This window comes from Bidens hawaiensis, unplaced genomic scaffold, assembly GCF_021521415.1.
Source record: "Bidens hawaiensis isolate Kalapana, Puna unplaced genomic scaffold, B.hawaiensis_p1.1 tig00007615_1, whole genome shotgun sequence".
Taxonomy (NCBI): domain Eukaryota; kingdom Viridiplantae; phylum Streptophyta; class Magnoliopsida; order Asterales; family Asteraceae; genus Bidens; species Bidens hawaiensis.
This window is the reverse complement of record NW_027491531.1, coordinates 595,275-667,363: the sequence shown is the minus strand read 5'-3', so window position 1 is coordinate 667,363 and position 72,089 is coordinate 595,275. Positions and strand designations below refer to the sequence as shown.

At 36.7% G+C, this 72,089-nt stretch overlaps 1 pseudogene; it reads right to left on the bottom strand.

The window, feature by feature from the left end:
- Positions 1-29,761: 29,761 nt before the first annotated feature.
- On the bottom strand, positions 29,762-69,963 carry LOC143635624 (uncharacterized; annotated as a pseudogene).
- Positions 69,964-72,089: the final 2,126 nt, after the last annotated feature.

The following is a 72,089-nucleotide window of genomic DNA, read 5'->3' as shown; positions in this document are numbered from 1 at the left end:
TAGGATCATATAGATATGAAAATCACGATTGTTGTTCGCATAGATTTAGATCTGCTTGCTGACAGGTTATGTAACCTAGGTTGTTAATTGTATAACCTGTTGATATGTTAGTGTTTTTAGTTAATTTTTTAAGCTACTGTCAAGTAATTTGGGTCAAGTTTTCAAAACTTCAATAATAATAATTTTGGGACTCTGTTTGATTAGTTTTTATAAATTTACAAAATCGGGTTGCAATTCTGATTGTAAAAGTAATTTTTGGATTCTTTTTGTAAATTGTGTAACTTGTAATTGAAAATGGATAATTATGTGATTGCACTTCTGGAATGTTATAAATTGAATTAGGAATCCAATCCAATTGGTCTTACATAAATTGGACGTATATGAAAGTTTTAGCAAATATTTACATTCTGTTGTGCTGATAAGGTAGCTGAAAATAGGTTGATGTAGTGTATGAAGTTTCATAACGTTTGTGAGTGTTGCAAAATTACAAGGAAATTTTGTGTTGTTCCTACTACTTGAAAGTATCTGTGAGAAATATTTGTTAAATTATTTGCATGTGTTGGCTGGTTAGAAAAATTAGGTTTTGGTGACTTAAAATCTGCCCAAATTTATCCAACATGTTGTTTGGTAAAAATAGTTGTAGTTTGTACAAAGATTGTTGTGGTATTTTGGAATTTGACTTTATTGGTCAACTTGAAATTATTTGACAAAATGTTTGGTCTTACTTATGAGAATTGTAATTGGTAAACGTGTGACTTAGTCATAGGGTTGCATGAAAATTGATTAAGTGCAAATTACATGATCGATTATTAGGTTGCAACTATGAATATCTTATGACTATTTTAAGTCTAGACTTTTGGTCAAAAGTCAATATTTTTAGTCAACAGTCAACAACTTGGACATTTTGGTCAAAAGTCAACGAAATTCAAACTTTGGTCAAAGTCAACGGAAAGTCAAACTTTGGTCAAACTTTTAATAATATGTGGGATTGTTTGTATACTAAGGATTCTAGGAATCGCTTAGAAAATACTTATAGTGCTTGTATGAATATCTACTTTTTATAAGTCGTCAGTTAATATTAATTTTTATGCTTTTAATTCTAGTTCGTGACGTTCAATTTCTTCTATTTCATTTACGTACTTTCGGTTTTATTTCAAGTTTGTCTTCAACATCAAGGTGAGTTTCTCACACCCACTTTTACCCTTTTTAACTATTTTGGGGTAGCATATATATCCTATCAACAATTCAATTTCTTTTATTTATTATTTACAAACTACAATTCGTTACATGGACTTGTGTGTTTACTTGTTACTTGCTCAAAATTACTTGCACATGGATTATTTCAATATAGTATGATCATAAACCCCCCCCCCCCCCTTTGCGCTCAATACATTTGTTGTTATGAATGGAAAAGGGACTCATTATCCGAGTAAGTTGGTGCACAATCTCAGTTGGAAAGGACCTTACTTGCGCTTATCTGGGTACGTTGGTGCACAATCCCAGTTGGAAAGGACCTGACTTGCTCATTTACACTTGTTCATGGAATTGTATGATTTTTATGTACGTATATCAAAACTTGTGTGAACTCACTAACTATTCATTTAGTTGACTTTATTTTATATATATGTTACAGGTACAATTATTAGAGGATGAAGCGGAGAAGACACTAGAGGATAAACGGACAAGTTGTTAATTGTTCTTGTATTTTCCCTGGTATTTCTCTTACTTTTAAAACTTGTGTACTTGTTGTTAAATCAATTAATGGTATTATTATCACTTAATAGTGTCACATGTGTTTTGAGCAATCTATACGTCACACTAAGGCGTTTCCGCTTTAGCCAGGGTGTTACACTAAGCTCGTTTTTGGTTGATTAAACACCCGAATAAAGCTAGATCTAGATTCAAACAACTCATTCAGAACCCAGAGTCTACGATGTCAGGTTCTAAATTGTTGGGTCACCTGAGATAAACGAATTCTTACCATCAGTTGGTCTTGGATCGTTGAATGGAATAGTGTAGAGAGTGTTTGGCTTAAGTGTGTGTTTTTTATGTTGTATGCTAAGGGGTAAAATAAAAGAGATGGATGGAAAGGTTAGGGTTTTAGGGTATTTACACCCTTGGCCCATGGACTTTGGGCCCATCTGATGTGTTTTTAAAAGATGTATCTTTCTACGGAACTCACAACTAAGCTTTAAACTTATAAAATGGATTTTCTTAATAAAACTACACACAACCAGCAAGTGTATCGATAGTAAGTACTATAGAACTAAGGAAGTCCGAGTATCAAACACGAGGACACGTGAAAACGTCTAGATCACTAACCCTAGAAAACACTTACCTAAGAATAATATTTTTAAATTGATTTTTAATTACTAAACTACTTAACCTAAATTACTTTAACCAAATTAAAAGACTAAACTTAAAAAGACTTAGAGAAACTTTAAAAATAAGACTAAAAAATGGAGAAAACGTCAACCAAGGTAAAAATCCTATTGAAGGTATAATAAGCTAATGGATTGAAGAATCTCGCGACACCGGTATCTAAGAATGAAACAACTAAGGTTCACTCAAGAAAGCTAGATCACCTCTCGGTCTCACCAACAAACTCTAACTTACACTAAATTGATTTTAAGAACAAACCGGGAAACGAATTGCTAAAGTGTTCTAATGTCGACTCTCCTCTCGATCTCACCGACACACGACCCTAATGGAAACGAATACTACGCAACCAAGGATAGAGGAACCATTTGGTTTAACTTAAACTAGATCAACTAATCGCTCACAAAACCAAACCCGACAAGAACTGAACCCGCTCTCGCGCGAATCTTAGCCCTAACAAGTAAAAGCTATGAGACGACCTTACTTCCTATCACCTCTCGGTCTCTAAGAAGGTGCCTACCCGCTGAATTTAATCAATTAACACACACACTTAAACCCTATGGTTGTACACCCCACAAACAATCTCTGAACACAAAGTAAAGAGTTCAAACAAGCTAAAATCAATCAAAACTGATTCAATCAATCAAAGCAAGAGGTATATGAGTATAATTAATAGAAACACAGCCACTAAACACAACCTAATTCAATATTAAACCAAACTTTCATTAATAAATCAAGTCATGATGATCAACAATCCATAAAACTCATTAAAACCTAACAATATTCATATATCCTAGGTATAACTAACAAGTTTAGCCTAACATGATTTATGGACAGCAACAAATACTTAATGTAAATATCATAAAACTCAACCAAAGCATAATTAAACTCATTCAAGAATTAATATCAATCAAGAACAACTCAATCTTCAATTTACTTTAAAACAATTCAAGTTAAAAGATTAAATCAACTAGTTATGAATCTTGAACAAGAACACAAAGTTTATGGACGTAATACTCAAGTATATGGCTGAGTTTATTGATGAAGACGAACCCTAGCTATTGTACTAAGTTGTCCTTAATGATCACATTCCTCTCCTAGACACCACAAAGCTCACAAAAAACTTTTTTCTCTTCTTCCCTTGGCTGCCTGCTGCAATCGAACCAGTTAGGAGGAGTTTGGTTTGAGATTTTATTGTTTCAACTTTGTTGTTGTTGTTTGTGATCTCCTCACGTGGAAACCAATTCCCACCACACAAATTTAATTTGTGTGTTACCTTAAAAGAAACACTAAAAATTGACCACACAAACAACAAACCAAATTTCTTTCTTTCTTAAGATTTCCGATCGGCAAAAAGTGAGATAGATGCTTGCTTAGGGTTCTTTTATTTTCTTTTGTTAGCTTAATATAATATGCATGAAAGGTTTGGATCTTGTGGGCTTGGGTCGGGCCTTGAGTTGTAGTCTTTAAACTTGACCAAAAAGGCCTTTTTTGTCTTCAAAAACCTGAACCTTTTCTCTTGTAAAACTCATAACCTACAACAATTATTAAGCTTTATAAGATCATATAAAAACAAGCCATTACTATTATTTATTATATGATTAAACACTTAAAATATGATAAAAATGTACGGAAAATAGGTGTGTTTTACAACACATCAAACATCCCTACACTTAAGACTTTTTCGTCCCTGAAAAAGAAATCTACACAGGAACATAACCAAGTGAAAAACAACAAACTCCCAGATTATTTATCATTATTAAAGCACAAGAAACGGCTCGACATATTGACCATGATTGACGATATCGTTGTCCACTTAAACCCGGCCAATCAAGCCCCCTTTTCATTAAACGTTTTAAGTCCAAAAATGAAGGCTACACCTACCCCATCTTAGACAAAGAGATCTAGAAGACTAGAGTCGAAGCAAACTGGTTCGACAAATCACCATAAGCCAAGGACTCGTTGATGGTTCTAATTAGATGCACTCGGGGAAATTTTGATGGATGAATGGTCATGTGGAAGTCGTACGAGCTATTCCTAAATATTATTGGACTTTGTCCTATAAATTCTTAATTTGATATTTATTGACTAAGGACCTTCGAGCCCCAATAAGGTATCCTGAGACTCACTATCCCCTTGGTAACTCGTAAACTCTAAGTCCCGTCTAGTATGTGCATCTTTGGCCTCTTTTTCTTACTTTAAATAATGTTTCTTTGGCATTTTACAATACATAAATTTCTTCACAAGCATTTGCTTTTCTTGAACAACTTTTGATAATACACATAAATTTCAAAACATACTTTTTTTTCTTTTTTTATTCAATTTTTATATCACCCTAAAATATGTAACTATTTCTATGCTCGTAAAAAGATGGACATGTGGTGGTGTGCTGGTTTGAGTGCATTTAATTCTTACCATCTCAAAGTTTTCAGATTATGGTAATCCTTCCTAAGCATCGAAATTCGGTTTCACCATTTTTCAAATTATTATATATATAAAAACTGCTAAAGAGGACTATCAAAGCTAGTTGGGCCTACCGACACATCCCAAATCAGATATGCAAACCATCTCTTCTTTTATTATTATATTATATATTTCAAAATTTCCGAGAGTTCGTTAACACAACGGTTATAATATCATTTCATGCTTAACGTAGAACAAAACAATTTTCAAAGGATATTTTTCTTTAATTTTTTTATATTCATTTGCCCCAGTCACTTTCAGTTTTCGAGTGAATGGCTATCTCGTACATCTACATGTAGAAAACAGAACCAAACATATAAAAGTATATGTCCCTCGAACTTGAGTAACCGACATAATTTCAGCGAAAGAACAAAAAAAATATTTTTTTATTTTTTTTATTTAATTTTTTTTTAAATTTCTACAACTAAGTAAAAACAAATTCTCATCCCCACATTTAGAATGAAATTGTCCTCGATGAGAAAAAGAAAAAGAAATAAATTAAATTAAAAATTAAAATAGCAAAAAGTAAAATAGAGAATGGGTTACTCCCCTGGTTTATATGTTGATTCTTCATCAGTTGTGTATCAATCGAGCGACCGTATAGCATTTCATTCGCCGTCGCAACCTCGGGAGAACCAGTCCCAAAACGCCATTAGAGCTACCATGCACATAACAATACCTGCAATAACTCAAACTCGCTCGCATGCAGTGGCGTACAAAATAGAAATCAAAAACATAAGAAATAAACATATTTTTGTGTTTTTTATTTTTTTTTTATTTTTTTTTTATTTTTATTAATTTTCTTATGTTTTTTTTATTTTTATGTTTTCATAAATAACAAAAAATAAAACAGATAACAAAGAAAATCAAAATACACACTATACAACTCGAGCTGTCACCCGAATGATGCATCTAACACGTCTATGCCTCGGTGAATGAGTCAAGGTAGAATACCTCGACTATCTGATCTACAACTGACTCGCCTATGCATTGCTTCCACCTATGACTGTTCTCCTTAAATTTCCCGCTCTGATCTTGTATCTCAATAGTGCCATATGGGAATACCTCAATAACCGTGAACGGTCCCGACCATCGGGATTTCAACTTTCCCGGGAATAACCTCAACCGGGAGTTATACATTAATACCTTATCCCCACACTTGAACTTCTTATTTCCCTTCAGCTTTCTATCATGCAGTTCTTTCGCCCGCTCCTTATACTTAAACGACTGAGCATATGCGTGATCCCGGAGCTCCTCTAACTCATGCAACTGATGGAAACAAGTGCACTCTGCGGCGGATAAATCAAGATTAACCCTCTGAAGGGCCCATGAAGCACGGTGCTCCAACTCAACAGGAAGATGACAGGCCTTCCCATAAATCATCCCAAATGGTGTGGAACCAGTCGGAGTCTTGTAGGCTGTGCGGAAGTCCCACATAGCGTAATCTAATTTGTCGGACCAATCCCGACGATTTGAACCAACCGTTTTCTCGAAAATACGTTTGATTCCCCGATTACTCACTTCCACATGCCCACTAGTCTGTGGGTGGTAGGCGGTTGCAAGCCGATGGGTGACCCCATAGCGCTATAACGCCTTATCCATCTGCGAATTGCAGAAGTGAGTACCTCGATCACTGATCAAGGCATTCGGGACACCAAAACGAGCAAAGAGACTTTTCAGAAAACGCACTACCACTCAGTTATCATTCGTGGGTAAAGCTTTGGCCTCAACCCACTTTGACACGTAATCGACAATCACGAGTATGTACTTGTTACCACGTGAAGATGGAAACGGTCCCATGAAATCAATGCCCCACACATCGAAAACCTCACAAAATTGAATAGCCTTTTGGGGCATTTTGTTTCGCAATGAAATGTTGCCGACACGCTGGCAACGATCACAACTCCTAACAAATGCGTGCGCGTCCTTAAAGATATAAGGCCAGAAAAAACCAGAATCAAAGACTTTCTTCGCCGTCGAACTCACACCGTGATGACCTCATGTTGGTCCCACATGACAATGGCTCATAATCTGCCATCCCTCCTTAACATCTACACACCTCCTAATCAGCTGATCAGCAATGATGCGGAAAAGGTACGGGTCGTCCCATAGGTAAAACTTAATGTCAGCAAAGAATTTCTTCTTTTGCTAGTAAGGCATCTTCGGGAGGTACTCGTCAGCGAGATAGTTCGAGAAGTCAGCGAACCATGGAAAACCTTCCTCCTGTACCGTAACAAACATGAGACTCTCTGTCGGAAAACGATCGTCAATCCTGACCCCCAAATCTCCTAACTCTATTCCCTCTAGACGCGAAAGATGATCGGCTGCCACATTCTCGGCCCCCTTTTTATCACGGATCTCAATATCAAACTCTTGAAGCAACATGATCCATCGGATAAGACGGGGCTTAGCATCCTTCTTGCTGAAGAGATATCGAATAGCAGTATGATTCGTGTAAACAATCGTCTTAGACAGAACTAGATATGACCCAAATTTATCGAATGCAAACACCACAGCTAAAAGCTCTTTCTCGGTGGTGGAATAGCTCTCATGTGCGCCATTTAAAGTCCGGCTAGCGTAGTAGATCGGATGGAAGTGTTTACCTTTCCCCTGTCCTAGAACCAATCCGATTGCGAAACCACTCGCGTCACACATCAACTCGAATGGTAACGACCAGTCGAGAGCAACCATGATCGGGGCGTTAACGAGTTTGTCTTTTAAAAGATCAAACGCCTCGATACACTGCTCAGAAAAAATGAATAGAGCATCCTTCTCTAGAAGTTTGGTCATGGGTCACGCGATCTTAGAAAAATCTTTGATGAACCGGCAGTAGAACCCGGAATGACCTCGAAAACTACGAATGGATCTCATAGAAGTGGGTGGGGGAAGATTAGAAATGGTCTCGACCTTCGCTCGGTCAACCTCTATCCCAGCACTCGAAATCCGATGCCCCAGAACAATGCCCTCGCGAACCATGAAATGACACTTTTCCTAGTTAAGGACTAAGTTGATGTCAACACAGCGAGACATCATCCTCTCAAGATTAGACAAACAATGATCGAAGGAACTCCCAAATACGGAAAAATCGTCCATGAACACCTCCATGGAGTTCTCGATCATATCATGGAAAATGGCCACCATACACCTTTGGAATGTGGTCGGAGCGTTACATAGCCCGAACGGCATACGTTTATAGGCAAACGTTCCGTAAGGGCAAGTGAAAGTGGTTTTCTCCTGGTCATCGGGAGCTATGGGAACCTGGAAGTACCCGGAGAAACCATCTAAGAAGCAGTAGTACTACTGACCTGCTAAACGCTCCAACATATGATCAATGAAGGGTAAAGGAAAGTAGTCTTTCCTGGTGGCATCATTCAGTCTGTGATAGTCGATGCAGACTCTCCATCCAGTCACAATCCTAGCAGGAATAAGTTCGTTCCTCTCATTGGTGACGACAGTCATGTCACCCTTTTTAGGAACCACTTGGACTGGACTTACCCAAATACTATCAGAAATGGGGAACATGATCCCCGCATCAAGGAGTTTAATGATCTCCTTCTTCACAACCTCTTGCATTTTCGGATTAAGCCACCGTTGCGGCTGAACGAAAGTTTTGAAATTATCCTCCATGAGGATTTTATGAGTGCAAAATGAAGGGTTGATACCCTTAATGTCGATAATCTTCCATGCAATCGCCTCTTTGTGCTCTCGTAGCACCCTTAACAACTTCTCCTTCTCGACCTCCATCAAAGCAGATGCAATGATAACCGGCATTAAAACGTATACTCAAGATGGGCAGGCAAATCCTTAAGCTCTAAGGAAGAAGGAGGACTCTCGACGGAAGGTCGGTCCATCGGATCATCTCGAATGATCTCAACAGACACGCCAGATTCAGGGATATGCGACTCGGTGTCGTCATCTAAGGACTGATTGGTCATGGAAACCATCTCAATCTCTGAAATCTCCCTATCAAGAATCTGGGTGTCGGAGGCAGATACTTCACAAATTTTGTTGAAAAACTCCCCAACATGTTCCATGATGGTAACGATGAAGTATAAGGAGTCATCAGCAGACTTAGGGTGTTTCAGTGACTGTCGAACGTCAAAGGTGACGTTCTTATCCCCAACTCTCAAAATCAACTTACCTTCACAGACGTCGATCAACGCCTGTGCGGTGGCAAGGAATGGTTTGCTCAAGATAAGTGGGACACTATCATCATCGTTCATGTCCAAGATGACAAAGTCCACCGTAAAGATGAACTTGTCGACACGAACAAGCATTTTCTCGACCACCCCTCGGGGTTATTTCACAGAACGATCAGCAAGCTGGATACTCATCCGAGTAGGACGTGGTTCTCCTAGACCAAACTTATGATACACGGAATACGGCATGAAATTAATACTCGCACCAAGATCTGCTAGTGCATAAACTACCGTATCATCACTCAAGATGCAGGGAATCGTGAAACTCCCAGAATCGGACATCTTCTCAGTTAACTTTCTCTACAAGACTGCAGAGCAACTAGCACTCAAAGGGATGGAAGAGACTTCAGCAAACTTTTCTTTATTTGAAAGAATATCCTTAAGGAACTTTGCATATTTGGGCATTTGCGTGAGTGCCTCAAGGAATGGAACGTTAAGATGAAGCTTCTTCAAAAGATCAAGAAATTTGGAGTTCTGCTCCTCGTCTCTATCCATGCGCAGTCTCCCAGGATATGGAAGTCTAGGTTTATAGACTCTCGCTGGTTTGCTGGGTAACTGCTGGTTTTCAGCCTGTGTTGTACTTCCTGGGTTGCGCCTCTGATGCACCTTGGCCGGTGGAGACTCCAACTGAATCTCCTCGTCTACCTGCTCCTCTACATCTACTGCAGGCTCCTCAATGACTCTTCTCGTCGCCTCCTGACTCACGGGCTCGCTACTTGCCCCTGCACCGCTTCTCGTCATCACAACCTTCGCGAATGCCTTTAGATTTTGTTCAATATTACTTGAAAGTGTTCCTGGAGACCTCTCAGTCAGCCGACTTGCTATCTCTCCCATCTGCCGCTCAAGATTTTGAATTGACGCACCCTGATTTCTCATGAATGACTCGTGCACCCGAAATTTCTCTTGAGTCTCTTTGTGACGGGAGTCCTCTCGAGTCATGAGTTGCGACAACATCTGTGTCTATTGTGCCATCATCTCCTCTAACGTGGGCTTCTTCTCCCCTCTACTCGCTCCCTCACCGGAATCGTGGAATAGACTCTCACGCTGCTGGAAGCCGGACTGATTTCCGTTCCTCTAGTTAAAATTTTGATTGCCTCTCCACCCCGAATTATAAGAATTGAAAGAGTTTCGATTTTGGTTCGGATTACTAACAAAGTCAATAGCCTCCTCCTGGAAACCTACGGGGCACTGAACGGTATCATGCCCACCTCTACAGATCTCGCACAGCTTACTCTTCACCTGTAAGTCCTTCACAATCTTTGCCAAAGCCTCAACATGTGCCGCAAGTGCGGTACTCGTGTCGACCGAATGTATGCCGCGTGATAGGGAGGCAATGGCCTTGGTGCTCTTAGCTGGTGGCCGCTGGTATCCACTCATGGCTAACCCGTTAAACAAAGCAATGCATTCTTCAGTATCCTTCGTCGTCAATAAGTTACCTCCCACAGCCATGTTGAGCATAATCTGAGTCGCGTATGCCACTCCGTTATAGAACTTCTCAACAACTGCCCAGTCTTGTAGGCCATGGTTCGGACATAAAGCGAGTAAATTTTTGAATCTCTCCCACGCCTCGTAGAAGCTCTCGGTGTCCTCCATCTGGAAAGATTGAATCTGGTTATGCAAACTAGCGGCCTTAGCCGAAGGATCGTATATCTCAAGAAACTGGGTCTGCATGGTGACCCAAGTAGCAATGGATCCCTATGAGAGGGACTCAAGTCACAGAATCGCATAATCAACGAGTGAGAAGGAAAAACGCGGAGTTTGATGGCGTCTTCGGATACGCCGGAAAGATGAAAAGTGTCCCAAATACGTGTAATGCGAGTGAGATGAGAATGCGGGTTTTCGTGGAGCAACCCGTGAAATTGAGCGGAATGAGAAATGGTGTTCAGAATGTTCGATGGAATCTGCCAATTTGTCAGAACTACGATGGTTGGTAGAGCAATGCTGGATCTCGCGCCAGCATAGACCCGACTGGCCCGGTCTGCAACTTTCCTCCTCGGTGGTGGAACTATGTCGCCCATAATCCTATCCCTAGCGACGGATTCAGAAAAATTAGGAGAAGATGATGTATTACCAACAGATGTAGAAGAATTGGAAGACGGTCTGGTACGACGTGCATCACGAAACTCTCTCTCTGGTTCAAAAAATCCCTCGCATTCAACAATTAACATAAGCAAAAGAAACTAAAATTAGCTAACCTATTTAAACAAAGCAAAAGAAAAACAAGTAGCTAACAAGGTAAGTTCTAACTCGAGTCGTTCTCAATACGCCTCAAACCGTGTCCCCGGAAACGGCGCCAAAAACTTGATGTGTGTTTAAAAGATGTCTCTTTCTACGGAACTCACAACTAAGCTTTAAATTTATAAAACGGATTTTCTTAATAAAACTACACACAACGGCAAGTTTATCTATCGTAGGTACCATAGAACTAAGGAAGTCCGAGTATCGAACACGATGACACGTGAAAACGTCTAGATCACTAACCCTAGAAAAGACTTTCCTAAGAATAATATTATTAAATTGATTTTTAATTATTAAACTACTTAACCTAACTTACTTTAACCAAATTAAAAGACTAAACTTTAAAATACTTAGCGAAACTTTAAGAATGAGACTTAAAAAAGGAGAAAACGTCTACCTAGGTAAGAATCATATTGAAGATATAATAAGCTAATGGATTGAAGAATCTCGTGACACTGGTATCTAAGGATGACACAACTAAGGTTCACTCAAGAAACCTAGATCACCTCTCGGTCTCACCGACAAACTCTAACTTACACTTAATTGATTTTAATAACAAACCGGGAAACGAATTGCTAAAGTGTTCTAATGTCGACTCTCCTCGGGGTCTCACAGACACACGACCCTAATAGAAACGAATACTATGCAACCAAGGATAGAGGAACCATTTGGTTCAACTTAAACTAGATCAACTAATCGCTCACAAACCCAAACCCGAAAAGAACCGAACACGCTCTCGCGCGATCCTAACCCTAACAAGTAAAAGCTATGAGACGACCTTACTTCCTATCACCTCTCGGTATCTAAGAATTGCCTACCCGCTGAATCTAATCAATTAACACACCCACTTAAACCCTACGGTTGTACACCATGCAAACAATCTCTAAACACAAAGAAAAGAGTTCAAACAAGCTAAAATCAATCAAAACTGATTCAATCAATCAAAGCAAGAGGTATATGAGTATAATTAATAGAAACACAGACACTAAACACAATCTAATTCAATATTAAACCAAACTTTCATTAACAAATCAAGTCATGATGATCAACAATCCATAAAACTTACTAAAACCTAACAATATTCATCTATCCTAGGTAGAACTAACAAGTTTAGCCTAACATGATTTTTGGACAGCAGCAAATACTTAATGTAAATATCATAAAACTCAACCAAAACATAATTATACTCATTCAAAAATCAATATCAATCAAGCACAAATCAATCTTCAATTTACTTGCAAAACAATCAAGTTAAAAGATTAAATCAACTAGTTATGAATCTTGAACAAGAACACAAAGTTTATGGCTGTAATACGCAACTATATGGCTGAGTTTATTGATGAAGATGAACCCTAGCTGTTGTAACAAGTTGTCCTTAATGATCACATTCCTCTCCTAGACACCACAAAGCTCACAAAAAACTTTTTTCTCTTCTTCCCTTGGCTGCCTGCTGCGATCGGACCAGTTAGGAGGAGTTTGGTTTGAGATTTTATTGTTTCACCTTTGTTGTTATTGTTTGTGATCTCCTCACGTGGGAACCAATTCCCACCACACAAATTTAATTTGTGTGTTACCTTAAAAGAAACACTAAAAATTTACCACACAAACAACAAACCAAATTTCTTTCTTTCTTAAGATTCCGATCAGCAAAAGTGAGCTAGATGCTTGCTTAGGGTTCTTTTATTTTCTTTTGTTATCTTAATATAATATGCATGAAAGGCTTGGATCTTGTGGGCTTGGGTCGGGCCTTGAGTTGTAGTCTTTAAACTTGACCAAAAAGGCCTCTTTTGTCTTCAAAAACCCGAACCTTTTCTCTTGTAAAACTCATAACCTACAACAATTATTAAGCTTTGTAAGATCATATAAAAACAAGCCATTACTATTATTTATTATAGGATTAAACACTTAAAATATGATAAAAATGTATGGAAAATAGGTGTGTTTTACAACAGATCAACATCTTTCTTATCTAAGTTCATCCCTTTTTACTTTTTATTATTATTTATTTTTATTCTACTAGCTCAAATTAATTCTTCCAGCGTAATTAATATTTTAATATTAATCATGGAAATTTCGGGACGTTACAAAAATATTGTATGAGTTAAATAAAAAGAATTCATAAATTAATTTAGCATGTTAAAAAAAGTCATAACAAACATATTAAAATTTATGCTCTAGTTTATTGGCCATAGTAATGTATTTAAAGATAGTTAATGCATTGACTGTGATTTAAAAATAATTAATGTATTGACTATGATTTGAAAATAGTTCTAATTGTCATATGATATAAGTTGGCATTCAATATGAATTTAGAATAATTTAAAGAAGAAAATCTAAGAAAACATGATATTTTATTTTCTTTTTGAATTATTTAATTATGAAGAAAATCAAAGAAGTTCTTGTTATATATGGAAAAAATAGGGCTGGACCAATAGGGAGATGATTAAGAGAAAAATTATTCTTAGAGGGAAAACTTAAAACTCGTAAAGAATACTTATAATAAACAAAAATATTTTCAGGTTTTTATTTTCCTAACTTCCATTCTTCGTATATTTTGTTACTCTTCATCGGAAAAAAATAAAAAAAAAAGTCGATGTAGTGCACATACGTAATATTGTGCAATATTGTTGTATTACATATATGTAATACTTTGTACTTTATGTTCAGTAGTGTTTGATTTCATATATTTAGTATTTGTGTATTGTATATGTGCAGTAGTGTTATAATATATGTAAAAAAATATTCAAAAAAAAAAAGTCAACGTGGTGCACATGTGCCTTAGTGTTTTATTACACTTGCGTGCTAGTGTGTATTCGATGTGTGAATTAGTCTTGTATTGCATATATACAATAATGTATATCAAATATGTGCAATAGTGTTTTATTCTATGCAATACAACACTCTTACATATATGTAATACACACTATTGCACATATGCACTGTCACACCCCGACCAAAGGCGGTGGAACATGCCGGAGCGTAACATATTGATTGGACAGTAGCTCAAAAGACACTAATTAAAACGACAATAATTATTTAATTTCATCAATATTAACAAGTACACAAGTTCAATAAACAAAAAAATTACATCATACTTTTGTATTTTGAATAAATATCAAAAGGTAAAACTAATATCTTCAATCTTGAGCAATATCAATTACTTGTATCTGTAGCATGTATAAAAATAGAGTTTGTCAACACGAATGTTGGTGATAATACATAAGTTTTAGTGTGATATATATATATACATATATATATATATGGTGGGGTTAAAATAAAAAGTGAAGTACTAAAGAATCATTTTTAACTTTTTTAAAAATAATATTTTGCGCTTTTTTTTCTTTCCTTCTAATATGATGATATTGTTCCTAAAAAAACTAAAAAAAACTGTTGATGTAATTCCTATGTGAATTAATGTGTATTGCATATATAAAATAGTGTTTTATTGCATATAATACAACACAAATGCATTATATAATACACACTATTGAATATATGCGAATACAACACTAATAATTGTATACAAAACACACTATCAGATATATGTAATACAACACTAATGCACATATGCACTATATCGATTTTTTATATTTTTTATATAATATAACACTATTGAAAATATACAATACAAACAACTGTATATATGCTATTCAACACTATTTCAAACATCAAAATGCACACTATTGCACATATGCATTATAAAAAAGTCGATGTATTACATATATGCATTACAACGAGTTTTTTTATAGTTTTTTTTTTGTGGTGAAGAATAACAACATACAAAAAGGATGAAAGAAAAATATTTTTTTAATTAAATTAAAAATACTGTATTATTAGTTCTCTAGTTCTCTCTTGATCCTTTCATGTATATATATATATATAGGTAAATAACAATTTATATTTAAATGGTGAGCATTACAGATCTTATTAAAATGTAAACAACTAAACAGATGTGGATACGTTCCTATTGATACAAAATCAACGTACTTGGGTATTGTGTTGGTTGAAGGGTCACAAGACTGGAGAATGAACGAGAGGCTAACAGAGCTCTCATTGCATGTCAACAAAGGTTGATCGACACGCTCCAAAGAAGGATTGACGGTCACCAAACTTTATTAACCAATCAGTCGCTGACAAGTGCTGAACGCCATAATGATGTTATGAGGTTCGATATAAGGGTTTTGTTCCGTGAAAATGACTTGCCCTATTCTTCTCACAATACAACAAGTTCAAGAACTGACTTCGCTTTAGATATTGACCGTCTGAGGGTAGAGATTGAAAGACTTGAGGCTCGAGTAGTGTTTCTTGAAAATGACAAATGGTCTTCAAGAAATGATGCGACCTTCATCGCTGAGAATGCTGAACTGAGGTCCGAGATTGATCGGTTGAAAACAAGGTTGGAAGAACATATCCATCTTAATGAGGCTCAAGTCAAGCTAAATGAAGATCTATCTATTAAATACCTTGCTTCCTTTTAGATATGGAGAACGACTGATAAAGATGTCAAAAATCTCAAGGCTTGTTTGAATATCGTCTTTGGAAACTAGGTAAATTCCGAGGATGAAGATGATGATAAGACGAAGAAGAAAGGTCAGCTTGTTATGGCTAATACTAGTGTTGGTGCAAGTGGTGTTGGTGTTGTTGGTGCAAGTGGTAGTGGAGTTGGTATTGCCGTTACAGGTGGTGACACAACTGTAGTTGGCATAATTGTTAGTGTTGGCTTTTTTTGTTTAAGAGACGTCCATCTGGTTAATTCGGCTATTTGAGGAATCGTTTAGGAAAGTGATGATGAAGAAGAGGAATCAAATGAGAATGATGAGGATAACTAAGATGATCCTCGTGATAGTTATGAATAAGGGTCGGATGGTGATGATTCTGATGATGGAATAATGATGGTGGTAATGGAGGTGTTGGTGTCGGTGATGCCAGTGGAGCAGGTAAACAAACTGTTCCGCATGATGAAACGCCACGTGATCCTATGTCTAGTGATGTCTCCAAGGAAACAAGAGAACGAGATGCTGCTCTGGAGGAAGACTTTAACTCCGCTTTCATTGTTGATGAATTTGCAGGTACCCAGTCTCAAGAGAAATAAGCTTTTGATGGTGAAATAAACTACTCCCCAAATCCAGATACATCAGCTCGTGGTGACAGAACCCATATCCAACATATGTTGTTGTGATGGCTCTTCTAGCAAGTGTTATTGAAGTTTCTCAAGTGCCAAAGATAAGGAAGAAGAAATGGTACAGTATCGGCAGGAATGCAAGTGTCAGGTGCCGAAACTATGTGTACCATGATGACTCTCCCATTTAAAACTGCAAGTGGCACGCCAACAGCTGATCATGGGCTATCAGACGTGCAAATGGAGATCTCACTTACATGCACTACACAGACATGCATATATTGTCTCAACTTGACATGAATTACTTCAGAAGAATTATGGGACATGGTACTACCGAGAAGAAGCTGAAAGGTTGGTTCAAGCGGTTTCAAAGCAAGGAGTGGAAGAATGACTACCCAAATTTCAAGCTTAATAAGGGGCGGTCATTCTTGCATCCTGCTGAGGTTGATCCGACCACTAGTATGAATAGAAGAGCATGGATGTACAAGATGTCTAAAGATGGGTGTTGGGTCATAAATTGGTTAGAGTGACGCATATCAAAAGGCCACGACATGATCAAGACTAAAGTGAAATAAACGAAGTCGAGTAGAAGAATTTCATTATGGTTGTGATGGTGTAATACCGAAATCCCTATGGATTTCGGTTTGTCTAGTAACACCGAAATCCTTATGGATTTTGGTTAGGCTAGTTTAGGCCTAGTTGGGCTTGGCCTTTGAGCCTTTTAATGGTAACCCTATATATAGTTAATGTTTAGTCATTAGTTAAGGTAAGAAGTTGTTGAGCAATTAAAAACACATAGCCACCATTAAATTACAAAGTGCTTAGAAGGTTATAGATTTATGTATCTGACGATTTATTTATATTATAATCGTATTCATTGAAACCGTATCATCTAATCACGTTATTTTTATTCGTATTCCTGTTCTTGAATCACCGCGGTATTTGGATTCCGCACAAATATCGTGTTCAAGTTGATATCATACTGTAGTGATCTAGATTCGGAACTTACAATTGGTATCAGAGCCTATTGACCTATTCTAGGCTTGGGTTGTGATATCACGAATTCAAAGATTGTGTTTGGTGTTTCTTTTGGTGGCTGTGTTGGTTTAGTTTCTGGTGAATTGTTCACCGGAGTAGATGGAAACTATTTTGGGTAGGGATTGAGTTTATTTTGGTCAAAATTCAAATCCCACAAATTTCATGATTTAGTTTGTTGCCAAAACTACTCAGTGAAAGTTGTTAAAGGGGTTCTTGGTTGATTCTTGATCGTTTTCAGGATATGTTGAGAGTTTTCGGATATCATTTGATTGTTTCGGGCTCTTTTGAGAGTTTTCGGGTATAATTTGATTTATTTTCGGTCTTTAAGAGTGTTCTCATATTCAAGTTAGTTGTCGGCATTCAAAGAGTTCTCGGGATTTCGTGTTCTCGGTAGAGTTCTCGGGTTCTTGGTGTTAACTTAATGTTGAAAGTTCGTTCTCAAGTTTACAAGGGTAACCTACTACATCATAAACAACATTCATGGCTTTTTCCATTCAAGCTTCTTCCATGCCAACTAAGGTAACAAATAATATATGTTCTAAGCCTTACATAGAGAAAATTGAATCGCTTAAAATCCAGAATAACAATACTATCAGGGTGATGAAAGGGTTAAATGTGCAAACTATATTATGAAGAAAAATGAGAAAATACTAAAAGAAAAAGTAAATGCACAGCATAAGGATATACGTCAACTTCAAGAAGATTTGAGTGTAAAATGTTGTCACCACTTAGATGCTAAGAAGCGTATTGCTGAAATAACTACCGAAATAGATGCATCTAAGAAAGAACTTGAAAAATTAACTGTTAAATTTGAAAATGCCGATTTTAATTTTAAGAAATTTTATGTATCTAGTGAGGTGGTTGAGAACATGATTAAGCGTCAACTAAAGTATAAAACTCAGAAAGTTTAGCGGTTAGGATATGAAAATGTGCCTCCTCCTTTTAATCATAACTATACTAGTATGCCTGTAACTGAAGAGGAAAATGCTAGGGAGGAGAACATGATATATGGTAAACAGGTTCAACCTAAAATTATTGGATCAGGAACCCTAGAGGTAATTAAACTTGATTTTAAATGTGTGAACTATTTTGATGTTTCTACTTCATGTGCAGATATAGTAAATGTTGTCTCTTCTGATAGTGAAGGGCTTCAGGCTAGTGAAAATGAATCTTATTCTAACTTGTTATCAAATTCTGATGACACAATAACACAAAATTGTGCTAATAATAATACACATAGTCGTGGCAACAAAGGGAAGGTAGATAAGAACTCAGCACAACAAGGACAGTCTCATCCTCATAGGTCCTCCGGATCTCCACGTGCTGATAAATCATTGGGTGCTATTTATATTAAGAGTCAAACATGTTACCACTGTGGCACACTGGGACATATAGCCAAAAATTGTGTTCATCGTCCATATGTTCCCTATTACAACCAAAATCAGAAGGCTACACCAAGGGGCAAGAAAAATGGAAAAACCTTTCCAAAGAAGAAACTCGAATCAATCTTAACTTCACGTCCTTCCCAACATGAGGCAAGTGCTTTCGTTTATGTTAGAAGAAAGAAGAAGTCGTGTTTCGTCTGCGGGAATGGAGGGTATTTGGCAAAGGAGTGTCACTACCGTCCTGTTAAAAGATAAGCTTCCCAGGTGAAAGGTAATAAGTTTCAACTAAATCCAGTGGTTAAACAAAATTCCTATTTTGCAAAACCACGAGTATCTGTACAACGGGTCATAGATACTCAAGGATTCAAATTTAGTATGACAGGTTTACACTCAAATGATTTAAAAACTATTAAAAAAATAGATTTTCATAAATCAAAGAGTGTTGAAAGTTCTAATAATTCGAATTCGAATTGTTCAACTCCAAAGTCTGTTCTTTCCAATTTCACTAAACCAAAACGGACTTGGAAACTTAAAACTCAACAAGCAGAACATGTAATAACAAATGTTTCTGTTAAAGATGGGAAAGATATGATTTGGTAACAGGTCACATATGTTGATGCTCATGGGAACCCCAAGACTGACTTGGTTCCTATGTCCAACTGATCGCACTATGCGTGTAGGAACAACCACAAATTCTAGGGTTGTTCAAAACCTGATATCCGGAGTTTCAGATATCCGAACATTTCCGATAGTTGATTTCACTATCCGAATCCGTATCCGAAATTTCGGATTGATATCCGAAGTTCGGATATTCGAAATTTTGGATATCCGAACGGATAGTGAAATGGATATCCGAAAATGGAAAAAAAATTGTTCAAAAGGAAAATTACATCATGTCACAATCCAAGTTTCCAATCCAATATACTCAATGTTGTTCATAAATAAAACAAATGTAAGGCCCCGAATCCGGTAGCCCTACTTTAGCGTCGGATTTACTCATAAACACAGTTCTTACAAATCAGAGTAATTAAAACTTTCGCGGAACATTAAAAACTTTCATAAAACATTACAGCAATCCAAAACTTGCCTTAATTAAACATTCTTGTCTTTCAAAATAAACGTCAATTAACATTAAAACATCTTGAGTCTTCAGATGCCAGTCTTCTATTTGCCCACCATGTGCCCGCTCAAGCTAGCCGTCTCATTCTACTCACCTGCGTGCATACTAAAAGTCAGCTATGCTGAGTGAGTTCTAGTTAATCGGACGCCATACAATACATACACATACATACATATCCGAAGATACATATCCATACTTAATCCGTTACCCTACTACCATACATACATACATATCTACAATCACTAACCTCAGTCTACCAAGAGTACGTTCATAGTCCGCCGTCTATACCTGTACTCAAGATCGTGAACACGTAAAAGGTCCGCAGTCCTTACCTATGTTCACCAATTATGGTACGTGCAAGGTCCGCAGTCCTTCCCTGTACCATCCTATATTGACAACACGTACAAGGTCCTCAGTCCTTCCCTATGTTGCAACCTAAACCATAGCACGTACGAAGTCCGCAGTCCTCCCCTATGCTAACACAAACATAGCACGTATAAGGTCCACAGTCCTTTCCTGTGCTGACGCCTATCTACATTACGTATAAGGTCCGCGGTCCTTATCTACGTTTACATCTATCATCTACATCACGTATAAGGCCCGCAGTCCTTAACTACGCCATCACCTGCCAAGTCTATGTCCAACAGAAGTTAGAGGGATTCGCCATCCTAACTTACTATGTCGAACGTAGGACTCACATACCATTAGTGTACCTGTATATACATACTTCACATATACAATAATTACATTATAGCATAAGAACACTCTAGGCGTTCTTTACATCATTCATTTAACAACCATACCCCTTGTCGATACGTGCAATATCTGAAGATCGTTCACGCCCCGACAAGTGTTCATTTGTAATGTTCATACATCTTCAATATATAATATTCGTACCTTTATTTTTAACCTGACAGTACGCGCAATATCCGAAGATCGTTCGCGTACCGACAAGCAATCATTCATATCTATCACATATATCACATATGGCATACACTTATCACTTAGGATAAATGTATTAACAACACATCGAGTATGCACACAGCCCCGAAAACATAACAAAGAATGGGGCTAGAAACTCACCTGAATCCTGTTACGCTCTCCGTTAATCGTTATTCCCTTCTTGAGCTGTGCACGGCTAACTGTATAATATTTACATGTATCAATTAACTTCTACTACTCATGTTGTATTTCTATCGTTATATAACCCACAACGAACGGGGGTCCGGGGGCAGCGCCCCTGGCAGCGGGGTCTAGGGGCGGCAGCCCCTAGCAGGGTCCAAGGGGCAGAGCCCCTGGCTGGGGTCGAGCTTAACATTAAGCGAACTAAATCCAGCGAACTTATCATTAAGCGAACTTAACATTAAGCGAACTTAAGCATAGGCGAAGTTGTCATCAGGCGAACTTAGCTTATGGTGAACTTAACATTAAGCGAACTTAAGCATAGGCGAAGTTGTCATCAGGCGAACTTAGCTGCAGCGAAGTTGTCCAGCTGCAGCTACTGTTCGTTCTTAAATCCCATAATCATCTTCGTTTCTTAACCAAATAACTCGATTTAGGTATCAACCGAATCGTCTGACCAGCGCCTACAAACCCCAACCATCAAATCGGCCTAACATCAATGTTTAAGGGGTGCGATTTAGGCATATAGGTTACGGGTTCTTTTATCAATCGATTAACCCATCAAATCTTAACCATTTTCTGTAATTTTAGCTTTGTTGGATTCGTTTTAACCATACAAACATAGATCTATCATTTCTATACTAATCCAAACCTAAACGAACAAGTTCTCGATATAAACGTACCGTAAACGAGTCGAACTACGAACACGATCTGGTCTTTGATGTTGCTTTGGTTCGTCACGACGATCTAGCACCAACAAGCTCGGGACCTCGCCTTTGGATCTTGGTTCGGGTTGTGTGTGTGTTTTGGGTGTGTGTAGGGATTATGGAAAGATGGAATGGGAAGTTAGGGTTTTAGGATGGTTTAAAGGGTATTTATGTCCCTTAAAGCCCATGGACCTAAGGCCCATCCCACCATCTTAATCCATGTAATTACCCAAGTCCATGATTCTTTCTATATTTAATATTAATTAAATATTAACACTCGTTTTTATATCATGGACTTCTTTTATTTACTAATATAAAATTCGGGATGTTACAACAAACAAACAAAGTAACAAACATACAGACAATCCAGTGATTCAAATGAAATAATATTCTAAAACAAAAATCTTAATGTTAACAAAAACAAGATTTTTCATGTCGTCCTTCCGTAACAAACAAATCTAAAGTCTACAAATCTGTTCTTAATTAACAATTAGTAACAGATCTAGACAATCGGACCATCACTCCACCATCGTCGGAAACCTAAACAACAACCATTGTTGGAGGGAGAAGCGGCGAGCACCGGATGTGAGGACCTATGAGATCTGGAGAGTAAAGGAAGTCAGATGTGAGGAAATGAGAAGAGGAAGAGAGCCAGTGAAGTCAAGGAGAAGAAGCAACGCTTGTTGGTAAAGTGAGTAGGGTTCAAAAAACTTTAAGATGTTATATATTTGAATATAAAATATAATTAAAAATATTAAATTTAGTTGTTCGGAGAGTTCGGATAGTTCGAATATCCAAAAACACCCAAAATTACTATCCGAATCCGAATTTTCAGATATCCTGGATTCGGATATCCGAATTTTCGGATAGTTCGGATCCGGGTTTTCGGATAATTCGGATATGGATCCGGATCCGGATTCTTTTGAACACCACAAACAAATTCAATGTTTATTAAATGGTTTGTTCTAGGCACATGACAGGGCAAATATCCATTATTCTAAGTCTTTAAACCATAAAATGGATTATTTGTTGCCTGGATGGGATTTTAGGGTGATAATTTTTAATTTACTCTCCAAGGGCAGACGGGGTGGTGTGTGATGGGGCTTCCACCAAGCGTGGTGGAGCGTGGAACACCGCCACCAGTCCCCCCCCCCCCCGGTCACGAGTGAAGGGGGAAAAGCATGGTGGTGATCATGCTTGAAAGATTGAGAAGTTACCGCTGGTGGGTGGGGTTGGGGGGTTGGTTGTGACCGTTGGAATGTTTTAAAAAATTAAATTTTTTAAAACAATATAAATAACCTACCATTTCAGTCCAACTCAAAATCAAATCCCATTCAAAGCAATCTCAATCCTCTACTACAAAAACCTATTTCTTTCACCATTTTAAAACAAAAAAATATGGAATTTCCGAGCAACTTGTTACCGCTACCCACCGATAGCTCTTCGTCTTCGGATGATGACATTCTTGAATGGTTCCCTTTGTTATATAAAGAACTTGAAGGCTCGAGCCGTCCAAAGAAGAAAATGGTGAATCGTGATCGCATACATGCCCACGAAGTGCTAATGAACAACTATTTTGTGGAGGATCGTTTTCCGAAATACAATGACGAGACGTTTAAGGATCGGTTTCTTTTGCTGAAATCTTTATTTTTAAAGATTGTAGCCGACGTCGTAGCAAGCAAAGAATGTTTTCAAGAATCTTACGACGCGAGGGGCAAACGAATCGCCACTTCAAAAATGCACATCCGCTATTCGTCAATTAGCGACAGGTAACCCACCCGACCAAATCAATGAATACTTGCAAATGTCTCAGAGAACTTCACGTGAATGTCTGCAATTCTTTTGTAACGCGATTATTAAATTGTATGGCAAAGAGTTTCTAAGAAAACCAACAAGACACGACATTACACGTCTTTATGCCGTGCATGAGGCTAGATGGCATTTTCCAGGGATGCTCTGTAGCATCGATTATACACATATCGAATGGAGGAGTTGTCCACGGGAGTTGCAAGGGGCCTATATTAGGGGTGATATCAAACGACCAACCATCGCACTTGAAGCGGTTGCGTCAAATGATTTATGGATTTGGCATTCTTATTTTGGTGTTCCTGGCTCAAACAACGACATTAGTGTTCTATACACATAACCGTTGTTTCAAAGCATACAGATGGTACCACAGCCTTCTGTCCGTATTTTGTCAACGGGAGATATTAAAGACGTGGCTACTTTCTTGTTGATGGTATCTACCCGGCGTGGTTTGTTTTTGTGAAAGACTTTTTATTTCATGTCGAGGTCAAGGAAAAGGCGTTCAAGAAGTTGCAAGAATCGGCAAGAAAAGATGTCGAGAGAGCTTTCGGTGTCTTAAAGGGTAGATGGTGCATACTTAGTCGCTCGGTTCATGCAATGAAAAAACCCATGATCTATAACATAGTATATGTGGGCATCATAATGCACAATATGCTAATAAAAGAATACGAACGTGCAATTTCTCCAGATTGGGTACGGTATCCTCCTACTCAAGTTCTCGTTCCTGAAAATGTGGAATTAGACTTGCGGGATGAAGATATTCACCATCGGTTGAGATATGATCTAGTTGAACTTGTAGGTTCTTTAGGTTTGGAATTTCCAGATTCGGACGAGGAGGAGATTGTTTAATGTAACTTTTTATTTTTTGTTGTCGATTTTTTTTAAATTTATTTTATATTTGTAATATATATTCTATGTAAATGCAATATTTATTTAACCTTGTTTTATTACATATATAATTTAAAAAAAGATAACACTAAACCATCACACCACCACCCCCACTAAATTCCATCACTAGTGATGTATTTGGTTGGGGTGAGGTGGAACCATGTCATTAGCTGGTCAAAGTGATAGAAATACCATCACAATAAACCACCCCATCCCCCCCCCCCCCCCAAGTGTGTAGGAACAAATTTGGGAATTCATTGCATATTAAAAGTTTGTTCCAGACATTCAACTCGTAAGGATGCATAATCTCAAAAACCAAGCTTATTCTTAGGGGGAGATTCACACAAAGGGGAAAATGTTGTCTTGAAGATAAAAGGTAACCGTATCACTTTGGTATGAAAGATTGATCAGTCAAAAAGATTTTAAAATTATGAATTTTTAGTTAAATTTGTAAATAAAAGTATATTTCTTTCTGGTAAATTTTATGAACAAATTTAGGGGGAGAAAATTAAAAATTCAAAAAGAGTGTGCGTGTGTTCTTTTAAATCTTTTTTTTTTTAATTCAAAAATATTTTTGCACTCTTTCGCTTAAAATTTGTCGGTCACTTAAGTTTGAAGGACATATACTTGTATATGTTTGGTCTTGTTATCTACTTGTAAACATACGGGATAGCCATTCGCCTGAAGACTGAAAGTGACTATGGTGACTGAATTTAAAATGTCTTTTAAATAACTATATGGGAAGTGATATGATTATTCAGTTTAAAGCTTTATAGAAGCTTTAAATATTTTCAAATGAAAATTTGATCCAACCTTTGGAAAATGATAGTTAGATTGTTTTTGTGTGCCTAACGTGTGAAGTTACTAGGCTTAAAAGACTTCTGAGCAATCATTGATTTGTATGGTAGCTTTTCATGATGCGTAAAAGTTGAAGTGATATAAACTAAATCTGCTAAACTTACTGTGGATAGTCATTTTGAAGATATGTGCATGTCTCTAGATACATCACTCCGAGTGATAGGCAGAAAAGCAATTACCCAGTCATACACGAGCCCCGTTAGTGTCTTGATCACCAAAAATATTATGTTTCTAAGTTATTTAAATAAGTTAATTTAAAAAAAATACTATATAATATTGTGTCATTAAAATTTGTCTTTCAAAAGCTTAAAGGGTCAAACTAGAAATAAAAGGGTGGGGCATTCAAATGAGTCCTAAACACCCTAAATGTAAGGCATGTAAGTCCGAATGGCTTGTAAGTCCAACGTTCAACCTTGAAGCTTAAAATGTTTTGTTTGTATAGAGAAAATCTTTTGATCTAGCACTAGGGGGTTGAAGTCAAATTGGGGTGATCTAGGAAAAAACAAATACGCTATGAGAAGAGATAGGAGGCTTCACGGGTCTATAAGTGATGTCCATCTAAGCTTTATGCCTAATTGAACATATTTCGCAAAACTGACACAATGAAAATCATGCTAAGTTTCTCAATACTTGCTATCAACCTGTATCTCTATCTCATAATAATGCTGAAAATGAATCATTGTGAAAGCATCTTAATCAATATGATTCCATGTTCGGATCTTTTCACAAAAGTTTTCTACCTTATCGAAACTGAAATTTGATCCCAAAAAATATGTTAAAATTACAAGAAGGTTGGGTGGTTAAATTACTTTGTTTTGGCTTTTGTTCTCAGCCCATGAAATCTGATATCGGTTATGTGTGTTATAATTGGTTTAGCTGGTATGATCTCATTTCAAGTCTTTTCATGAAAATCATAAAAATCAGAATAATAAAAAAAATTACAAAAATATGTCTGTCTTATTTTGTTTTATTTAATTATTTTCAAAATATTTTGGTTGATATTTCTATCAAAGTTGATTGTTCTTTCAAGAATGATTTCTTGCAATGGAATCATATGAAGTATCTAAGATTCAAATTAGATAATGTTGTCAATAAGGGGGAGATGGTATAGTATTAGATGCAGATGCTGAAGTTGCTGATTATGTTCAAGTAAAGATTTTGAAGGTTTTGAAAGCATCAGACTAAGGGGGAGATTGTTGGGTCATAAATTTGTTAGACAGACGCATATCAAAAGGCCACGACATGATCAAGACTATAGTGAAATAAACGAAGTCGAGCTGAAAAATTACATTACGGTTGAGATTGTGTAATACCGAAATCCCCGAAATCTTTGTCTAGTAACACCGAAATCCTTTTGGATTTTGGTTATGCTAGTTTAGGCCTAGTTGGGCTTGGTCTTTGGGCCTTTTAATGGTAATCCTATATATAGTTAATGTTTAGTCATTAGTTAAGGTAAGCAGCTGTTGAGCACTTAAAAACACACAACCACCACTAAATTACAAAGTGCTTAGAAGGTTATAGATTTATGTATCTGACGATTTATTTATAATATAATCGTATGCATTGAAACCGTATCATCTAATCTCGTTATTGCTATTTGATGTATTATTGTTCTTGAATCGCCGCGATATTTGGATTCCACACAAATATCTTGTTCTAGTTGATATCATACTGTAGTGATCCAGATTCGGGACTTACAATGGCTTAGAAATATATCATGGAGAACCATTCACACTCAACATGCTCTATGACTTCGTTGAATCGGAGTTCGACAACAACGCTGGGGAGGTGGTCATTCACTATGAGACCATGCATGACGTGCATGAGCTAGCGGGTCTAGACAAGAAGGATTTGTTGAAGCTTTACAATTCTCCTTTGTCCACAGTTGAAGACGTTCGAAGGGACAACACTGACAAGATAGATTGAGAAGTTCAACAAGTTCGTTCATTACCTTGTTGACAATGAATTATTTTGATTATGACTCTCCCTTCGAGTACGAGACCGACTGAAGATAGAAGCCGAAGAAATAATACTAAAGACTAGAGGTAGATTGTTAGGCCCTATTTTGTTGTTTAGTCTTTTGTATTATTTCATGATGTATTTGGATAGCTTTCGGTTTCGTTTTGTATGTTTAGGTCAAAGGCCATGTATTGTTAAATTAAGCCGTAAATAATGAAAGATATGCATGCCATGCTTCTCCTATAAATAGAGAAGCACGGGCATGCATACAACAACCTTTTTACAAAACCTTATCAATTTTTCTACCAACTCTCTCCCCCTTTCTCCCTTTCTTTCCTCTTACGGAAATAACCAAACACTCTCAAGATCCGAGATCTCGATTACACCCAAGTAATTTATGCTAGCTTGGTGTGATATTGATCCAATAACATAGTTGTTTGATCCGTTCTAAGGACCTACACTATTTATTTCAAATTCTTATTTATTTTAGAGATTTTAATGGATGGATGCTTTATGTGTTATCTTTACTTCATACTCTATGTCATAGAGAAAATATAAGTTGTGAGGCTCCAATATATGTGATCTAAGTCTTAGATAATAGATAAGACGGAGAAAGATAGAGGTTGACAAGGAGTGATTCAAAGGTGGAGTGTGGTTCCATTTTCATGGGACCATATTAGGCAAAGGTTTTTTTTAGAGATAAATATTACACCTAAAACTACACCAATAACTCTGTTCTTTTATCCAGTTTTAAACATAGGATCTCTACTATAAGAGATAAGTGTCTTTAATAAGTGAACTTGCCTCGAAATTAATGGGCCAAGTAAAATTTGATTAAAGTGCTTTAACTTTTGTTACTATTTATAAACAAGAAAGGTTTCACAATGAGGCTATTTGAAGATATTGGTAATTCTATAATACACCCTTTGTCCTTCTTCAAGTGTCATAGTTTGAAAAACACAAAATTTAAGATAGATTGAATGATTAATTTTTTGTGTACAAAATGACAACAATGCCCTTGGAAATTGGGTCCATCTATATTGTATATTAATTCGAGTTGTATGTGTTTAAGGTAAACTTGGAAATTGGCTAATAAATTTTGAAAATTGACATTTGTAATGGGAAAAAATTGAAATATGAACACTTTTAATGGGACGGAGGGAGTACAAATTTAACAGGGAGGTCTTGGCTTCTTGTTCTACTTGAAACAAAAAAATTGGGGGCTCAAATTGGGTTAAGGTGTTTTCTCACCTGTTGGGGGTGGGTTTCCTTCTTATGATGCAATGGAGATGATCAGGTGGATCAGTGGCCCGTCATTGATCTGAATTAGTCGTAAAAAAATTGGGGGCTCAAGTTGAGTTAGTGTGTTTTCTTACCTGGGTGGGTTTCCTCCTGATGATGAAATAAAGATGATCGGGTGAAATCAATGGCTCGTCGTTGATCCGAATTACCTGTTAAAAAAAGTCTAAATAACAAGATTTCGAATTGGCTTTTAGTACACTTTACTTAACTCGAATGTGGTGGTTAATTTCGAATAAAGTCTTTAAATGCCTCACTCTAACCAACTGAACTAAAAATCATTGGCAAGAAAAATTATAAAATTATTTACAAATCACAATTATATCCAATGTTTTGAAGCTTGGACTGGTCCGGCCGGGACTCGGTAAGCATGTCAGTCGGGTTGCAGTATTTAACCCGTTTTCTAAAAAGCCAACCGATTTTTACTGGCAGCGATCGTACCGGACCCGGTGACCCGCCGGGTGGACAGTAGAAAATCGATATTCTTATCATCCTCGTTTCCATCTCTTGCACTTGTTCTTATTATGTAATCAACACAAACTATAGTGAAATTTAGATGAAGATGCTTAGATGTAGTTGTTTTAAAGCCCTAATAGACATTCATAGAAGATAGATAGACTAGATAGAATCGTGGTTTAAAGATATATGGCAGCTGATACACAGATCGGATGAAGCCTTCTCTCTATTTAGGAAGTTGCAAAAATCACACTAGATGAAGATGAAAGTGAAAGGGGTGGCTACTGAGTATGTTTATATATTGACCTAATTGTTAATAATAACGATGGAGCAGAGTTTAGTAAACTTGTTTTTTCAACATCACGATGGGCCTTAAGCCCAACGAGCGAGCATGGATTATGAATTTATCAGTCAGAGAAGAAAATATTAGAAGGTTTATTAGTTAGTAATTAAGAATGGATTATGAGTTTGTTTATTTATATATACAATTTATATTTATATTTATGCATATTATTTATGACGTCATCCGGATCAAACACCGGTCTGTCCTTCCAGGTCGGGCCGACCTTTGACCCGTTAAGACGTCCGGGTCAACATTAGGGTGGGTCTGAAAACATTAATTATATCACTTAGAATAAGTATAAATAAATAAACTTAACAAAATCACAAGAGCATAGTGGAACAAATGTCTACATAAAGGTATCAATAAATTAGTTTTTCTATACCACTGGTCCCTCCATTTCCGTTGTAATTTGAGAGCATCTATCCGTTCTATACTCTACTATTATTATATAATATTATATTTCAAACATAGAAACGAGGGGGTCTTTCTAACCGGATATAATCATACATGACTCCTCTAAAAAAATCCGGACCTCTTGCTTGTGTTAGAAACATTGCATTCCTTCCAGCTCGTAGTTGGGAATGCAAAACATCGAAACTATATAACCGATACAGTCCATGAATCCCATGCCGTGCGATTGCATTATCCCTCCCGATTAACCCAGTAGTAAAGACAGGCACCCCTCCTCTGTTGTTGATTCTAATCTGTGAAGAACAACTTAAGATCAATATTAATTGATGTTCATTTGAGTATAAAATAAATTAAGAAATAAATAAATAATTTGAAAAATATATATATGATACGTGTCCTAGTTCAGTGTATATACAAACAAAAATAACAATAATTAAAGTATCAAACATCTATATTCATGTAGATCTCACGTATTGTAGATCCGTCATTTCTAGTGCCTAGTCCTGACAAACTGTACGGATATATGCTAATGCTATGCTCTCTGGTGGCATGCAGTGGTCAAACCGGCGGAACATGAGAATGTTGGATATGTTAGTAATGGATCATAAACTTTTTACTCTAGTTCCACTACTAGAAATGGCGTAACACCTTCAAATTTTACAACTCACTGAATAAAACCAACATGCTCAGTTAATTCTTATGATCCACCCTTACTAATGGCATATCACTTAAAAACACAAAAAAAAAATGATTTCTCTCCTAGAAACCATTTAACCCTCCCAATTTTTCTTATTTTGCCAAAAAAATCCTTAAATATGTGAATTGTGAAATATTTATTTCATGATTTATCATTGTGTAGTTACGTACTTGCACTTCTGCAGCTGTGGCGGATGCCAATGCTAGGTGTATTGTATAGTTTCCTATGATGAGAACATCAAGATCAAATGTGACAGTCCAGGTAGTCGGGACATACTTCTTATTTCCAGCATTCCTGTTCACATGAGCGTAAAACCAATCGGTTTTATAATCGCTAATGCCGACCGTGTAGATCAAATCATGATCTGGATAAAGAACGCTGTACTGATCCCACAAACCATATTGCCTAAACCTGCAATAACACAATTTCAAATGCCATCAGATCAAGGTTCCTGTTCAACAAATATTAACCAGAGATGGATGGACAGCCTACAATGGGTTTTTTTGGCTTATATATAACCGGTTCGTGACCCTGGGGTTTGGTTCAGGCACATAGAACTCAGCTGCGGTGCGATCAGGGACACCGATTTCCCAAACGGTAGGCCCATTTCTTGGTGGTTTGTACACAAGTTGACCCATTGTAATATTTTTTCCTAGTGACAGTTAAAAACCTTAATCTTGTTAATATTTCCATAAATAAAAATGTTAAAAGGAAATCAGTTTTTATGAGATTAAGATTTAAAAACCTGGCGAGACATAAATGACGGATGGGTGCATGTACTCGCCAATGTCCCGGGAACCCACGCATACAAATGATAGTTACCGGGCCGGACATTCTTGATCTCAAAGAAACCTTTTTCGTCGGTTTGGGTCCAGAATTGATAACCCTAATAATGAAAAACCAGTTCACATTGGATGAACAACTATCGGGAAAGTTATTTGTTTTGTAGCAATAATAATATTTGATAAATGTGGAAAACGTACCTTACTCTCGTTTTGCCATGATCCAAGCGGACCCGGGGGAGCCAAGCCAATAAACGCGTACTTGAAAGATGCCAATGCTACATCATGAACTAGTAATTGGCCCGTTACTAGACCGCGTTGATCTGCACGAGGGTAATCGGAAGAGCTTGGGAATTGGTAAGGCCAACGCTCGGTTTGGGCTAGCATCTAATAGACCACATGCATATACCATTAAGGTAATCAATTACTTGCATACAATATATATATATATATATATATATATATATATATATATATATATATATGTGTGTGTGTGTGTATCATACTAATTTTAGTCTGATCAACATATATTTTAGTGTATTTGGTTAACTTTTTGATCGAGAAAATAATGTTAGTTGATAAATCGAGTTAGGTGACGTGATGGTGCAGACTCGTTTAACACTGATGTAATTTGGGTTTTGTTATTGGGTTTAATTTATACTTATACTTGGGCTTAAGTATAAAGTTGAATGGTCTTGTTAATTAATTATTTGGGCTCATGTGGGATGTGGGAATAGGTTTTTAAGTTTGGCCGATGGTTTGGTACTCCTGCTTAAACTCTATCTCAAACAATTGTATAAAGGCGGTCATGAGATGCCATCGACAAATACATTGCAAAATTCTTCAAGATTCAATTCCAAGAACGGAAATGTATATCTAATACGATAAATCATTGTGTGTAACCCATGAATAGGTTTTTCTAGTAGTATTACATGATTTAGAGATTGATCCATTGTTTCACTCGATTTTACAAAGTTTAATTCACGAATTCGGGTTCGTTTAATTATATTATTTTGGGTTCTAGATTGCAATATATGCAACATATTTCGTTTAACAGATTTATGAGGATTGCAAAGATTTCTTACCTGTAGTTTTGCATCATCCCAAAGGGAAAGATGACTCCCTTTTTTTGTTGTGACCGAGTTTAGATATATAAACACGGGTCCGAAAACCTTTTTCCAAGGCTCGCCGTCTCGAAATTGCATTCCTAGATCCGGCCCCGCGTAATGTGTGCTAAAAAACATCTACAGAAGCAACATTGTATTACAATCGGCACATCGTATTAATGGAGGAAGGACTAAGGGTAAGTTGAGTGATTTGAATATGACATCTTTATTAGAAAGAAAAGAAACAACATATTGTGCACTTACGGAGAGACTAATGGGACCAGCATGAGAGGTGAGGTCTTGCTTGACCGAGCCACCATTACGGAACTCATTACTCGGAGTGATCATCTAAAATCCAACTGGAGGATCCGAGCATATCCAACCATGAACATGGTTATCTTCGTTTTCAATCGAGTATTGGTACTTGTCGTCTACCTATACACGTGTTTACATATGTAAAAGTTGAAGATCAAATGATGTAAAAGGCTTAAAGCGCCTATAAGCATATATATACTATCGAAGCAACAGGTGTATGTTACGGTCAAATACAAAGGATACCTCGCCCATAAGATGAGGATCTGAAGGATGTGTCAAAAGGACAGCTTCAGGATACTCCAACGCCATACCACTTTTGCGGTCTTCAAGCGTTGGCATAATCCTTTGTCTTTTATCAGAAACAGCCATGTATCGAAACCTAATTTTCACTCCCAAATTATGCACAAGAGTTTAAAAACAATTTTGAATTTGACTTTGGTTTTCCTATAAATAAATAAAATTTACTTGTTCTTACAAATTTTCTTGAAGCTTGAATACGATCCGACCTTGGTAGATATCCACATCAGGCCACCCTTGTAAACGTTCAAAAATCCCATACGAGTAGAAACCGCTCGATCCCCGCAAGACCACGAACCTTAACACAACATTAATTGATTGAGTTTTATTAATCAGAATTTATTTATACCGATAATTAAACGTCAAGTCTTTTTTGTTCATAACTCGTTGCATGTCATTTTTATATTTCTTGGCATTAATATTAATTATTGACCATAGTGTTTAAATACAAGAAATATAATAATATCATATACTTGCGAGACACCTTTTGTCGATATTTAAGGAAACATGGTTGTTTTCCTGAGAAAATGTCCAAGGCCTTTTGAATGACAATTCAACTTGGTTTTCGTTGTTCACTATGACATCTAATTTGCTGCCCACAAGCCTGCAAAATAGACTTACAATCAAAACACACAAACTACATGACATGATTGCCAACAATCTTTATGCCTCACTTGTCCAGATTATCCTCGTTTTGTTTCGACGGATCACTCCAATTTACATCCCAATATCTGCGATCATGCACAATCTTCAACAAAATTTGTTCATGCATCGATGATGAACTAGTTTTCTAGACGTATTCAGAAATAAAATAGAAAGAGGAATATATATTCCCTCGATAAGAGTATTCGTTAACATCGTTTAGGATATTGTCAATTCCGTTATATTTTACACCAATGACCATGCCTTCTGGACTCGCGATGGTGATGCTAAAGATGCCGTTGTCTACGACTACCTGAAAACACACAAAAGTTATAAGTTAGCTAAATATTCGTATTTGTGAAATAGCTAAAATAATTTAAGCCCAATATCGTTTATGATTTATATTTAATTTAATAATCTCACAAGAATTTATTGCCATAAGTTTTAAATTTATTTATTGTTAAAATTTTATTAAATTTATAGAATGACTGTAACTATCTACGTATGGATAATTCAAGGAATATATCCACGTTTACGAATTAGATAATGATTGACGTAAATGTATCATCTACACTTAATAAACATGGAGTATGGCATGGAGAATGGTGCCACCCATCTGATACGCCGAGGATGCTTGGTGTACGCCGATGATACATCACCCGAACGTTGGTCAAAACAAAGTGCCTTGGTGTTGGTGCATAGTGTCAGTAGTTCAGTATCTAGCGTTTTGTATGTGTCTGTAATCGTGTTAGAGTGTTTGTTTTGGTTTTAGATATGGTGTCACACAAGTTCGCCTGATGTAAGCGAACTTGTGGACAAGCGAATTTGTGACAACTTCGCCTAGTCTGTTAGGCGAAGTTGTCGAGGATTATATATCCTCACTTCGGCTTGGTTTTGGTTAAGTTTTTTCTAGAACGTGTATTTGTGACTTGAGATCACGTGTTGAAGTGTTGCAATACAACGTGTTTATTAGTATTGTAACGTGTGTTTGTGTTTCGGTTTAACGTATTATATATCTTACGCTCGTATCGTATTACGTGGGGATTCCGCACCAGCGTGTTACGAGATACTCCTGTGTAAATCCGACTGGGAACCTACAATTGGTATCAAAGCATTTGCTCGTGATTGTGTGGTTCGGGATTACCACACGAGTGTTAAGATTGTTCCGTTCGACTATTCGCGGAACGAGTTTACGTTGAAATACCTAGTTTTTGTGTTTTACCCATCTCCCACCATCAAATATAACCCAATACACCTTCGCATACCTCGCAATACGTAAAATTAAAACCTGCAAAAACTTTGTGTTCATCAGGCGAAGTTGCCGTCACTGTTCGTAGGGTTTAAGCGAACTTATAAGGTCAAGCGAAGTTATCAATCAAGCGAAGTTGAAGTTAAGCGAAGTTATTGATTAAGCGAAGTTAAGAGTATAGCGAAGTTGTGAAGCGAAGTTGAATTCAAGCGAAGTTATATTAACTTCACCTACTGATCACTGTTCAAAATAAAAAAAAATTATACTTTCCTTGTGTTTTGAATTGTGTTTCTTTCAATTATGACTTCGATAAATATTACAGAACTGGTAAAAATGGAGGTTGAAGCCGGTTCAGCCACTAAAGCTCCAAAAATGCTCAAGGGTACAGATTTCGTTGCCTGGAAAGATCGGTTTGAACAGTATGTTAAATATCAAGATGCTAAGATGTGGGTGTGCATACAAGACGGATACATTCCACCAACATCCTTGTTTGAAGGTCATGATCAAATTAAGAAGTTCAGTAAAATGGAAGAGGAGGAAAAGAAAATGTATGAGGCAGAGAGTAAAGCTCATGCAGCAATAACCATGGCTCTTCCACAAGAGATTCTTCATACCTTCAAGAAATACAAAACAGCTAGAGAGCTATGGGAAGCACTAGAAAATCGATATGAAGGTAATGTGGGGATACGTGCTTCCAAGACAAAGCTGCTAAAAACCCAATTCTCTGTATTCAAGTATCTGAAAAATGAATCACTTGACGATATCATCACAAGATATTATCACCTGATGACCGAACTTAGTAATTACTCCATTGAATACAAAGAAGAAGAGATAGTAGAGAAACTTCTTGATGCTCTCCCACCGAAATGGGAAATGTACACGGTTTTGATGAGAGAAGATAAAGAGTTTGCCAATATAGATTTGGAAACAGCAGTCAATAAATTACGAAATTTTGAACTTAACATGGTTCGGAAGGAGACACCAACTGATCAGGTTCAGGATCCGGGAATCTTTGGTGCGAAAGTCACTCCAAGTTCAAGTTCAAAATCAAAATCCTCTGCTTACTACTCAAAGGGAGAATCAAACTCAAACTCAACTCGAGATGGTCATGTGATTCTCAACATGGATGGCGACGTATGTTTCGTAGCTGGAGGAAGTAATTCATCAAAACCTCAAGCCACAACTGGAAATTTCTCGACAAATGTTCCAACCAACAACTACTCACAGATGCCCATGAGTATTAAATCAGCTGAACAGCAGCTTGCTCTCTATGCATCCTTCATTGCATCTTATGAGAACTACATCAAAGGTAAAATAGTCGACCCTGCAACTTTGGATGAAGACTATGATCAGATCGATGCTGATGATTTGGAAGAGATGGATCTGCAATGGCAGATGGCTATGATAGTAAGAAGAGTAAAGAGATTCATGAAGAAAACGGGTAGAAAGTTCGTTGGAGAAAGACCAGGGTTTGATAACTCAAAGGTTCGATGTTATAACTGTCAACAGAATGGTCACTTTGCTAAGGAATGTACAAATGAGAGAGTCGAACGAAGTCAGAACAGGCCTGCACAACAAAAAGGGGGAGGTAGTGAGAATAGGGCTATGGTCTCTAGACATAATGGTGGATACAACTGGAATATACAGGTTGAGGAAGTGTTCGAACAGGCAAATTTGGTAGACATCGAAACTGGAGGAAGCGAGAGGGAGACGGGAGAAAATCAAACATATATTGCAGAAGTGAACGATCAGCTCTCTGAGGTAAGTTCTGAACTTCATTGTATACAATGTGAAAATCTGTCTGAACAATTGAAAACAGTAACTGATCAGTTTGTTAGTTTGGACGCACAATTTAAAACGTTAAAAGAAGATCACCACTACACTAAAACTAGAGAAAATAGTTACTCGGTAAAAAAAAAAGCTAGTGAAAAGGATATCAGAAGTCTTAAAGCCAGTCTAGCTGATAAAATACAAGTAATTGATCTTAGTTATGAAGTGTTAAAAGAAAAACCAAACTAATTGCTGAAAGAGATAAACAGATAGCTGATTACCAGGTAAAAGTAGTGGAACTAAACAGAAAAATTGAACAATTTAGAAATTCCTCAGCAATGCTTGATCACATAATAAGTGTTCAACGTTCCCCAGTTAAAAAGGGGGAATTGGATTTTCTGAAGTTCCACCACCGTATAACCATAACTATACTTATAATCCTAGTAATCAGAAATCTGCTGATTTTGAGATTAGTCAGACAGTTCCAGTAAATATTTCGACTAAAGAACCTGAAGTTAATAAGAGCGAAATGAGTAAGCAAATTTCTAATGTTGAGATTTCTGTTCCTAGCTCTGTCTCATCAAATTTGGACAAGTCATCTGAATCGGGTGAGATAAAAGAAGAGGTAGTGTTACTAAAACGAGGGGAGGAATATAAGCCAAATGAAAGGAATTCTTCCCTAAATCCGTTTGTCCCACCATATGTTTGACAAACGGGTAGTAATGCAACCTCAACATCTGAAACAACTGTTGAGATGAAAGTCGATTACAGAAGTTGTTTCAGATGCAATCAAGTAGGACACCTTATTGCTGATTGCCCTCTAAACCAGAGAAAATTTAGAGGTATGAGGCCTCCGAAAACTAAGAATAAAACGAATGGTAATTATTATACTGGTAAGAATGCGAACTCACCAAATTTCAGACATGGGACTAATCCAATATTTCAAAGAAATCGGCCTCATTTTTCCCCAGTTAACTACCAAACCAACAATCATAATTCAGTAAATTCACTAAGGTTTGAATGGCCTCATAGTCAATCCTCGAGAAGGTTTCCTTACAGAACTTATAGAAACCATCCTCAAACTGACTTTGGGCAATCAAAGTACTGGATGCCGGTAAACAGATTTAACCGACCCAAGACCAGTAGGTCTTGGGTCCCCAGATTTTAATCTTTTTCTTTAATTGTGCAGGAACAGTCAAACAGATCTATAAACAATCTGTGGGTAGTTGACAGTGGCTGTTCCCGGCACATGACTGGTAACAAGAATTTGTTACGTGATTGGAAATCTGCTCAAGGAGGAAGGGTTAGTTTCGCTGGAGAAAGTGGAGGTAGAATCACTGGTATTGGAACGGTGACAAATGGAAGAATGAAGTTAGAGAAGGTGAATTTGTTGAAGAATTGAAGCATAACTTGTTGAGTGTATCTTAGATTTATGACAAAGATTACACGGTGCATTTTACTAAAAACGAGGCAATCGTCCTTTATCCTGGTTTCAAGATACCAGAGGCATGGGTGGTGATGAAAGCTCCAAGAGAAAAGAACACGTATGTAATGGATATGAGGTCAACTGAAATGACAACAGAAGAGTCATGTCTTTTGTCAAAGGCAACTGAGTCTGAGTCCAAGTTATGGCATCGAAAAACGGGACATATACATCTTCGCAAAATGAACTACATTGTCCAGAATGGGCTGGTGCTTGGTGTTCCCTTGAAGAATTTTAACTTTGAAGATCAATGCTTGTCGTGCAAGAAGGGAAAGCAATACAAGAAACCTCATCACTCCAAGAAGGTTAACTCAATCGTCAGTACACTAGACCTACTCCACATGGATCTCTTTGGTCCCGTGAATGTAAAGAGTCTAGGTGGGACGTCATACTGCTTGGTAGTAACCGATGATTACTCTCGATACTCTTGGGTATACTTTCTGAAGGCAAAAGATGAGACGGTTCAGTTGGTAATTAACTTGATTACCAAGGTTGAAAATATTGTTGGGAGAAAGGTTAAGTATATCAGGAGTGATAACAGAGTTCAAGAACTACCAGATGGAGATGTTCTGCTTACAGAAAGGGATAGACCATCAGTACAGCGCCCCGTATACTCCGCAACAAAATGGGGTGGCTGAGAGGAAGAATAGAACGCTAATTGAAGGGGCCAGAACCATGCTGGCTGATGCTAAACTTCCCGTGGTGTTCTGGGCTGAAGCTGTTGCCACAGCCTGTTATATCCTTAATCGTGTTTTAACTGTTAAAAGATTGAATAAAACTTGTTATGAACTTATGCATGGTAGAAAGCCAAACTTGAATGGTCTCGAACCTTTCGGGTCCCCATGTACGATATTAAAGACGAACTCAAAATTTGGTGAGAAAGCCGACGAAGGTATTTTAGTCGGATATGTTGTTGGGCACCCAATAGAAGAGTCTTTAATTTATCGAATAGGAAGGTTGAGGTGGTATGTAACACTGACATCACAAGTTACAAATCACCAAAGCCTAGCATGGGACCCGCTGAAGCTTTCGATTATGATAAACTGTTCAAATCTTTTAATATGCCTTACTTGGATTTTGCAGAAGTCGATGAGAAAATTGCTTCACAGATTCTGTATGATGAGGAGGAAAATATTGTGCAACGTCCGCGATATGATGAAAGTCAACCTTCCTCGTCTAGTGCCGTTGATAATCCTGCTGCCTCTACTGAGGAAGAATTCTACAATCCATTTCATTCTCAACATCAATCACCCATTGATGAACTCTCTTCGAACTTAGAAAACAATCTGGAAGTCGGTCCGGTTCCGACTACTGGAATTCACAAAAATCACCCTTTGGAGAACGTGATAGGTGATCTGTCTGACGGTGTTCAAACAAGAAGAAGTTTGAATGAGCACACCTGTGTTTACGCAAGCATTAAAGAAACGGGTATCATAAATGAATGTTTGTACACCTGCTTCATCAGCCAGATTGAACCAAAGAATTATCAAATGGCTCTAAAGGATAGCTCGTGGGTCGAAGCCATGCAAGAAGAGTTAGCACAGTTCGAGAAGATGGAAGTATGGAAACTAGTTGCAAAACCGAAGAATGTACATGCTATTGGCACAAAGTGGGTTATTAAATGTAAGAGAGATGAGAAAGGGATAATCATAAGGAACAAGGCGAGGCTGGTAGTAAAAGGGTTTAATCAGCAAGAAGGAATCGACTACAACGAAGTGTTTGCTCCTGTGGCAAGATTGGAGGCAATTCGTCTATTTTTGGCATTTGCTGCACACAAAGAGATGAAAGTATTCCAGTTAAATGTGAAGAGTGCCTTCCTTAATGGAAAAGTCGATGAGGTGGTGTACGTTGAACAACCTCCAGGTTTCCCTGACCCAGATTTTCCTGATCATGTGTACAAACTGAGTAAAGCCTTATATGGGCTACATCAGGCACCTCGTGCCTGGTATGCAACTCTGTCCGATTATTTGCTTGAGAATGGGTTCTAAAGAGGAAAGATCGATAGCACACTGTTTGTCAAGAGAAAAGGGGGAGATCTCCTACTCGTTCAAGTATATGTGGACGACATCATTTTTGCTGCATCAAGAGTCGCCATGTGTCAGGATTTTGAAGCAGTCATGAAAAAGAGGTTTGAAATGAGCGCCATGGGCAAATTAACTTTCTTTTTGGGATTGCAGGTTGATCAGAAGAAAGATGGGATGTTCATTCATCAAACAAAATATGTCCATGACGTACTCAAACACTTCAAGATGGAGGACAACACTTCATTTGATACTCCAGTTTGCGTCAATCACAAACTGGGTGCTGATTCAGACAATGATGAAGATGTGGACCCCACCAAATATCGAGCAATCATAGGTTCTTTAATGTATTTAACTGCATCTAGACCTGATATTATGTTTGCAGTTTGTCTTTGTGCTCGTTTTCAGGCAAGCCGAAAGGAATCTCACATGAAGGGAGTGAAGAGGATCTTGCGTTATCTCAAAGGCAAGCCTAAGTTGGGATTGTGGTACACGAAAGGGGGAGAACTGGATTTGGTCGCTTACACAGATTCTGACTATGGAGGTTGCAATCAGAACAGGAAGTCAACAACCGGTGGATGTCAGTTTCTGGGAGGAAGATTGGTGTCGTGGCAATGCAAAAACAGACCTCAGTAGCCATTTCCACCTGTAAAGCAGAGTACATGGCCGCATCAAACTGCTGCTCCCAGGTTCTTTGGATTCAACAGCAATTGCGCGATTACGGTCTGAATTTCACTCAAACTCCTATTTGTATTGATAACACTGCTGCAATCTCAGTAACAAACAATCCCGTCAAACACAGCAAAATTAAACATATTGACATTCGTCACCATTTGATACTGGATTGTGCTGAGAAGAAATTAATTGTGCTTGAAAAGGTTGATTCGTTGGATAATTCTGCCGATCTTTTTACTAAAGCGTTTGACCGAACTCGTATTCAAAATCTTGTTGAGCTTAATGGGATGATCAATCCCGAGTAACCTAGTTTTTCGTGTTGATTAAAAAAAAAAAAAAAAAAAAAAAAAAAAAAAAAAAAACATCTTTATCGCTTAGAATTATGTCGGTTGCTTCAGTTTGAAGGACATATTTTCGGATACGTTTGGTCCTTACTTCTACTAGTAGATTATAATGATAGCCATTAACCAGATGACTTAGAGTGACCGGGGCGGTTTAAGATGTGCTTTTATTCTTTCGCTGAAAAATAGTCGTTCATTCTTAGTTAGAAGGACACATACTCGTATGTGGTCGGTCCAGCTGATCCATTGGATCTTCAGGATACCCGTTTACCTGAAGACTTTGACTTGATTGGGGCGATAGAATTTAAAATTTTTTTAAGGGAGATGATATAATTTTTCAAGTCTATAACTTCGTAAGAAGTTTCAATACAATGTTTAAAAGAAAATTGATCCAACCTTGGAAAGTGATAGAAATACTATTTCTGTGTGCTTAACTAGTGAAGTTATTAGGCCTAAAAGACTCTATAACAGCCATTGTATGTTATGGTAGCTTTTTATGGTGCGTAAAAGTAGAAGTGATACTAACTAAATCTCCTCGATTTAAAGTGGAGAATCATTAAGAGTTGTGCATGTCTCCATATACATCTTTCAGAATGATAGGCAGAAAAGTGATTACCCAGTCATACACGAGCCCGTGAGTGTTCTGATTCCCGAGAAGATAGTGTGTCAAGTACCTGCAGTGATCCAGATTCGGGACTTGCAGTCGTCTTCTGTTTGCAGCTGTGTTAATCTTTATTAAAAAAAAATGTGTGTTGTTAAGCCTTCTGAAGCTTATGTTTCTATACTTATCAAACAAGAGGCAAGAAAGAGAACGGGAAGAAGACTCTAAAGATCGATTTGTACTTACTGCTTAATCAGACACTACGGATCGAGGTCAACTCGGGGTGACTTGGGGAAAGCCAAATACGCTTTGAGAATAGATAGGAGGCATCACAATCTCTCATGTGATGTCCATCTAAATTTTGAGCTTAAATGAACCTAATCCGTATCACAGAAGCGATGAAAACCATACTAAGTTGTATACCTGCTTACAACCTGTTTCTTTATGTCATAATACTGCTGAACATGGATCTATGTGACAGCCATTTAATTAGTATGATTCCTGTTCGGATCTTTTCTAAAACATGTTGGTCCCCGTCAAGACTGAAATTTGATCTCGTTTACTTAATTTCTAAAATTTTCATTGCATCTTTCGTTTTATGGCTCAAAGCTTGGTTACTTGGTTCTTTGATTATAAAGTTTAAATCTTTAACAGAGGTTTTTTTTTTTTTTTTTTTTTTTTTTTTTTTTTTTTTTTGAAAAGACAGTTGCATTTTGATCAAATGTATAAGGGCCTGTTGTGTAAATAGAATAGGCGAACTTATTTGAAAGCGAAGTTGTCCAGGGGCGAAGTTAAGGGAGAAGTTAGCCTTAACTTCGCCTGAGTATTTTCAAACCTATATATACAGGTCAACCTGGTCAAATCCTTTACAACTTCTCAAAACCCAGCGAACTTATAACATCCCTAACCCTCGGCGAACTTACTCCTCGAATCGAACCTTGTTATTATTTGTTTTCAATCCGTGTTAAAGGTGTGTAGGCTCGGTATGACTTATAATTCGTGTCAATGATGTTAATCAGATGTCGTTTTGGTCTGATTTGTGACCTCGTTCATGCAACCCTTAAACACCCGCTAACCAATTTCTTTCTAATGTGTTCGTAACGAATTTGATCGTCTAGATCTCCATAGTAATATCCTTTTATGTTATCAATCACCAATACTCCGATCAAACCATGATCTGACCTTTGTTTATATTCCGTTTCAGATTCAGGCGAAGTTAGCTTTAGGCGAAGTTGCTCTCAACTTCGCCTGCTATTTTAATTAATTAATTATTCTAAGTTGTTCAGGGGCGAAGTTAGGATTAGGCGATGTTATCCTCAACTTCGTCTTCTACTTAACTTCACCTACTGCTTATCTTGTTAACTTAAAGGTTTTAATCTGTTATCAGGCGAAGTTATGGTAAAGGCGAAGTTGTAATCAACTTCGCCATATGGATAATTTCGCCTGCACACAAGATGTTATCATAACTTCGCTCATGGTAACAGGCGAAGTTATAACCTGCTTTGTCGATGTTCTAACTTAGACCGTTTGCTGTGCAGATATGGCTGCTGTAGCAGGAGCTGGTGGTGCTGGTGGTGACGAAGGTGGTGACAACAACAGACAGTTCTTTCCGGGTCACAACATGTATATCACGTTGGATCCGGATGCTAGTGGTGTCGATGATTATCGCGAGATCATCTCCTTCTTAGTTCGCTGACGTGTTTTTCATGCTATTACTACAACTCTCCCCATTTCTCTACCGAATATTGAAGATTTCTGGCGAACGGTAGAATATGATTGTAGAGTTGAGCATCCTGTTATGCGCGCCACAGTAAACAATCAGGTGGTGCAGTTCTCAGCAAATCAGATCAGGGTTGCCTTGCAGTTCGGGGCTGAGACCACAGATGATCCAACTGACTTTCTGGCTCCATTCAGAGATGGTGCATTTTTACGTATGGGCTATTCGGGTCCTTTGGGTGACACTCACAGACGAAAGGGATTCCTACTGGATCAGTGGCGTTTTCTGATGCATGTGTTGATTGTGTGCATGTCGGGTCGTAAAGCTGGTACGGACGGTATGGGAGCAACAATGCAATCTGCCATGACAGCCCTGACTTACAACAAGCCCTACAGCTTCAGTCAGATGGTGTTTTATGAAATCGATCATCAGAGACGCGCAGTCGCTCGTGAAAGATTTTTAATGTACCCAAGATTCTTACAGATGATCTTGAATCATGTAGCTCCTACGCTACCTCAACGCCGTCCCATTCTTTATGTTGAGAGTGTAAGCAAGAGGATCTTTGCAATGCAGGTCGTCGAGTGCTCGCAGTAAACCAGAGCTTCGTCCGCGGCATACTCCATTATTTGGTTATTTGATAAACCCTGCTTATGTTGCTCCTCTAGGAGATGAATTTCGGGACCCGGCACCGCAACAGGCTGATGTTTCTCAACCACCACCTGTGGTACAGCAAGCATTGCCTGCTGATCCTGTTGTGGCTCCGGAGGAACAGGTAGATCTTGAAGCTGCTTTTGGGGGCCAAGGGTTCTTTGATATGGAGAGAGTTGATCCTGCTGCAGAGGTTCAAGTCTCAGTAGCTGAGGTTTCTAGTATAAATGTATCGATGGTAGCTACGTCAGTAGCAGATTCTGAGAGAACCGATTCTGACTCCTCCACGGATGATATGGTTGAAGCACAACAGATTCTGATCAGACAAGAAAGAATACATGGCAAGAGAAAGAGAGACTCGGATGATAGTGAATCTGACTATGAGGAGGAGTTAGACAAATTGATACGAAGATCGAGGAAAGTCAGAGCTGGTGAGGGGTCAGGAGTTGGCGAAAGCTCAAGGGTGGTTCGTTTCTCTCCACCCTCGTTATCTGGTATGACCATGGTTCCTGCTTCGATGTCTGTGACAGGACCGATCACCACAAGTGTTCCCGTGGTGACTACATCTCCATCATTTGGTCTTCCACCAACCTCATTTCAGTTTTCGGCTCCAGAGATAGTTTCCTTGCCATCTCCTACTCTTACTCCATCGAAGGTTGTTGCAAGATTTGTTGAGTCGACATTGGTTGCTACTACGGGGTTATCTGTCACAATACCACCCGCGGTTACTTTTCAGTCTGTTTCTGACACTCCTGCTAGTTTGGGAATACCTCCACCGTATGCTCAAGACGTTTCTCATATGCGTTTCGATTTTGATGCTACCTTGTCTGACTCTAAAAGGATAGCTGCACTTGAACGGGTAGTGGCTGAACAGTCTAGAATCAATCTGATCCAGACTCAGGCTATCCAGCGCCTTATTGCAGAAAATCAGATTCAATCGTCCCTCCTGGTTGAGCATGGTAAACTTTTTGATGCTTTAAAGCAGTTCTTAGCATCTCAGGGGGAGACGAGCTGCAAGGGCGATGAGTTGAGAACAAAGAAGAGACATGATAGAGACGATGATCCCAATGCATTGGAAGGTGCAGGTGGTGAGTTGCCAAGAACTGAACAAACTCTTGGGACTACCACAACTCAGGGGGAGTCAACTGGTACAACAGGTGGATCAGGGGGTGAAGATGTTGTGTTAGTGGATGATGAGGAAATGGTGGATGATGATGTTGTGGGTGATGACGATGTGTTACCTATTGAGGAGATTGAAAAGATAGGCGAACAGATTGTGATTGATAGTGAGATTAAGGAGGGAGAGATTGTGGATGACAGCGTAGAACATGATATCCCAGACGTTGATAAGGCAAATGTGGGTCAAGATATGGAAAGTAATGAGTCTGAATGGGAAGAGCAGCCGAGATGGAAAGAAGGCTACGCTCAGTGGTTTGTGAAGACAAAGAAGCCAGTGGTTCCAACCATGTTCAAGAAGAGTTACAATATCAAAGGGTATGCTGAATCAAAGAAGGGTATTATATGCTGGTTGTATGATGAGCAGTTGAGGTTATTTGTGATTAAACGCTTTGATGGGATTCAGTACTTTAAGAGGTTGTTGAGATCTCTCAATACCTTGCCTGAGTGTGAGGTGAAGGATTTGGCTAAGTTGGGGTTGATTAATAGAAGTGATGATAATATGGCCAGAATTATTGGGAAGATTGTGTGGAAAGAAAGTGTAAAAGAGAAAAAGTTTGAGTTGTTAAAGCCGCGGAAAGGGAAGCTTGTTGAAGATAAGGAAAGAGGATTGCGAGCTGATGGCAAACCTTGGATAGTAATGAAATATAAGCCGATTCGGTGTTTGAAAGAAGTGCCGATGAAACCAATGCCCAAAAATGTCTTAAAGAATCTTAAGTGGTGGTATGTTGATAGTCAAACAGCTGAAGCGGTTATGGAGGATGAAGTGAACAAGAAGTTCTGAGAGTGTATGACCCCATGCACTTGGTAAATTTGTCTCAAGCTGACTTGCAGGTGCTAAACGAGAAGAAAATATTTTATATTCCTGCATGGAAAGATGAAGCCAAGAAATACCAGAGAGTGGTCTCTGTTTGTGTAAGACAGGGAGTTCATGCTTGAAGACGGGTGACACGAGATTTTGGGATTACTAGACACGTGATTGAAGATAGAGATATGAAGCTACTGCCAAGGGGGAGTCTGTTGGTGCATAGTGTCAGTAGTTCAGTATCTAGCGTTTTGTATGTGTCTGTAATCGTGTTAGAGTATTTGTTTTGGTTTTAGATATGGTGTCACACAAGTTCGCCTGATGTAAGCGAACTTGTGGACAAGCGAAGTTGTGACAACTTCGCCTAGTCTGTTAGGCGAAGTTGTCGAGGATTATATATCCTCACTTCGGCTTGGTTTTGGTTAAGTTTTTTCCAGAACGTGTATTTGTGACTTGAGATCACGTGTTGAAGTGTTGCAATACAACGTGTTTATTAGTATTGTAACGTGTGTTTGTGTTTCGGTTTAACGTATTATATATCTTACGCTCGTATCGTATTACGTGGGGATTCCGCACCCGCGTGTTACGAGATACTCCTGTGTAGATCCGGCTGGGAACCTACATTTGGCCTTTAATGTTTTTGTTTTCATTTTTATATTGTTTATCGTATGATCTTAATTAAATAATGATAAGTGATTAGCTTAATTATATTTGTTTTTTTAAGCTCAAATCAACAATGTTTATCCTAACTTAAGAATTGAAGTTAACAGGATGGTTGTCTAATTTGAAATTAATTGGTTGTTTAGGTTTGGTGTTAATTGTATGGATCCTGAAAGAAACATACTAACATTTATATATATATATATATATATATATATATATATATATATATATATATATTTCAAACCATCTAATATTTTAAATTTTATAAGAAATGATTATATAAAAAACGTTACAAGATAAACCTCAAAACGAAAATGTAAATGGTTGCATGAACTTACATTATCATCGTAAATATGTAATTGCACAGGAGAGTCCCCTATAGAAGCCCTTCTGCAATTATAACGACCAAAAGGATTGTGTATTATACATATAAATAATTAATAATTTGTGAAATACAATACATAAATAATAGATAATTTGTAACATATACAATACTATATATTACTCTAATAAAACCAAATAAATCATAAGCAAATAAATAAATTGTAACACATACAACATTAGATATTACTCTAATAAAACCAAATAATTTGTGTAACATTTATTTGTGTTATCATAAACTACGTGAGTTTGAAATGTCACGGGTGTTTTAAAATTACTAATGTGTACGTTCTCGCCTTTTTTCGAAATCAGACCAAAGGTATTACCTTTTTATGTTCTCGAGTAAAAGAGTTGTACGTGAACCGAAACACCAAACTTTGGGCTCCATGACACTCCAAAATAGAGTGTTATAATTTTTTCATTTATATTATGATTAAATTTCAGACGCTTCTGCCCTTTTGTCCTAACTCACTTAATTTATCAGGCTAACTGATCACTTAGTTTTTCAAGCTACCCTCTATAGTGAGGCGTTTTGGTGGCGGATGATGCATCCTATAGCGCCAGGCAAGGGTGAGTTTGGGATGGTACCGACCGGTAGCAATCCTGAAAATACCGATCCATAAATTTGAAAATATATTCAAGGTAAATATTTCTACAAACCGAATTAATGTTATTCTGGTCAAAGGGGAGTGTTGTACAGATACAAAGAAGGTAAAGAAGGAAGCATGAAAGTTCTTTAATGAAAATTTTTGAGAATCCTGGATTAGATATCCTTCTTTATCTTAGTAGAAAGAAAAAAAATCACTGATGAGGATGCCAACTCTATTGTACAACTGTTACATCGAATGAAATTAAAGGGACTTTCGGGATCTGGTAAAGATCGACCTCCTTGGCCGACATGTTCAATTTTGCTATTCTAAAACATCTTTTGGATATTCTAGATAAGGATCTCTGAGATATGTTGCCTTGTTTTCACAACTCCAGATATACTAATGAGGTTGTGGTTCGTCCATTCTCCATCTTTTCTCCATAAGAATTCATGTTTCCTTGTTTTCTGCCGATGATATGATTATCATGGGTTTGTGAACAAAGGCTAATTTTAGGAATCTGACTAGGTTACAAAGGGGATTCAACTTATGTTCGAGTATGAAGGTCAATCTAGCCAAATACAATATGATTTGGGGGGGGGGGGGGGATGAGTTATGCTCAATGGGTGCTAGGTTGGTTTGTAAACTGGGTTCCTTCTCTTTTTCATATCTCTGGTTGATAATCGGTGCTAGTATGAACTTGTTAGTGAATTGAGGTCGATGGATGATGTGTTCGGGTCTCCAATATCAATCTGGAAAGCCGCATATTTGTCCATCAATGGGCGATTAATTTAAAGCTCAAGATGCCATTGTCAAGTCGTTGGAAAGGATTAGACGGAATTTTTTGTGGAGAGGAACAGAAGATTTGAAGAAAATTCATTATGTTACTTGAGAAAAGGTAATGATTCCAATAAAAAAGTAATAAAAAAATACGACGGACTCAGAATAGCTTCTCTTGGGGATATAAATGTTTGCTTACTTGTGAAATGGTGCTGGAGGCTCAAAATAGAACAGCAAAGGCTATGGAGGCGTGTGATCTTGGACTTTTGGGTATTTTTCATGATAAAAATGGCACTTGTTTTCCTTATTTTTTTTTAACTGCAATTGTTTTCCTTCTTAACCAGTCAATTTTGGGCATATGGAATAATATTATAAAAATTGAGGCGGTCAAAGCTGAAAGTATGTTCTCTTTGCAAATATTATGTATATATATACGTATGTAAAAAAGTGAGGAGCTCTTCATTTTATATGTAAAAACATAATATAAAACTCGATTTCATATATAAAAAATTAGTTTTAGCATAAACTTTTTAGACTTTTTTGCTTACAAATACATGTAGAAGGCATTCCATTAAAAAATGAAATTTGTGAAAAGAAAAATAGATTTTTTTTTACTGAAAATATATAATAAAAAATTCTAAAACGGTTTCAGCATGTGTTATATGTAAAAAACTCTATTAGGTAAAAATGTGTTTTTTACAAGTAAAATGAAAAGTTTTACATGTAAATTAAAGAGTTCTCTCTTGAACCTCTCTTTCTTTCTCTCTCTCTCTCGCTCTCTCTCTCTCTCTATATATATATATATATATATATGGAGGTGGGTTAACGTACAATAATAGCTTATCGTACATTACGTACGTGAGAACCTGCACCACCCGATCCTAATAGCAATTAGAACTACGTGGTGGCATAATTGTAATTAACCTAAAAATACTTAACGCATACCCGTCAAAGTCCACCGTCGCGACCATCGTCTACTGTCATGAGCACCACCATCGATCGTTGGTCACAGGTCAGTTAAGCAATTTCCAATTGAAATTGAAATTGAAATTGTTAATGAGCATAATTGATCAATTAACCTTGAAATTGATCCAATTAATCATCAATTTGATGCTTCCGTCGATCAATTTTGAGTTTCGAGTTCTGGGTTTTGACATTGAACGTATTAACATTAAGTTTATACTTTCTAATTATGCGTTCTGTTTAAACGCATTATACGTTCTGTTTAAACGTTCAGAACAAAATCAATTAAACTTTAAAAAGTTCAGTACAAAAATTTTATACGTTTTGTTTATACGTTTTTAAATAATGTTGTTTATAAGTTCAGTACAAATATTATGTTTAAACGTTCCGAAACAAAACTGAATACCTTTAAACGTTCTGACCAAAAAAGAACATCTTTAAACGTTCTAATACATTCAAAGAAGATCTGGGTGTTAAAAAAAATGAACATCTTTAAACATTCTAATACGTTCTAAGAAGTTCAGGTTGTTAAAAAAAGTTTAGATGTTCTGATAAAGTTTAGAAGTTCTAAAAAGTTCTGGGTGTTCAGAACTTCTAAAACTAACAAAAAAAATAAAATAAAACAAACACCTGTAAACATGAAATTGAACACTGAAATCACTTCATATAATCTAATAATCATCAAACAATCGTCAATCTACCGTTAATTTGATCATATGAACAAAATATAGAGTGTCTGCAACTAGGTTTCTCCAAAACTCAAAATTGATTAATTAAAACTTCAAATTGATGATTAATTGGACCAATTTCAAATTTTAATTGATCAATTAGTTCAACAATTTCAATTTCAATTTCAATAGGGCAATTTTATAAACTGACATGCGAGCAACGATTGATGGTTGTGTCGGAAGAAGATGGTGGTCGTGAAGGTGGACGGTGGACGGAAACGTTGAACGGCGATGGTGAAAGTGGACGGAATCGACGGGAGAAGAGGTTGACGGAGGCCGGCTCGCGTAATTGTGATTTTAGGATTAGGATGGTTATTGAAGATGGACGTTCCAGATGGTCGCGTACCTATTGTACGATAAAGGATTTGCATATTTTATCCTTTATCTATATATATAGGATTGATTTCTTTTGAGAACCGCTTTGAGTTTTAAGAACTCGAAAGAACTTAACGTAACAACTTTTTTGAGAACCGCTTTGAGTTTAAGAACTCAAAAGAACTCAACGTAACAACTTTTTTTTTGAATTTTTTTACACACGTGTAATACGTAAGTGTAAGTAATGTACAAAAAATTACCGTAATTTTTTACACACCGAATCGACTTTTTACACATGTATAACTAAAGTTTAAACTTGTGTAATCAACAAAAATCTTTATTCTCTCTTCTGATTCATTTTTTAATCAAATTTAATCTCAGCCACATATTCTAACTCATTTAATTAAATGTGTGATCCAAAATTAAGTTCTTAAAGTTCTTTATGTTGTTGAGATTAAATTTGATTAAAAAATGAATCAGAAGAGAGAATAAAGATTTTTGTTGATTACACAAGTTTAAACTTTAGTTACACATGTGTAAAAAGTCGATTCGGTGTGTAAAAAGTTACGGTAATTTTTTATACATTACTTACACTTACGTATTACACGTGTGTAAAAAAAATTCAAAAAAAAAGTTGTTACGTTGATTTCTTTCGAGTTCTTAAAACTCAAAGCGGTTCTCAAAAGAAATCAATCCTATATATATATATATATATATATATATATATATATATATATATATATATATATATATATAATAGGAAATATATTTTTCCTAAGAAGCGTAGGAAGTGCGTTTTTACCATGATATTTAATAGAAAACACCGCGCAATAAACACATTTCACTTCTTATTATAACACTATCATATATATATATATAATGTAGGTAATGCTAACATAACTATTTCCTGGGTGTATCCTTGGTGCTATGAGGCGCCTCTAAATGTAAAGTTTCTTGCTTTATATAGTTTGAAGAAGAACAAGAGATGTTTTGTGGTGAATCGGTGCAATACCATAGATGAAAATATCACTTGTAGTTGGTCGTGGTTGATGTGCCCCCACCAACCGTATGAAATAACTAAGCTTCTTGATTGTTTCTTTACTTTTTAATAAGTCTAACAAATGCAAAGGATAGATATGGGTTTGGCATGTGGACAGGAGTGGTAGTTTCTCAGAAAAATCTTGTCTGGATCTATATTTGCTATTCAAGCCGGTGCATTCAGACTGATGATAACTTTGTGTGCATTCAGACCCCTCGCCGCCTCTATTAAGTTCAGCTTTAGACGTGAGAAACTTTATACCAAGGCCGGCCATGACATATGGCAGGGTAGTTGACGGTCATAGGCCCGACTGCCTGCTAGGCCCGTAATTGTTTTTTAATTATATTTATTTTGATGAAAAAGTATATCTATACTTAATGTTTTAACACAATTACAAAACAATTAACTTGGTCGAGTGGCAAACTAGTATGACTCCCAACCAAAAGGTTGTGGGTTTTAGCCTCATTTGAAACATGTTTTAGTTATACATTAGTTTTTTAAATAACCCAAATCATAACCAAAAAAGCCAATTCAAAAATTAAATAATTTAAAATCAAACAAAATACTCTTATTTACTTTAAGCCCAAAATAAATTAGTTTTTTAAATAACCCAAAATATTAAGCCCAAAATATTATATATATGGGGATGAGTTATGCTCAATGGGTGCTAGGTTGGTTTGTAAACTGGGTTCCTTCTCTTTTTCATATCTCTGGTTGATAATCGGTGCTAGTATGAACTTGATAGTGAATTGAGGTCGATGGATGATGTGTTCGGGTCTCCATTATCAATCTGGAAAGCCGCATATTTGTCCATCAATGGGCGATTAATTTAAAGCTCAAGATGCCATTGTCAAGTCGTTGGAAAGGATTAGACGGAATTTTTTGTGGAGAGGAACAGAAGATTTGAAGAAAATTCATTATGTTACTTGAGAAAAGGTAATGATTCCAATAAAAAGTAATAAAAAAATACGACGGACTCAGAATAGCTTCTCTTGGGGATATAAATGTTTGCTTACTTGTGAAATGGTGCTGGAGGCTCAAAATAGAACAGCAAAGGCTATGGAGGCGTGTGATCTTGGATTTTTGGGTATTTTTCATGATAAAAATGGCACTTGTTTTCCTTATTTTTTTTTAACTGCAATTGTTTTCCTTCTTAACCAGTAAATTTTGGGCATATGGAATAATATTATAAAAATTAAGGCGGTCAAAGCTGAAAGTATGGTCTCTTTGCAAATATTATGTATATATATACGTATATAAAAAAGTGGGGAACTCTTAATTTTATATGTAAAAACATAATATAAAACTGGATTTCATACGTAAAAAATTAGTTTTAGCATAAACTTTTTTAGACTTTTTTTGCTTACAAATACATGTAGAAGACATTCCATTAAAAAATGAAATTTGTGAAAAAAAAAATAGGTTTTTTTTTACTGAAAATATATAATAAAAAATTCAAAAACGGTTTCAGCATGTGTTATATGTAAAAAACTCTATTAGGTAAAAATGTGTTTTTTACAAGTAAAATGAAAAGTTTTACATGTAAATTAAAGAGTTCTCTCTTGAACCTCTCTTTCTTTCTCTCTCTCGCTCTCTCTCTCTCTCTCTCTCTCTCTCTCTCTCTCTATATATATATATATATATATATATATATATTGAGGTGGGTTAACGTACAATAATAGCTTATCGTACATTACGTACGTGAGAACCTACACCACCCGATCCTAATTGCAATTAAAACTACGTGGTGGCATAATTGTAATTAACCTAAAAATACTTAACGCATACCCGTCAAAGTCCACCGTCGCGACCATCGTCTACTGTCATGAGCACCACCATTGAACGTTGGTCACAGGTCAGTTAAGCAATTTCCAATTGAAATTGAAATTGAAATTGTTAATGAGCCTAATTGATCAATTAACCTTGAAATTGATCCAATTAATCATCAATTTGATGCTTCCGTCGGTCAATTTTGAGTTTTGAGTTCTGGGTTTTGACATTGAACGTATTAACATTAAGTTTTTACTTTCTAATTATGCGTTCTGTTTAAACGTATTATACGTTCTGTTTAAACGTTCAGAACAAAATCAATTAAACTTTAAAAAGTTCAGTACAAAAATTATACGTTTTGTTTATACGTTTTTAAATAATGTTGTTTATAAGTTCAGTACAAATATTATGTTTAAACGTTCTGAAACAAAACTGAATACCTTTAAACGTTCTGACCAAAAAAAGAACATCTTTAAACGTTCTAATACATTCAAAGAAGATCTGGGTGTTAAAAAAAATGAACATCTTTAAACATTCTAATACGTTCTAAGAAGTTCAGGTTGTTAAAAAAAGTTTAGAAGTTCTGATAAAGTTTAGAAGTTTTAAGAAGTTCTGGGTGTTCAGAACTTCTAAAACTAACAAAAAAAATAAAATAAAACAAACACCTCTAAACATGAAATTGAACACTGAAATCACTTCATATAATCTAATAATCATCAAACAATCGTCAATCGACCGTTAATTTGATCATATGAACAAAATATAGAGTGTTTGCAACTAGGTTTCTCCAAAACTCAAAATTGATTAATTAAAACTTCAAATTGATGATTAATTGGACCAATTTCAAAGTTTAATTGATCAATTAGTTCAACAATTTCAATTTCAATTTCAATAGGGCAAATAAACTGACATGCGAGCAACGATTGATGGTTGTGTCGGAAGAAGATGGTGGTCGTGAAGGTGGACGGTGGACGGAATCGTTGAACGGCGATGGTGAAGGTGGACGGAATCGACGGGAGAAGAGGTTGACGGAGGCCGGCTCGCGTAATTGTGATTTTAGGATTAGGATGGTTATTGAAGATGGACGTTCCAGATGGTCGCGTACCTATTGTACGATAAAAGATTTGCATATTCTATCCTTTATCTATATATATAGGATTGATTTCTTTTGAGAACCGCTTTGAGTTTTAAGAACTCGAAAGAACTTAACGTAACAACTTTTTTGAGAACCGCTTTGAGTTTAAGAACTCGAAAGAACTCAACGTAACAACTTTTTTTTTGAATTTTTTTACACACGTGTAATACGTAAGTGTAAGTAATGTACAAAAAATTACCGTAATTTTTTACACACCGAATCGACTTTTTACACATGTATAACTAAAGTTTAAACTTGTGTAATCAACAAAAATCTTTATTCTCTCTTCTGATTCATTTTTTAATCAAATTTAATCTCAGCCACATATTCTAACTCATTTAATTAAATGTGTGGTCCAAAATTAAGTTCTTAAAGTTCTCTATGTTGCTGAGATTAAATTTGATTAAAAAATGAATCAGAAGAGAGAATAAAGATTTTTGTTGATTACACAAGTTTAAACTTTAGTTACACATGTGTAAAAAGTCGATTCGGTGTGTAAAAAATTACGGTAATTTTTTGTACATTACTTACACTTACGTATTACACGTGTGTAAAAAAAATTCAAAAAAAAAGTTGTTACGTTGATTTCTTTCGAGTTCTTAAAACTCAAAGCGGTTCTCAAAAGAAATCAATCCTATATATATATATATATATATATATATATATATATATATATATATATATATATATAATAGGAAATATATTTTTCCTAAGAAGCGTAGGAAGTGCGTTTTTACCATGATATTTAATAGAACACACCGTGCAATAAACACACTTCACTTCTTATTATAACACCATCCTATATATATATATATATAATGTAGGTAATGCTAATATTACTATTTCCTGGGTGTATCCTTGGTGCTATGAGGCGCCTCTAAATGTAAAGTTTCTTGCTTTATTTAGTTTGAAGAAGAACAAGAGACGTTTTGTGGTGAATCGGTGCAATACCATAGATGAAAATATCACTTGTAGTTGGTCGTGGTTGAGGTGCCCCCACCAACCGTATGAAATAACTAAGCTTCTTGATTGTTTCTTTACTTTTTAATAAGTCTAACAAATGCAAAGGATAGATATGGGTTTGGCATGTGGACAGGAGTGGTAGTTTCTCAGAGAAATCTTGTCTGGATCTATATTTGCTATTCAAACCGGTGCATTCAGACTGATGATAACTTTGTGTGCATTCAGACCCCTCGCCGCCTCTATTAAGTTCAGCTTTAGACGTGAGAAACTTTATACCAAGGCCGGCCATGACATATGGCAGGGTAGTTGACGGTCATATGCCCGACTACCTGCTAGGCCCGTAATTTTTTTTTAATTATATTTATTTTGTTGAAAAAGTATATCTATACTTAATGTTTTAACACAATTACAAAACAATTAACTTGGTCGAGTGGCAAACTAGTATGACTCCCAACCAAAAGGTTGTGGGTTTTAACCTCATTTGAAACATGTTTTAGTTATACATTAGTTTTTTAAATAACCCAAATCATAACCAAGGAAGCCAATTTAAAAATTAAATTGTTTTAAATCCAACAAAATACTCTTATTTACTTTAAGCCCAAAATATTTTTCGCCTTCGACCCAAATTTTTTTTACAATTCTAGGAGCCGACCCTGCTTTATACATGTTCCATCATTTAATGTGACGTAGATGAAATGACACCTACATGGAGTTAAAAGGTACAAATATAGACCCCATGACCTTAGGAAGACTTATAGAAAATTAAATTTATTCCTTGCTTTTTAAAATCATATATCTTTAAGCCGAAGAAATTAATTAATTTATAGTGCATGGATTAGTATTTTCACCCAAATCTAAATAAAACCCTATTAACCGTAAAAAAATGTTAAAATAAAAATACATAAAACCCTTTATTACAAAATATAATGAATGCCTTTAAATGGAATATACGTTATTAGACTCTAAATATGGATAACAAAAACGAAGCCATTTTTTAAAAATGATTCATTTGATTTTAATAATCTCAAATTTTAGCTATTAGTTGACATTAATCTCAACTTAATAAATATTTATAAATAGTCTTAACTTTGAACGTACTCTTTTTCTAGCAATCTCACACCAGTTCAAAGGGTTTTCGTGCATAGAGAATGGAAAGAAACTAACATTGGATTGATTGTGCTTGTGGAGTAGGCATTAGAGATGACGAAGTGGAGAACAATAGCAATGCCAATTTTTGAACCAGTAAATGCTCCTCCAAATCCCATTTGTGAGTCTGCAAATCCTCCCTTCACTGCTGGTTGCAATTATAAAAAATAATAATTGCAAAACAACAATCATAATAAAATGCACATATGCCCCATACATTTAATGACGAAAATAAAGTTGATTAATTATTAGCATTTAATGAAATCTTAACGTTGTTTTTAAACTGCTAACGCGAATAAATAATCTTGGAAGGATATTAATGCGAATAACACATTATTCCCTAGTATGGTTTTGAATATATATATATATATATATATACACACTAGTTTTTAGCCCCCGTATTACGGGGGTTGTTTTATATTGTTTGTTCCAATATTTATTTTTTTAATTGATATTTTTTTATTATATGAAAGTTAATAATATACTTATGGTTTGATGATAAATTGTTTTACAAATAATGAGATGTTATAACCCGGTTTAAAAGCTATATGGTTTTGATGAGACCCAAAACCCGTTTATTTTTTTACTATGAAATTTGTTTTTTAATTACAAATAATATTTATGAAAGTTAATAATATACTTATGGTTTGATGAGACCCTTTTAATTTAAATAATATATAAATATATCTTTTTTAAAATTAGAGATTTTATTGTTTATTATATCCTATTTTATAGGATTTTTACATAAATAATTTAATGAGAATAATTTTTAATTTAATTTATAGGATTTTTATGTCTTCATTTATATATATTATAGATATATATAGTGCTACGAATTTTGATGAGTTTAATTAGGTAGGTTTTGATTTACCAGGCACGCTGCATATAAAAATATTGCTAAAAGCGTTATTACAAAGATATAAAACTCATATAAGCATGGGGGTGTAATTCTCAACCATTTAGGTGATTTTTGCTCCTCTTTTTTATTAACATGTAGATATATTATTAATTATACTGATTACTTATTATAAGTTAATGCAATATATGGTATTTAAGGTTTAGGATTTGAGGAATTTAATAAAAGATAAAAGTTAAAATGCAAATAGAGACAAAAATGAGAAGTCTGAGAAGTATCTGTGAAAATAAAAACCCAACAAAAATTTAAAAAAAAATCATAACTCAATTTATAAATAAAAAACCAAAAAATAAAAAATAAACTAAAATGTTTCCTCTGTCATTCAATCCAACAAAAGGCCGAAAAGACACAATATCGAAAATAAAAAAAAACACAATGATAAATAAAAAAAAAGACACAATAGATCGCAAACTATAACACAATGCCGACAAAAATATAATACAATGTCGAGTAATATAATACATATCAAGAAAAAAGAAACGATGTTAAGGAAAATAAACAAAATCAATAACAACAATAAATAAAAAACACAATGATGTTTTCCATTAATATTGTATCTTTTTTTTAAGAAAAAGAAAGACGGTGGGAAAAAATTTATGTTTTTATTTTTTTTTGTTTTTTATTTAATTTTGAGTTATGATTTTTAATTAATTTTCATCATTTTTTAAGTTTTTTTTTACAAATCATTTTCATCCTTTTTATTTTGATATCTGTTTCTAGAAAAATCTTACCCTTAATTAATTAAAGGAAGGCCGGAAACATGAGAGTTTCATTTATTAAATATCCAAAAAGATCATATACCTTGAGTTTTTATCAATGTTGATATGATTTATTAGGTTTTTTTATTGTATTATTGAAATGTTGAAATCTCTATTACCATATAAAAAACAAGAATATTTTAATGAATATATTGTTGGTATTAAGTTGTTTTAAGAAATCATTTAAAACAGTTTTATTTAACGACGTGTTTCTTTAATACTTGTTATTTGTGGAATTTAAACCAAAGGTGTTTAAAGATATTATCTTTGCCAATAGAACATCACATTATTTTTTTTCGAACGGTGACTTTCACAGTTAAGCTATCTCACTGCGCGAACACGTTGCACTCCGCCACCTCACTCAGGCCAACTCTGTTGACATGATCGGGATCCACGCTTTGGTAAGAACAAAAACAATAAGGGTTGTGCTAAACGAAACTCCCTCCCTTTTTCAGACCTTACCCCTTGTTTTCGATAAAAATCTGCTAAGGATAATGTATCCAAATCTGTCAAGTGAGGTATAGTGCTAACACGATAATAGTGAATGTGTAATCGAAATCTTGGTGAACACAATGATTTGATCACGAGGGAAAAAGCCCTTGAATACGATAATCTCACTTCGGTCAAAACTTAACAAGGTAATCTTTGATCGATTGACTTCGGTCAAGGATTCACGAGGTAATCTTTGGTCGAATCACTTCGGTCAAGGATCAACGAGGTAACCTTTGGTCGGATAGTGCGTGATTATAGTAATCTCCGGCACAAAAAACCCCCGGACGGTGAAAACTATCACCGTCGATTATATTGATAATAAAAGGTGGTTACAAGGGTTGTGGAGTTGATGATCAACAAATACTATGTGTGTGAGTACAAGGTATCTTAGCAGCTAGAATACGTGTGAATGTGTGTGTTCTAATGTTGATCACAGCCTCTATTTATACAAAAACATAATAACTCAATGGAGTTATAATTAATAAAGACTATTAACTAATAATCCCTAAAAATCCGCCATTGCCTTCAATATAATCGAAACTGCCACTTTGACCACATGCTCCATCACTCAGGCTGCGAAATAGGGGGTAGACCAGGTCTTGGAGCCGTTACACTTGATAAATATCAGCCTTCATATAAGAAACAACTGTTAACAACACCAAATACCGAGGATCCATGATCCTGACATAGCTCTGGAACTCTTCAGAAGGATAATTGATCCAGACACGTCAATATCTTCTTGACTGCAAGTTAGTGGATAGACTGAGTCTTCTAACCGTTATATCTGCTAAATATAAGACTACACATGAGAAAAACCGTTAATTAATAATAAGTACTGAGGATCCTTAATCCTAATACGATCTGGAATACATGCTAAGGATAACTGATCTCGACATATGTCAGGATAACGTATCCATAGTGTCAAATTTCTGTGCACTAACAATTTCCCCCAAAATGGCGGTTGTGATAAGATCACAGCTGTCATTTTGCCTTTGAATTCGAGTTCCATCTTATCCTTCTTCTAACGTGCTTCTCGGTTTAATAACTATGCTTTTTCGGCCAAGCTTTCTTTAAATTGTGCTTTTTAGGTGCTCAGAAGTCTGGAAAGTCTACTTCTCAATTTTCTCTTGAAGACATTGACTGTCTGATTGTTAAGAAAGAGACTCCAAAGTCCACAGCTATCCATGAACCACGCCCGTAAGGATCCTTTATCCTCCTTATTTGCTATTGTAAATCCAAATTTCTTTTGTACTTATTCTGCTGCATCTCACAGGCCTTGGATTCTGCTAAGAGCTATCATGATAACTGTTAGTAACACCTACTTAACCCAGGTGGATGGTCCATCTTTCGTATGGTGAAATCCGGGTTAAGAATTTTGGATAAGTCCAGGTGACTTATGTTTAAAAACTTTTGACTATTCGCTTGTTACTTGTTATTTAGAAAGTTTGTTTGATATAGCTTTAGTCTCATTGAAAGTTTTAAGAAATAATCTTGAGTAAAATTTTAGGATAAAATATCCTTAAAAAAAATAAACCAGGATCTTAAATCCTTATAAAATTAGATTGAGAATATCTATAAAGATATAAACTGAAATCAAATAAGTGTAAACCGATAAACAGAAATCATACCGTAAGGTCTGGTTAGACCTAAGTTACCATAAGTATTGATTCTTTTGCAATCCTTATAAAACTGAATTAAAGGATTTTGAATCCATAAGTATTGATCCTTCGGTGATTCTCAGAATCTAATTTATGATACCTGATGCAAATAACTTATGATATTATCTGGGATTAAACCAAATAAACCGGGGACAAGCCCATAAAATAAACTGGGGACAAGCCCGTGCAACTGGGGACAAGCCCGTGTAATCTGGGGACAAGCCCGTGAACTGGGGACAAGCCCGTGTAATCTGGTGTTAAACTGGGGACAAGCCCAAAACTGGGGACAAGCCCAAACTGGGGACTGACCCAAGGATACGGATGTTAACTATGGACTCGCCCAACCCAGGATTTAGCCCAAACGTGAGTGACGTGAAAACGCCAAAACCTTAGCTAACATGAAAATGTTAGAAACCTTTGTCTTGAGATAACGTGAAAACGTTATAAACCGGTGGTATGGTACGTCTACCATAAATCGTAGGATCCTCCATATAGCTAAAAGCAACGAAATTGTCAGCCACTAAGCGTGTACTGGTCCCGCTACCCCGAACTATACGTTGGATAGCATGCGCTCCAGGCGAGAGTGTAGAAACTCTATTTATAAGAAAGGTGAAAAACTTTAAACCTTAGAGGATATGACCATCGGGGGTCATACCCAAACGTGGGCTAGGCCAAGGAAAATAGCGATGTACCTTAAGCGTGAGGGAGAGGTGGCCAACCTCTTAGACATTGAACCTCTTATTGAAACCTGCATTGTTACTTAAAACTTGGAAGAGACAAATCGTTAAGAATACATTATCCTTAAAATAATAAGAAATTGAAAAGAATAAGTAATCAGATAGATATTACCAATTTTGGGATCCTTGACCCTTTATGGATACTTGATCCTCAGAGGATACTTGATCCTGATCAGAAAAAGTATTTCTTGAGGTGGATAGCATTCCATGCTCTTGGTAACCTGTTGCCTTCCATAGTGAGCAAATGATATGCCCCCTTTCCTGCCTCTGAGTCGATCAGATAGGGACCTTCCCATTTGGGTGCTAACTTCCCATCAGCCGGATTGGTTGTGTTTTGGAAGGCTTTCCTTAAAACTAAATCTCCTTCTTGAAATCTTCTGATCCTGATATTCTTGTTGTATGCCCCAGCTACCCCTTTGTTGATAAGCTGCCATTCGGATTTTGGCAAAGTCTCTGAGTTCTTCCACAGTATCCAAGTCTTCGAGAAGGATTTCTCTATTGGCCTCAGGATCACGGATGCTTGTCCTAGCTGTTGGAACCTCCATTTCTGTAGGGATAACTGCTTCTGACCCAAACAATAATGAGAAGGGTGTTTGGCCTGTTGCATTTTTTGGTGTCAACCTGTCGGCCCAAAGTACATATGGTAGCTCTTCGGCCCATTTTCCTTTCCTGGATCCTAGCTTCTTTTTCAAGTTGTTGATGATTATCTTGTTGCTTGACTCTACTTGACCATTAGCTTGAGGATGCATTGGAGTAGAGGTAATCATCTTGATGCCCCAACTGTCACAAAAGTTAGTGGTTCTTTTCCTGATAAACTGGGAACCATTGTCACAAACAATTTCAGAAGGGATACCAAATCTAGTTATAATATTTCGTTTAATAAAGGATATAACTTCCCTTTCTCGGACTTGCACGAATGCTTCTGCTTCAATCCATTTGGAGAAGTAGTCTGTCATGGCAAGCATAAACACCTTTCCACCTGGAGCCTTTGGAAGCTTACCAACAATGTCCATTCCCCACTTCATGAAAGGCCATGAAGAGGATATAGGATACATTGGTTCTGCTGGCTGGTGAAGGATGTTTGCATGCCTTTGACAAGCATCACACTTTTTTGAGTACTCCATTGCATCATTCTTCATCGTCGGCCAGAAGTACCCAGTCCTAAGTATCCTGGAGAATAATGCTCTTCCCCCTGTGTGGTTACCGCAATCACCTTCATGAAATTCCTTGAGTACCTCTTGGACTTCAGGATCCTCTATGCACCTCAAGTATGAACCTGCAAGAGATTTTCTGTATACCATATCATCTAATAAAATATATTGTGATACCTTGAGTTTGAAATATTTGGGATTCTCTGTGGCTGGAATTTCTCCATATTGGATGTATTTTTTGATTGGGAGGATCCAGGATCCTTGGCTGGCTGAGGATAATGGATCCAAAAGTACAATCTGTTTGTCACTTGTTATCTCCCCAACTTCTTGCTCTCCTATTGCTGGCGAGAGTATGTGAATAATTGGGATCTTTGTATCTTTTGGAATTTCAAGGACGAGGCTAAATTTGCTAAGGCATCCGCCCCGGCATTTTCGTCTCTTGGTACCTGATCCTCATGCTTTTTGCTAAAAGTTAACCTGCGACGAGTGCTTCGTACTCTGCCTCATTGTTGGTGGCTTGAAATGCGCATGCAATGGACTGGGGTATTATGCCCCCCTGTGGCGATTTCAGTAGTATGCCCAATCCCGTTCCTCTTACATTGGATGCTCCATCTGTAAAGAGAATCCAAGGATCCTTGGCTTCTTCTAGTTGTTGGACTTCTAAATCAGCCTCCTTTTGCATGTCACTGCTGAAATCAGCCACAAAGTCCGCTAGTGCCTGCGAATTGATAGTTGTTCTAGGCTCATACTGAATGTCATATTCACTCAGCTTCACAGCCCACTTGGCCATCCTTCCTGACAATTCCGGTTTTCTAAGCACATTCTTAACATGATAATTAGTTCTCAAAATAATAGTATGAGTCTCAAAATAATGTCTTAATTTAGTGGAAGCCATAATCAAAGCAAGGATTAATTTTTCAAGGTGAGAATACCTGGCTTCTGCGTCTAATAGACTTTTACTTACATAATATACCGGGTGTTGTTCACCTTTATGATCCTTGACGAGGACGGCACTTATTGCATTACCTGAAACTGCTAGATACAGATATAAGGATTCTCCATCCACATGCTTCATTATAGCTGGAGCTGAGGATAAGCAATCCTTCAAGGCTTTGAGCGCAACCTCATGCTTTTTTGTCCATTCAAACTTCTTATTCTTTCTAAGAATGTCGTAGAAGTCTTTGCATTTCTTGGAGGATCTTGAGATGAATCTGCTGAGAGCGGCTATTCTTCCCGTGAGCCTTTGGACATCCTTGGCATTTGCAGGCAACTTTAGGTTGATGATGGCTTCAATCTATTCTGGGCTTGCTTCAATTCCTCTTTTAGTCACCATATATCCCAGAAACTTTCCAGCCTTAACACCAAAGTGGCATTTTGACGGATTCAGTTTCATGTTATACTGGTCAAGGATATTGAAGCTTCTTCGAGATCCCTGAGGTGATCCTCGGCCTTCTTTGATTTCACCACCATGTCATCTATATAGACTTCCATGGTTTTGCCTAATTGATCCTTGAACATCATGTTGACCAGTCTTTGATATGTTGCCCCTGCATTTCTTAGTCCAAATGGCATAGCAATATAACAATATATGCCGGTAGGAGTCATGAATGCGGTATCCTCTTGATCAGATGGTTCCATCTGAATTTGTTGAAATCCAGAGGAAGCATCCATAAAGGTAAGCATTTCATGTCCTGCCGTTGCATCCACCATGGAGTCTATATGTGGTAACGGGAAAGGATCCTTGGGACATGCTTTGTTTAAATCTGTAAAATCAACGCATACCCTCCACTTTCCATTCTTTTTTGAAACTACAACCACATTAGCTAACCATCGAGGATACTTAACCTCTCTGATCATACCGGCCTTAAGAAGTTTTTCAACTTCTTTTTGTATGATCGCGTTCCCCTCAGGAGCGAATTTCCTTCGCTTCTGATGGACGGGTTTAATAGAATGATCAAGGCCCAATTTATGAGTAAGTACCTCCTTAGAAATACCTGTCATGTCTGAATGTCTGAAGGCAAACGTGGATTTTCGTCGCTTTAGGAAGGATATTATATCCTCCTCAATCTCGTCAAGGACACAGGATCCTAGGAGCACCTTCATGTCTGGATCTTCAGGATCTAAAGATACTTCTTTTAGGTCTTGCTCTCGAGCTTCCAGTACATTCCTAGGATTTTGCTGTAATTGCTATGCTATCATCTGTTTAGCTGTCGGCTTCATGGATGAAGAATAATAATTCTTGGCCTCCATTTGGTCACCATCTATCCTTACTACCCCCCAAGGAGTTGGTAGTTTGATGCATTGGTGGTAGGCTGAGGCCACCGCCTTCATCCCATGGAGCCAAGGCCTACCTACAATAACATTGCAACAAGAAAGGTTATCAATTACACAGATTTTTTTTATATGAATTTAACCCTTCAATATAAATTGGAAGGTTGATGTCCCCCAATGTCTTCTTGGTTTCTCTGCTGAAACCGACTAGCACTGATGTTCTAGGGACGATCTCGGAATCTGGAATGTTCATCTTCTTAAGGACATCATGCTGGATGATGTTGACCGAGCTTCCACCGTCTACTATGATCCTGCGTACATAGTGGTTAGCAATAAATAAAGTAATAATTAAACCGTCATGGTGAGGATCCTGGATGTTTAGTTTGTCTTCCTCATCGAAGAAGATCCTTTTGTCTGTCGTCAAAGTGGTGGATACTATTGGTCGGTCTCCGTTATCCATCTTGATTTCTTTGGCAAGTCTTCTTGCTGCAGAGAAAGAAGTTCCACAAATGTCTGAACCTCTAGAGATGAAATTCACCATTTGGACATCCAGCCCATCCTGGTGAGGATCCTGGATCCTCGAGTCGAAGAAGATTCTTTGATTTGTTACTCGAGTAGTGGGGATAAACGGTCTTCTTTCATCATCCAACTCAAATTCTTCTGTGGGACAAGAAGTTTGAATCATGCCGTATTCTCTGGAGACGAAGTTGATCACGTGAGCGTCTGGTGGTGGTGGTGTTGCTTTTTGTGGATGATCTTCAGGATCCTGGATCTTGGATTTTTTCCTTCCCAAGAGTTCTTTAAAGTGACCCTTGCTCAGGAGGTATCCAATTTCCCTTTTCAAGCCAATGCACTCATCTGTCATGTGGCCAAAATCTTCGTGAAAGGCACACCACTTAGACTTGTCTTTGAAGGTGGTCATTTTCTCATTCTTCCGGGGCCACCTTGCTTTTTCTCCTAGATCCTTCATGGCACAAATTTAGCCATGGGTATTTACGGAGAAACAATACTCGGAGATGCAGGGATAATCTTCATCGTCATCCCCTTCTTCAACTGCTCGTACGTTTTGATTGTTGAACTTGTTGTATGGCTTTGAGTTGTTGTTCCTGTATGAGGATCCTTTATTCTTATCAGGGGATTCCTGTTTTGTTTGAGCCCCCAGACGATCCTGGATCCTCTTATCGTCTTCCAATCGTATGAACCGGAGTGCCCTGTTTCTTACTTCATCTAGAGACCTGCAAGGAGTCATCACAAGATCATCATAAAAGGGGGAGCCCCTCTGAAGTCCCATCTTGAATGCTTCAATAGCAGTAGCCATGTCAAGATTAGGGATTTCTAGAGCTTCCCTGCCGAACCTCGTAATAAAATCCCTAAGGGATTCATCACTAGGATGGATAACTCGGTATAAATCACTAGTTAACTTCTCAAATTTCCTACTACAGGAAAATTGGCTGTTGAACAAGTTAACTAAATGTGAAAAGGAAGTAACTGAAAAGGGAGGAAGACTTAGAAGACACTTTAAGGCGGATCCTGTGAGTGTGGATCTGAAGCCTTTACACAAGCAAGCTTCCTTGAGTCTCTCCGGGATAGGGTTGATTTCCATACGCTCCCTATATTGTGCAACGTGCTCTTCAGGATCAGTGGTCCCATCATAAGTCTTCATGTTGGGGGTCTGGAACCGCTTCAGGATTTCAGCATCACAGATAGGTGGAGCAAATCTGGATAACTTGTGACTTCCCTCATGTATCTCGGGAATTGGTCGTATCACCCCGGGAACACTTTATATCATATCCTTGAGTTTCTGTAGTTCCTTGGCCATAGCTTAGTTGATACCTGCATCCTGCATGGGACCACGGTTAGCGTTAAAGGATATAGGATCATACAAGTTTCCTCTTTGCTGGGTGAAGATAGGCATCCCGGATGAGTAGTTGGGATAAGAGGAGTCTGCAATAGGAGTTGGTCCTCCAGAAGCTATGGTTTCCATGGGGATTATATCTCCTTCATTGACCTCCGAAGACCTTTGATGTTGAATCCCTGAGAATCCTTGATCCTTGAAGAAGGATCCTTGATTGTGGATGAAGGATCCTAGTTGTTGGGAGTTGAAGGATCCTTGAAGATACAATCCGGAGGATCCTGGTTGAAGGATCGATGATCCTTGCTGAAAGGTTGAGGATCCTTGAGCTGGTTGAACCATGGACTCTTGTTGGAGGATAGATGATCCTGGCTGGAAGATCGAGGATCCTTGAGTACGCTGACCCGCGGACCCTGGTTGAAGGATAGATGATCCTAGCTGGAAGATCGAGGATCCTTGAGTAGGCTGACCCACGGACCCTGGTTGAAGGATGGATGATCCTTGTTGGAAGATCAAGGATCCTTGAGTATGTTGAGCCACGAATCCTAGAGTAGAAAATTCCAGCACCCTAGGTATCAAGGGAGTCTGATCCTCCGCTGGCCTCTTTCTTTTCTTGAGATCTTCAATTTCACGTAGGATCCTCTGGCTGGTTTTGTTCTGCTTCTCCATGTATGCCTTAACTTGTGAAAACATAGCATAAACATCATTGTTAGATTTGACCACCGAAGTGGCAGCAGTGGTTTTTGAGCTCTGAAAGGCTGGAATTTGTGTGTTGTTTCCAGCCGCGGTGGTCCTTGGTGCTCCCGTAATTGGAGGAGGCATCGGCGGAAAAGTTCTTGATGATAGAGAAACCGAGGATGGCATGGTTGATGAAGCAGAGGTTGATTGAGAGGCCATTGATGGTGATATGGGTATGAAAAGTTGAAAATTGATAGGAAATAATCTGGATTATAGCACCAATTGCCCCACGGAGGGCGCCAAATTGTTTTCGATAAAAATCTGCTAAGGATAATGTATCCAAATCTGTCAAGTGAGGTATAGTGCTAACAAGATAATAGTGAATGTGTAATCGAAATCTTGGTGAACACAATGATTTGATCACGAGGGAAAAAGCCCTTGAATACGATAATCTCACTTCGGTCAAAACTTAACAAGGTAATCTTTGATCGATTGACTTCGGTCAAGGATTCACGAGGTAATCTTTGGTCGAATCACTTCAGTCAAGGATCAACGAGGTAACCTTTGGTCGGATAGTGCGTGATTATAGTAATCTTCGGCACAAAAAACCCCCGGACGCTGAAAACTATCACCGTCGATTATATTGATAATAAAAGGTGGTTACGAGGGTTGTGGAGTTGATGATCAACAAATACTATGTGTGTGAGTACAAGATATCTTAGCAGCTAGAATACGTGTGAATGTGTGTGTTCTAATGTTGATCACAGCCTCTATTTATACAAAAACATAATAACTCAATGGAGTTATGATTAATAAAGACTATTAACTAATAATCCCTAAAAATCCGCCATTGCCTTCAATATAATCGAAACTGCCACTTTGACCACATGCTCCATCACTCAGGCTGCGAAATAGGGGGTAGACCAGGTCTTGGAGCCGTTACACTTGATAAATATCTGCCTTCATATAAGAAACAACTGTTAACAACACCAAATACCGAGGATCCATGATCCTGACATAGCTCTGGAACTCTTCAGAAGGATAATTGATCCAGACACGTCAATATCTTCTTGACTGCAAGTTAGTGGATAGAATGAGTCTTCTAACCGTTATATCTGCTAAATATAAGACTACACATGAGAAAAACCGTTAATTAATAATAAGTACTGAGGATCCTTAATCCTAATACGATCTGGAATACATGCTAAGGATAACTGAACCAGATATATGTCAGGATAACGTATCCACGGTGTCAAATTTCTGTGCACTAACACCCCTATAAAATCAAATCAATAAAACATGTCATATTCCATACTCTGAAGTTTTTTAAACAAATTTCTTTAAAAAAAAAACTTTCAAAAACACTAAATTAGTTTTTCTATTTATTAAACTAGAAAAAAAATTGTTTTTTATTTATAAAGAACTTAAAATGTTTTCTAAAAAAAATTAAAAAAAATTATTTGAATAACATTTCTATAGCTAGTATTTTCATTTGTTATAAAATGTATATATAGAATAATATATTACGTCTTTATAAAAATGATTATATATTTTTGTTAGATTAGGGTGAATAAACTAAATGTCACGTTTGAAAAAAAACCATCCTTGTTGATCAAGTCATATGTTATTTAATCTTTTTTATATATGGAAAAAAACAATATTTTTTTTAAATATGTAAAATATCTCTTAAAATTATCTTTAAAAAACACTCTTCAAATAAATTAAAACATTTCTAGAAAAAAAAAGGTTTTTGTTGAGAAAACAATGGTTTAAACTTTAATAAACCTTAATGTTTTGATAGTTATTGATGCATATTTAGTTGTCTATGTCTTTGTTTACTAGTTTTAATCTTATGTAATAGTCTAAGGACTTCTTTGTAATTATAGAAGGCCTATTCGCTAGGGTTTGTCTAGCGATTGAGATTTGTTTTTGTTAGCCATATGCTAAGGTGTGTTTAGTGTATAGATTTAGTTATTAGAGACCATTCGCTAAGGATTTTTAGCGAATGGCGTAGTGTTTGAGATGCTATTCGCTAAGCATGTTTAGCGAATGGGCATGAACTATATATAGGCTGTAATCTTATTTTAACTAACAAATCAGTCATTTATGAGAGATCAGGTGCCCAAACTCTATCTATAGTCTCTTTCAAAACACACACTTACACACAAATATACCTAATTGATTGTAATTCAAGCTATAATCATAAGATTATATCCAAAAAAACGTATAGACCATGTATCTTCAAGTGGCATCATAGCTGAAGAAGGTCTGATTAATTGATTGGTTCATTTGAATTAGGTTCAGCTGGTGCTATTTGAGTGAATTAGTTATCGAACGTGTACAGTCTCAGAAATCGTTCAATACGTTATAATTAACAAGATAATTGGATATTATAGGGATTGAGGATTGTTCGTTTGAAGGTTAATTGATAGTGTGTTGAATAAATTGGTTGTAATTGAACTAAGTTGGTTGATTTTGGTTTGAACTGGTCATGGTGGGAAGTAATAGTGGAATCAGTTATAGATTTTGACTTTTATAAATTAAAATTGTTGACTTTGTGGACTGAGATTGGTGTGGTTGTGTTCAAATTGATTCGATTTGATAAGTGTTATGGATTTTTGAGGATTGATTGTGGTATTGAAACGGTTATGGTTTTGGTTGAATCTTGGTTTTTGATTTGAAGACATTTGCTAAATTCATAGTCCATTCGTAGATTTCTCATGTCTATTCGCTAAGGTTGTTAGAGGTTGTTGTAACTGTCATAAGTGCTCATTCGCTAAGATTTTCATCCCATTCGCTAAAACAATCCCATTTGCCTTATACCTCATTCATTGCAATAGTGTCATTTGCTACATTCCCTTTCATTGTACTGGGCTTTCACCAAATAACCATCCATTCGCCATTATACTCATTCGCTTGTTATATTCATTTGCCAAGAGTATCCATTAACTATGTTAAGGGCCAAGAGTTCATCTGATTGTGATGCATCTGATGAATCTCAAATAACTGTGTGTGTTCAATTTGATGAATCTTTGTCTAAAATTGAAAAGATTCGTAATCATAATGAAACCTTGGTAACTGATCTTGCTATGTTAAGGGACAATTTTAGAGTGTTTCTTGATAATGAACAACAATATAAAGAAAAAAATTGATGCTTTAACTATTAATAATCATGATTTGAAATTTGACGTCTCTATCAAGCAAGAGTCTATAACTCCTCAGTTTGAGGAAATACTCAAAGGTAGATATAATATTAATGAGCTTGAAACTGAGATTTTGAAGCAAAGACAAAAACTAGGTAATTTGAAAACTCATCATTTTTGCTAAACCAAATCAATGAGGTAAATATCAGTTATTCTCAATGAACTAAACATGGCAATGGCTATGTTTAAATTCATCCTCCATTTGGTCATGATTATACTCCACTACCTAATACTAAGAATCTAAACGAAGTAGATATTATACTCCATTGACTGTAGATCCTCCGGTTAAAGATAATTTACTAAAATCTGAAAAAGGAAAACATTGTTCATAACAAATTAAAATGTGTTGCGCAAAATGATAAAAAGTTAGCGTCAAAACCTGTTGATACATCATATGTCATCTCGGTCTTTGTTTATTTTTTTGGTATTGTAATTCAGTCTAGGGACTAGTTTTGTAATTATTGTAAAGGTTATTCGCTAGGTTTGTCTAGCGAATGGACCAGTTTTGATATGCTCATACACTAGAGCTTGTTAGCGTATAGGGGATAAGTTATTAGAGGTCATTTGCTAGGGATTGTCTAGCGAATGGCGAAGCGAAAGGGTCTCATTCGCTATGCATGTTTAGCGAATGGGACATGGCCTATATATACTATGTAACTTATTCAATATTAACGATATGGTTTTTTATGAACAACTTGCTCGTTATTGTGCCCAAGTTTCCTCTCAAACACACACTAGGCTCTAATCCGTTCTATTTGCCTATAATCATAAGACTATATCTTGTAATGCTCAAATCATGATGATCTTATGTGTTCTCAAGTGGTATTAGAGCTCAAGTGGTATTAGAGCTTAATGATGATCTTATTAGTTAATCTAGGACTGAATTAGGTTTATAAAGGTGTTTTTGAATCGAATTTGTTATACATGCTATTTTAGGATCGATTCATTCAATTTAAGTTGATAATTGACTGAATTATGGATCAAGGATTGATTGATTTGATGTTAATTGGCTTGAGGCTGGTTCAATTGAGATGAATTAGTTGTTTTGGATTGAATAGGTTTAGGTAGGAGTGAACCGTAGTTTAAAATGGATTGTTTTGACTTTTATTAGTCAAAATTGAACGAATTTTGACCGATTTTGATATAAGTTTGGCAATGGATTGTGTTCAAAATTGATATTCATGTGTTATGTATGAGTTGTTGATGGATTTGTTTTGGTATTGATATGTTTGGGTTTCTGGGTTTGTAATTAAAGGTTTGAGTTCATTCACTCATTTCTTGAGCTCATTCGCTAGTTTCTTGTTGTCATTCGCCAATTCTGTTATGCGTTGTTGCAACCGTTTTAACAAGTTATTTGCTAAAATTCTTGTTCATTCACCAAGTGAACGCATTCGTGAAACACTCATTTGTCAAAGATTTCATTTGTGAAACAATCATACGTCAAAGCTTTCATTCGCGAAACACTCATTTTCTTGATATCCCATACGCTCAAGCTGTTTCATTCATTGTCATTCACTATTCATTCGTCATTTATCATTTGCTACCAAGTTTCACTCATTCGCTAACCATATTTCTAGAATTGTCAATTTTAATCCTCACACTTTCATTCGTAACTATTTAACCCATAACTTTCAAACATGACCAACTATTACGCTCTTGCTTCTCAGAATGCCATAAGCAGACTATGCTAAATTATGATGATGAGATTGGGTCTCATGCCAAAACTCCTATACTGAATAGTCTTGATGATTTCCAGGAATGGAGTCAGAATCAGATCTCATCTTGGTG